The 67818-nt window shown below is 37.4% G+C and overlaps 3 protein-coding genes across 3 annotated transcripts in view; 2 read left to right on the forward strand and 1 right to left on the reverse strand.

Moving 5' to 3' along the window:
* LOC141344586 (structural maintenance of chromosomes protein 6-like) overlaps positions 1–19827 on the forward strand; it is a 115374-nt gene extending 95547 nt beyond the window's left edge. Inside the window, exons 23-27 of the mRNA XM_073849462.1 lie at positions 9773–9898; positions 13981–14086; positions 14252–14404; positions 18571–18668; positions 18804–19827. Coding sequence (XP_073705563.1) covers positions 9773–9898; positions 13981–14086; positions 14252–14404; positions 18571–18668; positions 18804–18900 — 580 coding nt within the window. The 3' untranslated portion in view covers positions 18901–19827. The remainder of the gene's footprint in view (positions 1–9772; positions 9899–13980; positions 14087–14251; positions 14405–18570; positions 18669–18803) is intronic.
* Positions 19828–22664: 2837 nt separating this feature from the next.
* On the forward strand, positions 22665–50658 carry LOC141344170 (structural maintenance of chromosomes protein 6-like). The gene is made up of 27 exons (XM_073848958.1): positions 22665–22701; positions 24490–24624; positions 24784–24901; positions 25864–25969; positions 26054–26190; positions 28792–28853; positions 28943–29023; positions 29106–29207; positions 29389–29508; positions 29959–30057; positions 31093–31239; positions 31371–31459; positions 31560–31724; positions 35423–35601; positions 36957–37158; positions 37507–37621; positions 37730–37890; positions 40022–40157; positions 40250–40330; positions 40407–40577; positions 43027–43164; positions 43247–43392; positions 44251–44376; positions 45889–45994; positions 46153–46305; positions 49979–50076; positions 50200–50658. Exons 2-27 carry the CDS (start codon positions 24493–24495, stop codon positions 50294–50296), a joined length of 3267 nt encoding a protein of 1088 aa, XP_073705059.1. The 5' UTR covers positions 22665–22701; positions 24490–24492; the 3' UTR covers positions 50297–50658.
* Positions 50659–53009: 2351 nt separating this feature from the next.
* otol1a (otolin 1a) lies at positions 53010–61458 on the reverse strand. The gene is made up of 4 exons (XM_073849927.1): positions 60762–61458; positions 60594–60683; positions 56946–57017; positions 53010–53994 (listed from the first exon to the last, which is right to left on the reverse strand). Exons 1-4 carry the CDS (start codon positions 61285–61287, stop codon positions 53108–53110), a joined length of 1575 nt encoding a protein of 524 aa, XP_073706028.1. The 5' UTR covers positions 61288–61458; the 3' UTR covers positions 53010–53107.
* Positions 61459–67818: the final 6360 nt, after the last annotated feature.

Raw genomic sequence — 67818 nt, forward strand, 5'->3', positions numbered from 1 at the left:
ACTCGTATTATCACTTACGCCACTGAAAATGATGCACAATAGCCGTCTTTTGTAATATTTGTAAATATGGCCTATTTGCATTGTGTAAAAGCATTAAATAAAAGGCACCAGACTACAGAAAATGGCATATACTAAAGTATTTATTTTCTGGGGGAGGACCCACCCACATTTATTTTGCTTCCGACGCCCATGCTTGATGATGAAGTATAGTCTATAGGATATAACAAAGTGCTTTTCCAGTCCCGATTCCACAAGGTTTTATTCCGCATCCACCCCACTCCCGCTATATTAACTATATTATTCGCCCTCTGCCCGCTTAGAATAAATTTCTAAGCACCAAAATCGCAAAAACAAATAAAAATAATAATAGTAATAATAATAATTAATTAATTAATTAATTTTTAACTCTATAAAAACTGTAGTTTATATTCATCCTCTCCATTTCTATTTCTCTCTACTCAAATTAATTGTCAGTGTATCTAAAATTGTGTATCTTAGAAAAAGAAAAAGACGAACTACCTCTTAAACATGCATATCTTAATTTGATGTTGCTTTAAAACGCTGAAATATATAATGTATTTTATTCTGAAGGTGAAAGTTGTCGAGTTATTTAACTGCCCGCGGCGCCGTCAGGATCACTTTTTTTCCCCCTTTAATAAAGTGGATACAGCTTACAATACTCGTTCAAGAGTACGGCATTGCTCAAAACTATGCTATTTTACATATTTCTGTTATTTGAGTACAATCACAATGAAAAAACAGATGTGTATGCTATTTGTAAAAAAAAAAAATGTAAACAAGATGCTGGTTTAAGGGCGCATCACAGAAATTGCCTACAATTCTGCATATAGGCTTGCTACTTATTAATTTTATTTTATTTCGTTTTGTTAAATTATTATTCATTAAGAAATTTATATTTTGCATATGGGCATTTTTATTTATTTTACATACAGCTTTTTTGGGGTTTTCTCTGTGCATAAGCTCTGCGGTGTGACGTTCTGATGTTTCTGCTGCATTTTGCTTGTGTACAATTAACCCCTCAAAACGAATTTAGCTGTTATTAATGTGTCACAGCCACGTTTCAATTTAAATTTAAATGTAATTTAACACAATCTGGTCGTTAATAATAACTAAACACGTCGGTTGTCGTTTGAAAAAAAAAAAAACAGAAATTAACATTTCTATTTTCAATGCAGTCTAATAAAAGTTCATCAGGAAAAAAATAAAAGAAAATAATAATAAAACTGCTCCTGCTTATGAATACATTTTTGCTTGATGATGAAGTATCTAAATAGTCTATAGGATATAACAAAGTGCTTTTCCAGTCCCGCTTCCACGAGGTTTTATTCCGCATCCACCCGCTCCGCGCTATATTAAATATATTATTCGCCCGCTGCCCGCTTAGAATAAATTTCTAAGCACCAAAATCGCAAAAATACTGTAGTTTATATTTATCCTTCCCATTTCTATCTGTCTCTACTCAAATTAATTGTCAGTGTATCTAAAATTGTGTATCTTAGAAAAAGAAAAAGACGAACTACCTCTTAAACATGCATATCTTAATTTGATGTTGCTTTAAAACGCTGAAATATATAATGTATTTTATTCTGAAGGTGAAAGTTGTCGAGTTTAACTGCCCGCGGCGCCGTCAGGATCACTTGATTTTTTTCCCCTTAATAAAGTGGATACAGCTTACAATACTCGTTCAAGAGTACGGCATTGCTCAAAACTATGCTATTTTACATATTTCTGTTATTTGTGTACAATCACAATAAAAAACAAAAAAACAAAAAACAGATGTGTAGGCTATTTGTAAAAAAAATAAAATAAAAATGGAAACAAGATGCTGGTTTAAGGGCGCATCACAGAAATTGCCTAAAATTCTGCATACAGGCTTGCTACTTATTAATTTGTTAGATTATTATTCATTCAGAAAAGAAAAACATATATTTCTTATGTGGGCCTATTTTATTTATTATTATAGGTTTATTGGGTTTTTCTCTGTGCATAAGCTCTGCGCGTGAGGTTCTGGTGTTTATGCTGCTTCTTGCTTGTTAATTAATCCCTGAAAACGAATTTAGCGGTTTACGTCAGTTGTCGGTTGGAAAAATAAAATAACCGAAATTAACATTTCTATTTCCGATGCAGTCTAATAAATGTTGGTCAGGAAAACAAAGAAAGAAAACAAAATAACAATACAACTGCACCTGCTTATGAATAGGCTTGGCTATCTTTTTGCTATTGGTTTGAACCATCATTTCAGGAAAGAGGAATCATTGAACTATTACTGGTATTTGTGACCAACGCCCCCTAGAGCTGGCCATGGTGTTTGGCTACAGAATGTTGTTCCTTGCGCCACCTGGTGGATATTATATTAAGTGCAACAACGTTGTAAAAAAATCTAAAAAAGCCGCTGCGGCAGGACGCGTGGCCACGCGTGCCGAATTGCAGGCTGCCGCGTGAAAATAGACGCATTTTTAATGGCCAGATCTGTATATATGAAAACAGTTTTAATATACAGGGATGCAAACGGCGCGCCTTTTGGCGGATGCCGCCTTTTTCACGGCTGTGTGGGGGACATGTGTGAATCGTGCAGATCCGATGAGTTTTTATGGGGGGGGGGGGGGGGGGGGGGGGTGTTTGGAGTGGTTTTGCACTAATTAGTTTGTCCACTAGGCGGCAACACTGGCCCGGGCCAGCCAAAGAAGTAAAGCAAGAGAGCCAAGAACAACAACAATCTACCGGAGACCGCGGCAACATCAATAGACGGCAGATTTAAAAAGCGCTTGTAGGGCTCCAGACTGCGACCAAATTGGTCGCATTTTGTCTGCCGGTGTGGCGAAATTTTGTGAGCTGTCGCACTGGCGCGACCACCGCGTTGTTTAACTCATAAGCGCTGCTATTACTGTTTCATATGAGAAACATAAAACGGCAAACGAAACGAACGAGAAACCGAAGCGCGCCACGTTTGAGCTGCGCAGCGCAGACCGTTTATCAGCTAGGACCACAACACAACACGCTTGTCCGAGCTCAGAACAGCCTTTACTCGAGAACCAAAGTTGATTTCGCGACACTGCACAGTGCTGCAAGATCCAGTGAAAAGTGTTTGAATTCGCCCAGAATGAATTAGGGTTGCTGCAAGATCTAGGGAGAATCATTCAAATTCTGCTCAGAAATCTGTTATAAACAGCGCTGATGTAGGCTATGTCAGACAACCAGAAGTAACACCAACTTAAGCAAAGTCGAATGTTATTACTGTATTCATTTCAGGGTTTGTACAACCTTTGAGAGACAAATTTAAGCACTTTTAAATAGGGGTGGGAAAAAAAATCGATATTGCAATATATTGTTGTGCTCTCTGTCGCAATAAATAATCGATACACTAACGGCCAATATCGATATTTTATTACAACACAAATGATTAATTTACCCGTCGTCAGTGTCACTGTCACTACCCAATATCTACCATTCTGTTTGCGGGGGGCGCTGTTCGAGTAAATAGGCGTAAAGTGGCGGAAGCAGCGGCCAGTGAAGAACACAAGTTATCTTACAACATCAGAGAAGAAGCGCAGAAAAAAAGAGAAGTGAGAAGAATGGCGGAAGATAACGAAAAACAAATCAAAGACGCACCCGCTAGTTGAGCATGCTGATCAGTTACGCCTGTTTCACACATACTCCGTCTGCAGTGCTTATGCGTTGAGTATTTTTTTCCGCTCCCATGTTATCGGATTAGAGCGTTCACACTGCACGCGGTTGCTGTGCAAGTGCATTGAATAATACGTTGTTTATTATACGTTGAGTTTAAACGTGAATATATCTAGAATTGTATTAGTGTACTGTGATAAAAGAGTATCACAATGCTGAAAAAGCACGTTTGTATTTGAAATCAAAATAACGGATAAATGGTGTGTTTGTGGTAAACAGCCGCGGATCAGGAACGGACTGCAAACGTGTCCTGTGTGAAAGCAAAACAAGTCCGTGCTGCTTCTGCATCGCATACGTAACGCACACGGACTGCATACACACTGCAGACGGAGTATGTGTGAAACAGGCGTTAGTGTTCCTCAAGAAGAATATGCATTGATGTGACCACTGTCCAGGTTAACATAAAGCACTTTACAGTAACTTACTACTGACGTTTCAGGTTTACACATGTTAGTTAATGTTCATGTTGTTTTTTAATGTTCAGGCACTTTTATCTGTCTAGCTGTACAGTGTTTACATTTAAGACCAGGAGGCAGTGAGTTATTATGCAAATGCATATTTCTTTGCACAGTGTTGGAAATGTTGGCATTAATAAATGCATAAGATTTCCTTATTATGGGTATTTTTTCTTTTTCAGTCACATATATCGTGATATATCGTTGATGAAATTTCTTCCAATATATTGAATATCGTAGATATCGTGAATCGCGATATTATCGATATCGTGGGCCACATATCGCCACAGAATTGAATCGTGAGTTACCTGTATCGTCCCACCCCTACTTTTAAATGACTTTCATGCTTTTTGCACAACCATTTTCAGCACTTTAAAGCTCTTATGATCCAATTTGAATGTTATTTTGATGGCCAAAATATACTTTGTGGTAAACAAACACTTATGTCAAATTAAAATACATAAAATCACCATTATAACCAGTATATGGCAATAATAATCTGTATAGTTTATGTATATACAATTTATAGTTTATGTGAAGATCATTTTAAAATTACCTAAATTAAAAGTTTTTATATATTTCAGAGCCTATTAAATGTTGAAAATATTGGCTTTCAATTATACTGATGTTGAAATGGACATATGTAAAACTGAGAGAAAATTCATTTAATAGAGACACCAGTAGCAGTACTGATATCAATACTTCATTAATAATAGGCTACTTGGTAAAAAGATGACATTAAACACATATTTAAAATATACTTCATGTTGTTTCTACCTTAATTTGGAGGTTCAGTGTGAAATTGACAATATAAATATATAAATATGCGATTAATCATGATTAATTACAGAAAAATGTCAGATTTTTTTATTTTTATTGATTGAAAGACAGCACTAATGTTAACCTTTTGTAGATGCTGGTGTTGGTAATATTAGTTAATTTTAGTGAATATGCATTTCAGTGTAATTGTATAGTTCTCCCTAGAAAGAGATCAGGACGGCCCCCACCCCCTTGGCCCCCTTTAAATTTTCAGTTCGATAATCCGGCCCTCAAATGAATCTAATTGAATAGCCCTGGTATAGGGTATCCAGACGTCCTGATTATAGATGTCAGGTCGCTTTATGCTACACTGAGGCTAAAATATGCAACTTTTCATTTGCAATGAGAGAATTTGATGAGAGCCAGGCACTTACAGTGCAGAAAGTGGATAAGGGCTGTAAAATTTTTGATGTTACAGAATCTGTGTATTTTCATATAAAGAAGTTTGTATGTGTATAGGGTGAGCCCTGGATGGCAGAGGTTGGTGGCAATGTAATTATATGATATTTGCTGCGGGGGCACGGGCTTCGATAATCTCACTCCTTTTTGACCATACCTCTGTTTGCATCCCTGAATATAGGCCATTCATTGAAGATGCGCCTTATAATCCGGTGCGCCTTATAGTGCGGAAAATACGGTATATGACTGGATTCCGCGATTCTGTCCGTGTTTTCCGCATCCGGGAGATCAAGATAACATTGTTTTTGCACCTTCGCTGTGCAGTTGATTGGTCGGACTCGCGACTCCCAACAAATCAGATGCGCGGTGGGTGGAGACTGCTCTAGGGCACAAAGTGGTGAAAGAGCGCATTTTAAAATTACATTATTTTTTAAAAATAACCGATTCCGATAATCGTAAAAATGCTTAATATCGGCGCCAATAATCGGTCGGGCCGATAATCGGTCGACCCCTAATATATTCTCAAACCTCATCAGGCATGAATGGGGGAAAAATCTGAGCTGTTTTTCATGCAAATGGAAGTTGCAGAAAGTTTTGAATACAAGGGTGCCAATAATTATGGCCAGGGTGTATTAGAGAAAACCATTTATTTCATAATATTATATTCCCCCCACTTAAAATTGTTTATTTTTAATGAAATGTTTGAATTTTGCTGATTTTTTTGACTAAAGATCAACAGGAGAAACAACGCAGATTTATTTTTACAGCCTTCTTTGCCCATATTTTCCAAGGTTGCCAATAATTTTGTCCATGACTGTATGTTTTAAATAAATATAATAAATGATATACACGATTTATCCCTTTTAATGGTATAAAGGCTGAAATTCCATTGTATAAGATATTTTGTTTATGTGTAAACCTGTATCTGAATTATAAATCATGCCATTTTATGGCTTAATATTCTAACGTACTGTCAGAGTTATGTCTGTTTTGTCTTTGGTTTTTCCCATTTGTCTTCCCCCCGTTGATCTGTCATTTGGTTTAGCCCTTCGTCATTGTGATTCCCTGCACCTGTCCTTGTAATTATTAGTCATCTGTGTCACCTGTGTTTGTAATTAGTTTGTCTTTAAGAGTCTGTCTTTGAGTTCAGTTCCCTGTCGGTCTTTAACGTAGTGTATGTGTGTGAAAGTGTTCCTGCCTGTTCCTGCCTTGTTCCTCATTGGAGAATTCTATTCAATATATTGTTAATTGTTAACCTCGTCTATCGTCTCGTCTCGTCCTGCACACACCCCTAACAGAAAGACCGACCAAAACCGTTCACGGCGTCTTCCCCTGCGTTTCTTTTCCGTTTTTTGTATCAGTGTTTGTTTTATTTTTTTCCTTATGGATAACCCTGCCGTCCTCATCATCCTCCTGAAGCAGGGGAACTGCTCTCTCGAGGACCACACCAGAGACTTTATGTTCCTCGCCCCGTTAACGCATTACCCGGACAGCTGCTTGTGCACGTTCTTCCGAAATGGACTTAATAACACCATCAAGGAGCAGCTGTCCGGGAAGGGTCCTCGAGAGAGCCTTGCCGAATACATCGAGTGGGTGCTGGCGTCCTGTGGATCTTCCTGGACTGTCGGCAGCGTCGAGGAGGACGTCAGCCCCACTCATGACCCAGAGAGCAGCCAACCATCACCCCGACACGCAGAGCATGAACCCGAGCGCACCGCGGATGAGGGACTAGAGCCGCAAGCGACAGAGCCAGAGTCCTCTCCGGCTGATCAGGTGCGTGAGCCGGATTCTACATCTGCGACGGTGGATTGCGACGTGGAGCAAGTGAGGGAAATGGAGAGCCCTGCCCACTGCAACACCGCTGGGGGTGAGATGGAAAACTCTGGGGACTTAATCGACTTCTTCTCTGAAGTTTTGGATAATAATTCATATGACTTAATAGACTTTTTCTCTGAGCCACTGACCTGCCTAAACTTCCCTCCCACCCGCCCTCTTCTGTCTGAAACTGCCTGGTACCCGCTGGTTCCGCCCAGCCGTCCTGAGTCCCCGCTGGTTCCGCCCAGCCGTCCTGAGTCCCCGCTGGTTCCGCCCAGCCGTCCGAAGTCTCCCAGGTCATCAGTCAGTCCCCTTGCTCACCCTCAGCCCACCATCTATGCTTGGGCTCGCCGCAGGGATGCCAGCTAACATTGGTGGCATGGCTGGAGGTTCCCTCAGCTCCGCCTCCAGCCTCCGAACCCAGATCTCCACCTCGGCCCTCCGACCCTGCGGTTCCACCACGGCTCTCTACGCCCTCAGCTCCACCGTCGCCCGTCGGCCCACCAGCTCCACCGGGCTCCATCGTCCTTCCGGCTCATGACAATCTTATACTTATCTTATACTCATGTCCTCAGTGCTAATGACAAGACAGGAGTGAACAATCAGGGAAGTGCAGTGCAAGGGGAACAGCGACCTCAGGTGGCTGAGGGAAAGCCCCACAGTCCAGATCATGACAGTACCCCCTCCCCACGGAACGGCTTCCAGACGTTCCACAAGTCTGGAGGGAGGAGGAACGGTGGAAGGCGAATCAGGGGGAGGGATGGCGGGCCAGGTCCGTGCAGCGGAGAACCGTGAGTGGACACCGCCGCCAGAGGAACGTCCGCGGTCACCGCCGCGTCCGGAACAGAGAGCGCGGTCACCGCCGCGTCTTGCACAGAGGCGCTGTCTCCGCGGCGTCCGGAACAGAGAGCGCAGTCACCGCCGCGTCCGGAACAGAGGGCGTGGTCACCGCCGCGTCCCGGAACAGAGAGCGCGGTCACCGCCGCGTCTTGCACAGAGAGCGCTGTCTCCGCCACATCCGGAACAGAGAGCGCGGTCAACGCCGTGCCAGGAACAGAGAGCGCGGTCACCGCCACATCCGGAACTGAGAGCGCGGTCAACGCCGTGCCAGGAACAGAGAGCGCGGTCACTGCCGCGTCCGGAACAGAGAGCGCGGTCACCGCCACATCCGGAACAGAGGGCGCGGCCACCGCCGCATCAGGAACAGAGGGCGCGGTCACCGCCGCGTCCGGAACAGAGGGCGGGGTCACCGCCGCGTCAGGAACAGAGAGCGCGATCACCGGCGTGTCTGGAACAGAGAGAGCGGTCACCGCCGCGCCAGGAACAGAGGGCGCGGTCACCGCCGCTTCAGGGACCGAGATAGTGGACGCCACCGCCTTCCCGCAAAACAGCGTCTCCACCCCCGCCGCAAAGCAGGTGCGCTTCCGTGCAGCCTCGGTGCTACGAGCATCCATCGCCGCCAGGCAGGCGTAGATGAATTCAAAACGAGCGGCCGACGCCGCCTCGAAGGACACCCCCCCCCCGTCTCGGGAACAGAGCGAGTGATCGCCGCCCCCAAGCGGGGGGACGCCGCCTCCTCAAAAAAAAATCCTCCCCGCTGGACCCATCTGTGCTGGCTGCATTCTGTCACGGGGGAAGAGAGGAGATCTGGGTCCAAGTGCAGGGAAGGTAAGTATATATTTAATAAACACAAATAAACAGAACAAAACACAAACAAAAGGCCAACACGGCACAACACAACTTGAATATAATACAAAATAAACAGAACTGAAAACACGGTCAAGAGCAGGATCCAGGAACACACAGACTAGAAGACACACGAAGACAATGCAGCCAGAATGATGAGTGGGAATTGAGAGTTCTTATAGTCCGGATAATAGTGAGCAGGTGTGAGTGTAATCAGTGCTAATGACAAGACAGGAGTGAACAATCAGGGAAGTGCAGTGCAAGGGGAACAGCGACCTCAGGTGGCTGAGGGAAAACCCCACAGCCCAGATCATGACAATTTGTTTATTGAAAACATTTTTGATTGACATTTACCCCCAGTTTCACAGACAAGGTTTAAGGCTATTCCTAGATTAAATGTAAATCTGAGCTGTTTCAACTGAAAGAAACTTGGACTGACTGATCTTAAAATATATCAGTGCCTTTGTTTTGTCTCCGGATGCACACCAGTTATAAAAATTACTTAAATGTCCTAATTGAACTGGTTTAGGCTAAGCCCCATCTACAAAACCGGGCATTAGACTCCTATCTGATTTTCTATATTAAAAAAAAAAAAGAAAGTATTTTTTTATTTGGGCTAGTTAAATTATTTTCGGGCTACCAAAATCTGAAGAGTACCTGCCCGAAGGGCTACCAGAGATTTTGAAATTTTGCGAGCCCTGATACTATGCTACCATGCTATTAAATTATACAGTTATACTAATTATGCCATGGTAATAACATATAAATATGGTAATCAGATAATGTACCATGGAACTGCCACAATACCATGTAGTAACATAGTTTATGATGCGGGTGAGGTTTATATTTTATGATGTTATAATTGTGACGTTGTTGGTCACTGAATCTTCTAGGCAGTTCCGTGAGGTGATGGAGAATTTCAATAAGGTAGACAAACAGGTCAGTGGTCTGGAGGCTTTCCTCCACGGGTTAACAAAAGTCATGAAAACCAGACACTACGTCTACAATGAATTTAGCGTGTTTACCTCTCGTCTTTATTGTCTCAAAATTAACAGCCTTTGTTTGCTTTTGATATTTTAATTTCTTTTAAAGATAAATCACTGTATGAGTTTTACTGATTTATTTTTCTGTGTAGACAAATTTAATTTTAGACAAGATAACACAGGTAAATAGGGTGTTAAAAAAAACTAAGAAATGTAACTAAACAGTCATGGCCAAAAGTTTTGAGAATGACACAAATATTAGTTTTCACAAAGTTTGCTGCTAAACTGCTTTTAGATCTTTGTTTCAGTTGTTTCTGTGATGTACTGAAATATAATTACAAGCACTTCATACGTTTCAAAGGCTTTTTTATCACTTACGTCCCTTTAAATAACCAAGCAGTCCTACCTTCACTTATCTCTGATTTTCAGTATCCCCCCTTTTTATTTTCTCTTCACCTCCAACTAGTGGGGAGCGCTATTGGGTTCGGGCCAAATGCCGAGCTCGGACCCCTCTCCCTGGGCAGGGGGAGTGCCCTGGGCTCGGGAATGACTACCGAGCTCGGAGCCCTCTCCCGGACAGCACGCCAAACACGCTTAACTTTTACGCCGTTTATTATATGTAAGAGCGAACTCGTGAATTACATGACATTTATGCAAAGAGTCATTATTTGCAGTGTTGGTCCTTCTTTTTCAGGACCTCTGCAATTCGACTGGGCATGCTCTCAATCAACTTCTGGACCAAATCCTGACTGATAGCAACCCATTCTTTCATAATCATTTCTTGGAGTTTGTCAGAATTAGTGGGTTTTTGTTTGTCCACCCGCCTCTTGAGGATTGACCACAAGTTCTCAATGGGATTAAGATCTGGGGAGTTTCCAGGCCATGGACCCAAAATTTCAACGTTTTGGTCCCCGAGCCACTTAGTTATCACTTTTGCCTTTTGGCACGGTGCTCCATCGTGCTGGAAATGCATTGTTCTTCACCAAACTGTTGTTGGATTGTTGGAAGAAGTTGCTGTTGGAGAGTGTTTTGGTACCATTCTTTATTCATGGCTGTGTTTTTGGGCAAAATTGTGAGTGAGCCCACTCCTGATGCTTTACTGTTGGCATGACACAGGACTGATGGTAGCGCTCACCTTTTCTTCTCCGGACAAGCCTTTTTCCAGATGCCCCAAACAATCGTAAAGAGGCTTCATAGGAGAATATGACTTTGCCCCAGTCCTCAGCAGTCCAATCGCCATACTTTTTGCAGAAGATCAATCTGTCCCTGATGGGTTTTTTTTTTTTTTTTTTTTGGAGAGAAGTGGCTTCTTTGCTGCCCTTCTTGACACCAGGCCATCTTCCAAAAGTCTTGGCCTCACTGTGCGTGCAGATGCGCTCACACCTGCCTGCTGCCATTCCTGAGCAAGCTCTGCACTGGTGGCACTCCGATCCCGCAGCTGAATCCTCTTTAGGAGACGATCCTGTCTCTTGCTGGACTTTCTTGGACGCCCTGAAGCCTTCTTAACAAGAATTGAACCTCTTTCCTTGAAGTTCTTGATGATCCTATAAATTGTTGATTTAGGTGCAATCTTAGTAGCCACAATATCCTTGCCTGTGAAGCCATTTTTATGCAACGCAATGATGGCTGCACGCGTTTCTTTGCAGGTCACCATGGTTAACAATGGAAGAACAATGATTTCAAGCATCACCCTCCTTTTAACATGTCAAGTCTGCCATTCTAACCCAATCAGCCTGACATAATAATCTCCAGCCTTGTGCTCGTCAAAATTCTCACCTGAGTTAACAAGACGATTACTGAAATGATCTCAGCAGGTCCTTTAATAACAGCAATGAAATGCAGTGGAAAGTTTTTTTCGGGATTAAGTTAATTTTCATGGCAAAGAAGGACTATGCAATTCATCTGATCACTCTTCATAACATTCTGGAGTATATGCAAATTGCTATTATAAAAACTTAAGCAGCAACTTTTCCAATTTCCAATATTTATGTAATTCTCAAAACTTTTGGCCACGACTGTACTTCCTCAGTTGATTGATTACATTAAGAATTGATTTTTTGTTTGTATTACTTTTTTTTTTTTTTTTTTTTTTTTTTGAATGTTTAAAAGTGCAAATGGGGCATTATTTAATTAAATGTACAACAATTTGCATATATTTCCAGAACAGCAATCTGAACATCGTATAAACCAAGTTCAAAATTCATGTTTCATGTTGCTGACATAATAGAGTTAAAACATTTTTACAGGGATTTTGGATCTCTTTTTATCACTCCATAAATCTGAAAATATTGTATCGTACATCAGCCAGAAAAAAAAGATGCACATAAAGTTCAGCAAAATAAAGACTTAAAGCCCAAAATATTAAAAACTTGACGAGTGCCGAAAAAAATACTTTTGCCTTTATTGCCTTCCTTTAACAGCAAGTTGCCCTGGGATATATCAAAGGGCTAGTCTATTTTGAGCGCAAATTTTAGGTTCTTGATGATGATGTAGATCAGGGGTCCCCAAACTAAGGCCCGGGGGCCGAATGCGGCCCGCCCCCACATTTGGACTGGCCCTTTGAAAAATGCCAGAGATATATTTTGAAAATGTAATTTTAAATATGTTTTACTTATATCATGTCGGTATTTGATAATAAAGGTTGGCTTTCAAACTAAAATTTCCCTTAGTTATTAACATAGCTTAATTATTTGTTAAATTCACCAACAGAATGGTACATTGCCATAATGTGTCATCGCGATCGAACAGGTGAGCCATCTAGAAAATTCAGAGCGATGACAAATTGACTCAATGGCATTTGAGGTGAAACTAGCACTGCTTGTGGGACAAGTGCAAAAGCAAGAACTCACTCATCTCCCAGTTACCCAAAGTTTTTCAGCTGAGAACCAGTGGCCCCATTCCTAGTTGAAAAGTCTGTGGAAGCACTGAAAATGCTGAAGGCGGAATTTGACGTGTGATTCAAAAAACACAGTGGACCAACACCAGCAGATGACACTACATCCCAAATCATCACAGACTGTGGAAAATTAACACTGGACTTCAAGCAACTTGGGCTATGAGCTTCTCCACCCTTCCTCCAGACTCTAGGACCTTGGTTTCCAAATAAAATACAAAACTTGCTCTCATCTGAAAAGAGGACTTTGGACCACTGCGCAACAGTGCATTTCTTCTTCTCCTTAGCCCAGGTATGATGCCTCTGATGTTGTCTGTGGTTCAGGAGTGGCTTAACAAGAGGAATACAACAACTGTAGCCAAATTCCTTGACATGTCTGTGTGTGGTGGCTCTTGATGCCTTGACCCCCAGCCTCAGTCCATTGCTTATGAAGTTCACCCAAATTCTTGAATCGATTTTGCTTGACAAGCCTGTCAAGGATGTGGTTCTCTCGGTTGGTTGTGCATCTTTTTCTTCCATACTTTTTTCTTCAACTCAACTTTTTCTTAACATGCTTAGATGCAGCACTCTGTGAACAGCCAGCTTCATTGGCAATCAATGTTTGTGGCTTACCCTCCTTGTGAAGGGTGTCAATGATTGTCTTCTGGACAACTATCAGATCAGCAGTCTTCCCCATGATTGTGTAGCATAGTGAACCAGACTAAGAGACCATTTTGACAGCTCAGGAAACCTTTGCAGTTTTGAGTTGATTAGCTGATTGGCATGTCACCTTAATCTAATTTGTTGAGATAGCAAATTGGTGGGTTTTTGTTAAATGTGAGCCAAATCATCACAAGAACATTAAAAGAACCAAAGACTTAAACTACTTCACTCTGTGTGCATTAAATGTATTTAATAGACAAGTTTTACAATTTGAGTTGAATTACTGAAATAAATGAACTTTTCCATGACATTCTAATTTACTGAGAAGCACCTGTATATCTTTTGAAAAGGAATGATCATTTGTCTGTCTGGTGCATACAAAAATAATAAACTATTCTAGCTTTAAAAGGTATAATAAATACAGGTAAAATCATAATAAAATAATAATAGTAGTCAGTCCAGTCCATGGAATTTTCTTTTATAAACTGACCCGGCCCCCCATTAAAGAAAAGAAAATTATGTGGCCCGCTCAGAAAAAAGTTTGGGGACCCCTGATGTAGATTGTGTTTCTGTGTGTTTCCAGTTATTTGTCTATACGCTGTAAGTACTACTTTGAGTCCATGCTGTCTCAGAGAGGATACACTGGGAAGATAACCTTTGACCACAAGAAAGAGACTCTCTCCATGTCGGTAAGACTTTGCATGATGATAAAAATCATTGATGTGGTTATTTTCTTAAAGAATTAACACTCAAGAAATGTCTTTGGGGTCAGGATTTTACTATATGTGCATTAACTGTAACCTCTTAAAGTTACAATAGTTTCCCATGATGATGGTCATCTAACTATTCCTCAGGTTCAGCCAGGAGAGAGTGGTAAGGCCGCTCTGAGTGACATGCGTTTACTATCTAGAGGAGAGCGCTGGTTTTCTAACGTGTGCTTCCTCCTGTCACTGTGGGCCTTAGCTGAAGCGCCGTTCCGTGCCTTGGATGCCTTTGATGTGGATATGGTAAGGAATATGGGCTGTCAAGTCGATCCAATTTTTTTATTTAATTAATTACACTATGTGTCGATTAATTAATCTAAATAATCGCAAAATCAATTTGACTGTGAAAACACCCAGAAAAGATCATTTAAATCTATTTTTGTGTAAATGAGAAAGTATCAAGTAGGCATTACAAATTGTAGCTTTCGAAAGAACACTTTTTTTTTTATTCAACATAAAATTTATTACACATAAATGTTTAGGCTGCAACGGCCTAACATAAACTATGGAACATAAAAGAAGGTAATTTGAGAAATCAAATCAGCTTTGTTATCAACAATCTTCAAAATGCCTTCTTGTTTGTTCCAGAAAAGAAAGGTTTGAAATGACACGAGGGTGAGTAAATAATGACAGAATTTTACATGGACATGGCTATTGTGTTTTCCAGTCGGGCTACCAAAATGTTTCACCGGACTTCCCAACGGACCATCTTAAAGTAGAGGGCTTCTGCGGGTCGTAAAAAACTCCTCAATTTAGTTGTATCAAATTTAAGGCCACAAGTTTTAAATATGTTAAATAGTATAAGAAAAGGCTTAATTATAATTTTAAGAGGTCTTACATTTGGGGACGGAAAGACGAGAATCGTGATAGGGCTGGATTAAACTTCAAAAGGCAATGTTGTCACTGAAAAATATGCACGCTGCATGTTTCAAAGTCAAAACGCGGCACGGATGTCTTTATATGAATGTATCTGAAGTAGGGATGGGAAGATTCCCCGATTCGCTCGGTGCATCGGTTTAAAAAGTTAACGATGCGATGCATCGGTTTAAAAAGTGCGCATCGGATTGGCATTTGTATCGCGATGCATCATTTCTAACATATCTGCATCGGTAAATCCCGATTTATTTCTTTATAATTATTAGTAGATATACAATACTTTTATTATTTAGAAAGTGGAAAATATTGTTAGATTGTTTTCTCCCCTCTGAACTGTTTCTCAAGCACGTCTCCCTTCACTGCTATGTGAACGACGTAGCCTATCACAACACTACAGAGACCTGGGCGTGTCCAGAAAGTCACATAGAGCAGGGATTCTCAACCGGTGGCCCGCGAGATGGCTTAAAGTTAATTAAAATTTTATCCTAAAATGGTCAAAGCACGGCCTCTTTCGTGTTCTGTGATTGATTGCTTTGGACTCGGCGCAGCAAGCCTCATCGCACTGTTAAATACAGACAGAATGGTGGCTCAAAACTTTCAACCGCGGCACGCAAACATTATCAGAGACCTGCAAGGGACTGATTTTTTAGACCCGCTCCTGCAGAAATGTATGTTATTTTGTCCCACTCCCACCAGCAAAAGCCCACATAAAAGTAACCTATACCCCCGCGGAAAAACGGGTCTCTACTTCATCTCTTGACTGCATGAAAGAAACCCTCGCACTAATGTAAAAGTAAAGACGATCAGAGTAATAGTAACAATGACACTCTTGCATATCGAGTCTAGGCACGCATAAGTCCGCTGTTGATTCATTAACTAGTCATGCTTTCGGAGCTCTGATCCATAGTATTTTTGTGTGAAATTTCAAAATATTTGCATAGTTGTCAAAATGAATGTCTTGTGAGTGTTTTATAATGGATGCTCACCCATAGAGGTGGATCTTGTAAGGGCCAGTTGTGTTTATGCACATATGAGCACCAGCATCAACAGATATAGTATGTATTTGCTGTATTTTTCATTTGTATGTTCATTTTATAATGGATACAAACAGTAGCTATTCGGTCAGTCCAGTTCAAATGGACAGGTTTAGTGAGTGGTATTTTGGCATCTCCCTGTTGTTCTGTTTGGCAGGTTCACTTACTTTAGAAAAAGTACTCTGTAGTTGTTTAGAATGTTTGAATTAAAGAATTCAGGAGCTTCAAATCTGTCTATATATATATATACACACACACACACACACATATATATATATATATATATATATATATATATATATATATATATGTACATAATCAAAAAGACTTGGTTTTACTTGGTTAATAAATAATCAAACTCATTCAATGGCACTGCATCCTCTTTAACATCATCACATAAACTTGATCTAATTAGTTAGTGCTGAATTATCGCATCGTATCGTGATATGGGTGTGAATCGTATCGTATTGCGTCGCAATATATCACAAATGTATCGTTGATATATCGGATCGGATACTTTGTATCGAGATGCGTATCGGATCGGCATTATACCTCAGATGCCCAATCCTAATCTGAAGGGATCCGACTGTCCTCAGAAACGTGTCGTTGGCATTTTCATTTCATCAGCTTTCTGACCCCTTGCAGGTAAATCTTGAGTTACAGCTCAGGCATTTGTCTGAAGGGGATAACATCACCAACAGCCATCACTGATGTCTCAGGGGCAATTCTTTTAAGCTTAAGGGAATTGGTATTTAGTGCTCGCCTTGTTTAGCATGCACTCCCCTCAGTATGGCAGCGTGGGTATACCATTCCCCAAAGAACCCCCTAGAGGACACAGTTCGATGTTCCCTAGAAAGGGAACGTCTCAGGTTACGTATGTAACCATGATTCCCTGAGATGAGGAATGAGACACTGCGTCCTCTAGGGTCTTCGCCATGTTTCGGATGTAAGCTTCAGACGAAGAAGCGAATGTTGTGTTCTGCCAGTGTCCTTTTATACTATAGTCACACCAGTAGTGACGGACTGACAGCGACTGGTCATGCCGGAAGTGACGTCATTGGCTGTCGCCAGCCAATGCTATTGTTTTTGTATGTAGGCTTCAGACACACTGACGGTGTTCCCCAAAGCGCCCCCTAGAGGACGCAGTGTCTCGTTCCCTAGGTCCATAACCTGACAGTAATATTTTTATTGTTTTTTAAAGAAGTGCATTAAAAACAGTAACATTTTAAAATATTTTTACTACTTAATGTAACTGATTTCTGTTTGAAATATATTTTAAAATGTAATTTATTCCTGTGATTTCAAAGCTGAATTTTTACCATCATTACTCCAGTCACACAATACTTCCGAAATTATGGTAATATTCTTAATTGCTGTTCAAAAAACATTTATTGTTAATATTATTATGTTGAAGACAGCTGAGTACTTTTTTTTTTTCTTCTTCTTTGGTAATTAGAAAAACAGCATTTATCTGAAATAGAAATCTTTTGTAAGTAACATTATAAGTGTCTTTATCATCATGTGATATCATCAGTTTAAAGCATCCTTTCTAAATAAAAGTATTCATTTCTATAATTTCTTTACCAAAAAATCATACTAACTCCAAGCTTTGGTATAGTGTATGGTATAGTGTGTATAATTTTACTAAACCTTTTTATTTCATGTAAATGCTGATCTTTGGATCTTTCTATTCATCAAAGAATCCTGAATGGACTCTACAGTTTTAAATATTGATAATAATAATAATTATAAATGTTTCTTGAACAGCAAATCAGCATATTAGAATGATTTCTGAATGACATGTGACACTGAAGACCGAAGTAATGATGCTGAAAATTCAGCATTGATCACAAGAATAGATTACATTAAAATATATTCAAATAAAAAAGTTACTGCAAATTGTAATAATATTTTACACTATTGCGTTTTTTTTTTTGTATTTATAATTAAGTAAATTCAGCCTTGGTGAAAATAAGACACTTCTTGAAAAAAAACTTAAAAAAAAAAAACTTACCAATCCCATTCTTTTGAATATATACTGTAATCCTGTTTTTAGCACAGAAGTAAATGAACAAAACAAAACAAAAAATCTCAGGGATATAGTTTAGTTTTTCAGGATTTTGTTGTCTTTACTGTTGTTTTTATATTTTGGGTGCTGTAACTGGTCACCATTTTTTCACAGTTTTTCACAGTTCACAGTTTACTTTTTATAGTTCATTTAAATGGTTGAATGTTGACATACATTTTTACAAATACAGAAATTAATGTAGCCTCTCAATTTAATATGTGGCCATTCAGCAGGCATTCATAATAATTATACTATATAAAAATGTGTATAGTAGTTTTGGAAACTGCTGCCACACTGCTTGATATATCATGTTGAGTAGCCAATAACATGTTGTGTTAATACAATTTGTGTACATTTGTTATGATTACTGATGAGAATCAGATGACTGGAGAAGAGCATGCAGTCACTGTATTGTGTGTTTGCTCTTTCAGGACATGGTGAACCGGAGGATCTCCATAGACATGATGCTAAAGATCGCTGCCAGTCAGCGCTACAGACAGTTTATTTTCCTCACGCCACAGAGCATGAGGTAAACTGCTTCTCTGGTGTCAAAATATGTAAAAGTAGTTAGATTATGAGACATGATTGTGTTATTGCCTTATTTTTACAATTTCTAACACTAATGTTTTAGTAAAAATGTAATCTCCTGCTTTTCTTTTCCCAGTTCCCTTCCAGTTAACAACCTTGTCCGGATCCTCCGTCTGAAAGACCCTGACCGTAGCCAATCTGCTCTTCCTTTCACTCAGAGAAACCCGGAATAATGCTGCTGTCCACTGAACATCATCTTACGTGTTTGTGGCAAATCAAGTCACTGCAGACAAAGTACTATTAATGACAGCTGCACTTTTAATTTAGTTACTTAAACCCAAACTTTGCAGGTTCAGTTTTGTTCTGCACTTACAATTTTTCTAACATAAAAGTTTTTGTTTTATAAATATGAACACTATTACAATATAATTTGCATTAATACTTGGTTGATTAAACCTGTTGAACAAGTCATTTAATGGTCAGTTATCACTTGTTGTTTTTATTTCTTTTTTCAGTCTTACATTGTTTATTTTTAGTACTGAACTAATTAAAAAAGACATAAAAAATGTTTCTAGTATAACAATAAAATATTTGGCACGATTTTGTTCATTCATGCATTTATCAAAAATGAATGGTGTTGTATTACTGGTGTAACAGTATGGAAAAAATCATAAGTCTGATTCGATTGAAAGAAATCACGTGAGATATGAGAGAGAACCATATTTCCATTTCTGTTTTTATGTTTGCAGCAAGTTATGCATCCACAGTTTTTTTTTTTTTAGTGATAGTTGTTCATGAGTCCCTTGTTTGTCCTGAACAGTTAAACTGCCCGCTGTTCTTCAGAAAAATCCTTTAGGTCCAATTGGATATGCGCCTAATAGCACACATTTATTTACGTTGAATGATTAATCTAATATTTTGATATATGTTTGTGATAGGACAAACAAGGGACTCATGAACAACTATCACTAAACAAAAAAAAAACACACAGCTGGGATCATTGAAGTATAAACACATTATTAAGAATCAACTGTAGTAAACTTTTGAATGGGGACATTTTTTTACATTTAACTATTATTTTCTCTTGTGGACTATATGTAAATGTCTTTTATGTTAAACATCTTATTCAGGTCGGTACTAAATAAAAAATATGCATTTTGTATGATCTTTCTTATTTTGGTAAAATAATTAACATTTTGCAAGGCGTATGTGAACTTTTGACCCAAACTGTAAATGAAATAATATTACATAAATCACTGCATGGTTAAGAAAGCAAGACAAAAATCAAGCATTATTAGTTTAATGAGTTTAATGAAACACCACAGACCACAAGTGACTTTATCATTTCTGAGGTTTCTATTAGACCTGACTAGAGTTGATCTGTGACTGTACTGCAGCCCTAAAATTGCGATGTTTAGGAAGTACTTTGGTTCCTCTTTCAGTAAAGTGACATTCTGTGCAAACCAGTCAGTTTTTGTGAAGTCGCTATGCTGACAGTCTGCATAGCCACTGCATAGGAACTGACTGGCTGTGTTTTTAATCTGGAGCAGAATTATAATAAAATTATCATAAATTCAGAATTATACTAAATTATATCAAATATACAGTCAAGCCTGAAATTATTCATACCCCTGGCAAATTCTGACTTAAAGTTACTTTTATTCAACAAGCAATAATTTTTTGGACTGGAAATGACAGGCTTCTCCCAGAAGATAATAAGACGATGTTCAAGAGGCATCATTGTGGAAAAAAAATATTACTCATCTTTTATTTACATTTGAACAAAAAGTGGCATGTCCAGAATTATTCATACCCTTCTCAATAATCAATAGAAAAGTCTTTATTGGCTATTACAGCAATCAAACGTTTCCTATAATTGCTGACCAGCTTTTTGCATGTCTCCATTGGTATTTTTGCCCATTCATCTTTAGCGATGAGCTCCAACTCTTTCAGGTTGGAGGGTCTCCTTGCCATCACCCTGATCTTTAGCTCCCTTCACAGATTCTCAATTGGATTTAAGTCAGGACTCTGGCTGGGCCACTGCGAAACGTTAATGTTTTGATCTGTTAACCATTTCTTCACCACTTTTGCTGTGTGTTTTGGGTCGTTGTTGTGCTGAAATGTCCACTGGTGCCCAAGTTTCTCTGCAGACTGCCTGATGTTGTTGTTGAGAATTTTGATGTATTGCTCCTTTTTCATGGTGCCGTTTACTGTGATTAGGTTCCCTGCTCCACCGGCTGAAAAACACCCCCAAAACATTAGGTTCCCACCACCATGTTCGACAGTGAGGATGGTGTTCTTAGGGTTTAATGCTTCTCCTTTTTTTACGCCAAATGAAGGCTACATCATTGTGGCCAAACAATTCAATTTTTGTTTCATCTGACCATAAAACACAAGACCAGAAGTCTTTTTCTTTGTCCATATGAGCTTTTGTGTGCCTTATCTGGAGAAGTGGTGTCCTCCTTGGTCTGCGTCCGTGGAACCCAGTGGTGTGCAGTGTCCGTTGGACTGTCTGCCTTGAGATGTTGCCACCAGCAAAGCCCAGATTCATCAGGATGGCCTTGGTGGTGATCCTTGGATTCTTTTTTACCTCTCTCACTATCCTCCTGGCCAGCACAGGTGTCACTTTTGGCTTCTGACCACGTCCTCTGAGATTTTTCACTGTACGGAACGTCTTGTATTTTTTAATAATACTTTGCACTGTAGCCACTGGAACTTCATAACACTTAGATATGGTCTTATAGCCCTTTCCTGACTTGTGAGCAGCCACAATGCATAGCCGCAGGTCCTCAGTGAGCTCCTTTGTCTTAGCTACGACTGTCCACAAACCAACAGCAGAAAGCTTCTGTTTTTCACCTGTTGAGTTGATTAAAACAGCTGTTCCCAGTAAATCAGGGTAATTAGGATGCTTTAGAACAGCTTGGACTATTTGGAATGGTATAGAACTTTGGATTTCCTCATAGACTGTGACAGTTTGCAAAGGGTGTGAATAATTTTGGACATGCCACGTTTTGTTCAAATGTGAATAAAAGATATTTTTTTTCCACAATGATGCCTCTTGTACATCGTCTTATTTTTTGGGAGAAGCCTGTGTCATTTCCGGTCATAAAAAAAAAACTTGCTGGTTAATTAAAAGTAACTTTAAGTCAAAATTTGCCAGGGGTTTGAATAATTTTGGGCTTGACTGTATGTATTAAATTATTTCGTTAAAATAGTCAGTTTAAAGTTGGCTAAGGTTCTCTTCAGTTTAACCTATGTTATAAGTAAAAGATACTGTACAAATCCCTGTCCAGAACCAAAATTAATGCTAATGTTTTAATTTAAACATCAATATATGCAAACCTCATGCTGATCAAAGGATTGGTTTAAAATAAAATGTGGTCAATAGCGTCACCTGGTGGAGTGAGATTAGTTTGACAGGCACTTAAATGAAAAGCTACAAAAAATGCATTTAATTTATACATATATTTTTCAGTTCATTTTGACAGTTTATATTATATTATATTATATTATATTATATTATATTATCAACTCATAAAATCTTCTGACATACCAAACGTTCTGCAAAGAGACGTGGGTGTTGTGTAAATTAATAATCAAATGCTAAATTGTGATGCTAGCTTACTACAGTACTTTTTATGCATTTAATTAAAATATTAGTTATATAATGTGATTATTGAGCTTTATTTATTCATATAAATTAATTTTATAATGGGTATTAAAACCAAATGGTCTATAAAATTACAGTGATTAATCGTTATTTAAAAAATGCGATTTAGTGGATCGTTTTAATATGCAGACAAACAAATTGAGGTTCAAAGAAAGTTGCAGAAAGAAAATTTTATTACAATTTTTTATAAAGAATATTTTTCCATTTAGCTTTTACTGAATTTGATTATTTGTTATTCTCATGGTCAACCAGCAATCGCTTGGCTGAGAGTTATCTGATTGGTGGAGACAAACCGGAAGTGGCATGACGCCATCTCTCTCTGTGAGCCGTCAAAGCGCGCGAGGAGCAGCAGGAGGGTTTACTGGTATGTTGTGTATGTTTCACACACTTGGCTTTTTGTACTTAAATTGACATAAAAGCACATTAGTCAGTAATATACAGCTTCCGCGTGTCAGTTTACATGTCTGCAGTGGTTTTGAGAAACAGATTGTATCAACTTTTAAATTTTGTCGCCTGTCCGCTAACATTTTAGGAGAAAGCGAACTCCACCGTGACATTAATTGTATTATTGATGTACCTGCGCAGTATCCCACAGTTAATTAGCTGTAATAAAGTTTCCGAAGTCGCCTCTATCAACGTCTCTATCAAGTGGTTTCGTTTCCATGTTTTGATTCCGTTTGATTTAACGTTTCATTTTGCGCGCAAAGTGTCTGCCAGTAGTCTATAATAAACATATTGTTTATGTTGAATTGTGTTCCTAAATATCTGATCTATCATGATACAGCATGCAGCGCATGGCACGACGTACGAACGAGCAGAATGCTTTTCTGTGGTGAAGAGGCGTGATCAGTTATATCACCTCTCCTTTAGTGGTGGTTTCAGTTTTGTCATGTCTGTGCAACAACAAGAACAACTCAATGTCAAATCAAAACCAGCACAATACCAAAACATGCCATGCCAATGTTATTTTCCGTTATTTTACCAAAATAAGAGGGATCATACATGCATTTCGTATGATCCCTGTTATTTTGGGTAAATAATGAACATTTTGCAGATTCTGCAAGGTGTTTGTAAACTCTTGACTTCAACTGTACTTGCATTATACAGTAAGCCAACAAATAATAAAATAAACAAGGAAATCTGGAAATGCATAACAGAGACATGGCATGTTTTGGTATTTTGCTGGTTTTAGTACTATATTTAGTACTGACCTGAAAATGAAATTTTACATAAAAGACGTTTACATAGATTAAAAAATTGGAACCGGTTCAAAAGTTAACATATGCTTGATTCTTAATACTGTGTTGTTACCTGAATGATCCACAGCTGTGATTTTGTTTTGAGTGATAGTTGGAAAAATGATGCATTAAGAGCCAGGGGTGTAAACTTTTGAACGGAATGAAGATGTGTACATTTTTCTTTTTTTGTCTAAATATTTTTTTTTTTTTATTCATTTAGCACTGCCCTTCAGAAGCTACAGAAGATACTTACTGTAGCTGTTCCCCAGAAGACAAAATGAGTTCAATTTACCCTGATCTCCAAATTCAAAGAGTTTTCACCCCTCGGCTCTTACTCAGCTTAATTGTTTCTTCTGAAGCATCAGTGGGCGTTTAAACCTTCTGTAATAGTTGCATATGAGTCCCTCAGTTGTCCTCAGTGTGAAAAGATGGATCTTAAAATCATGCAGTCGTTGTTGAAAAAAAAAATGCTAACATAACAAAATAACATGCATTTTGTATAATTCCTCTTATTTTTAAACTTTTTACTTAAACTGTAACTGCGGTATACATGTCATATTACACCTAGACTATTTTATCTGTAAATTTGCTGTGCTATAATCAGAGCTACTGTATGAATGCATATTATTCATACCTGCCATGGAATACATAAATAAAGAAGAAAATTGCTACTTTTTTCATCTCCACAATTGTGTTTTTTTTTTTTCTCAAAACTGCAAGATATGAACTAAGAATTGCAAGGTAAAAAGATAGAACTTAGTCTCAACCCTACATTTGTACTTTTCTGATAATCTGTTGCACTCAGATCTAATATGTAAGAGAAGATGTGTCGTGACTTTAAGTGGTCACTTTTATCTAATGAGATGTGGTTCTGTCAGTGTAATGACTGTGTGTTTATTGTTTGATATGTGTAGGAGATGTCGAAGAGGAAGAGCAGTAATTCAGGGCTCACTCCTGATAAGAGAAGCCGGTTATCTCAACCCGAGTCCTCTGAAGAGGATGAAACGGGCTACTTCAGTTCGGGAGATCTCATGAGCACATCACAGAGTGTAAGACTGCTAATGTGGCTGTAAAATACTCTACGTGTACTTAATTGTCCTAATAAGAACCTGTGCCAGTGGTTGAACTCTGCACTCAAAAGTATGCACATTCTGCATCAGCTTTTGCACGTGATGTACCCTTACACATCTATGTATGTGTGTTTTCAGGTCACAGGTGAGGTGGGCATCATAGAGAGTATCTCTCTAAAGAACTTCATGTGTCACTCGTTGCTTGGTCCCTTTGAATTTGGTCCAAATGTGAACTTTGTCGTAGGAAACAATGGAAGTAAGTTTTACTCTGTTTGTTTTTTAATGGCATGAAATAGGTTCATTCTGTGCTCTGTAAATTTAAAAAACCCAAGCCATTTGCAATATTTTGCTCAATTGTTAATTTTTAGTAACTGATTTTGTGATGTGATGAAAAATGACAGGTCTTTCTGTTGCATTAACATGTTTGAAAGCAAGACTGCTGAATTCAGTTAACTCTTTTGATGTTGAAAATAAATCATGCGTGTTATTCTGAAATTTAGCCTTGACTTTTCCTCACCTGTGGTTTTACCTGACAGTGGTTTGTATAAAAGAATGTCACTTGTCTCGTCCAACAACAAAACATTTAACCTGAGCCATGTTTGCAATTAATTTTTTATCCATCTTATTTTTCCAGTAAGAGTGGGTGTGGCCATTTATATAATGGCTCTGGCTTCCAATGTCATTTGCTTCCAGCTATTTTTAGTTGTACAGTTTGTTTCGCTGCTTGATATTGCAAGCTGGTGTTTCTTACCATATTATTTTAATATATTGTCTTAATTCTGAACATAGTGGTTTGTAGTGCAAACAGTTTCACATTTACCCCACGTTATTCTCGTTATTTTTTTACAGCGGCTAAAAAAACGGAAGTCTTGAACATTCACAGAAAACAGTTAAACTGTTTTAAACAGTTAAAACATTTGTTAAACTATACTAATACTTGTAATAGAGTTGGGTGCCAAAATAGATAAAGCAGTAAAATAGGTACTCCACAATCTGAACCACTAGGGGGCCACAGACCCCAGATTGGGCGCATATAAGCTATATGAGTAAGCTGTGGCTCACAGAAATATTTCTTGCATTAGCAATCATTACTCCAGTCTTCAGTGTCACATGATCCTTCAGAAATTATTCTAATGGTTCGAGTTGCTGCTCAGAAACATTTATTATTAGTATTATTATTATTATTATTATTTGTTTTCATGTGTATTTGTGTGTTAGGTGGAAAAAGTGCTGTCCTGACAGCTCTGATTGTAGCCCTGGGTGGTAAAGCGCTCACCACTAACAGAGGCTCCTCACTCAAAGGATTTGTTAAGGAAGGAGAGAGGTATAACACACCTATTCAGTTTTCTCTGCATGTGTTCACAGTCTGTTTATGTCTCTCACGTTGTTTTGTGTCTGGATTATTCAGTTCTGCAGATGTGTCCATCACTCTGAGAAACAGGGGTCATGATGCATATAAGCCAGAAGTGTTTGGCCAGTCCATCACCGTAGATCTTCGTATCTCCAGCGAGGGAATCCGGACTTATAAACTAAGAAGTAAAACAGGTATACTTACAAATACAGAATACATAAACTTTGCTTTTAAGCACTCGCTTACTTGGGTAGTTTAGAATAGGACTGTGAGTTAAAGACACACTACCAGTCAAAAGTTTTTGAACAGAAAGTTTTTTTTTAAGTCTCAAGTGTGCATTTATTTGATCCAAAATACAGCAAAAACAGTAACATTGTGAAATAGTTTTACTCTTTAAAATAGCTGTTTTCTATTTGCATATATTTTAAAATCTAATTTATTCCTGTGATCAAAGCAAATTTTTCAGCATCATCACTCCAGTCTTTAGTGTCAGTAACTTATTATTATTATTAATAATAATATTTAAACAGTTGAGTACATTTTTCAGGATTCTTTGATGAGTAGAAAGATTCAAAGATCAGCATTTATCTGAAATTAAAAGCTATTGTAACATTATACACTATACCATTCTAAACCAGGGTTCCCACAGGTCATGGAATTTTAAATTGGAATATCATGCAATTAAAAAAAAATCAGGGAATTTGATATTTTTTGTTCCAAGTCATGGAATATCAGGGATTTTTGTTTGTTGCTTTATCGTTTTGCCTATTGTTATGGTTAGGCTATTTTTCAGCCTTTTTATTCCCTTTCCTGCACATCAAATGGCAATCACTTAAGTCAAATTTAGTCACCATGCTGTACCTTATAACTAAGGCAAACATGCCAGGAAAATGTACATTTCAAGAGCGTTGACTACAAAATGACCACTTCAAAGACTGGATGTTAAAAGTAGATTAGAGAAAAGCAAAAACTAAATGTGAAGAATAAAAAAGTCTGAATGATGAACTTGATTACAAACAGCGTTCAACCCCTGAAAAGATAAAAACCATAAATTCATTTCTGTAGAAATAGTAGAGAATCAAAAACATCAAAGTGCATTTAATGGGTTAAAGCAAAAAAATATATATAATAGTAGTGTGTATGTGTGTTTTGTACTAAAAACATCTGTGAACTAGTAAATAAAGTTTGCAAATGGATGGATCTGTTCATTATAAGTCATGGAAATTCAGCTTTTTAGTCAGGGAAAAGTCAGGGAATTTGACATTTGGCTCAGAGTGGGAACCCTGCAAAAGCTTTGAGTCAGTATAATTATTTTTATTTTTGGGGGGAAAGAAATGATAGAAATTAATACTTTTACTAGCAAGGATTCCTTTAATCTGATCAAAAGTGATGATAAAGACATTTATAATGCTCTTTCAGATAAACGCTGTTCTTCTGAACTTTCTATTCATCAAAGAAACCAGAAAATTTCAACATAATAATAATAAATGTTTTTTGAGCAGTGAATCAGAATATTAGACGGATTTCTGAAGGATCGTGTGACTGGAGTATTGATGCTAAAAATTCAGCTTTGAAATCACAGGAATAAATTACATTTCGAAATAAATTCAAATAGAAAAGTTATTTTAAATAGTAAAAATATTTTAAAGTTGACTTTTTTTGCTGTACTTTAGATCAAATTAATGCAGGCTTGGTGAGCAGAACAGTTTAACCATTTAATCATTTACTCTTCAGAAGACTTTAATCCAAGTCTTCTGAAGAGACATGATGGCTTTATATGATGAACAGTTTTATTTTCAGTGCACATACGTAGAGCACATCAAATATGGTAAATGCAAGCACGGAGATGCTTGCTTGATGGGCAAAAACAGACCTAATTTACTGCATATTTATTCCATGTATGTGCATTGATCACTATCAATATATGAACCATATTTTATATTGCTCAATTCATATAGATTTCTTTTATGATCTCGTTACAACATTTGTGAAGTTTGAAAGGTTTGGTTGCATAGACTTTCAACGGAGGGACAGTAATCTCTCAGGTTACATTTGAAATATCTTTATTTGTGTTTTGAAGAAGATCAGAATGACATTAATATAAACAATTATGCCAGAATTTTCATTTTTTGATGATCTAACCCTTTAATGCTTTACAAATTTTAAAGCAATTCAATATTGACAAGGCATTTTTTTTTTTTTACATTTATTTGTGATTCATGTAAATAATTCAGTTGAAATTGTTCCTCTTAAGTTTAAACCCATTAAGTACTGAACTTTTCAACTCCAGAATTTCATAGCTCCTCAAAATGTTCCAAAGTAATTTCATGTCTGTGCTCTCGTGACAGAAGGCAAGTGAAGATTTGCTGAAGCGATTGTAATTAAAGCCAGGATCTAATTCTTTCCTGATGTGTAATCGCAAGCCAGTCGAGTCAGCCGTGAACATATGCACAACATATGTGGCATGTGTGGTGCTCCACCAGTTTTGCTTTAGATTGAATATCAAGTACCAAAGTTGTCAGTCATACCAAATTCAATGGTTTTGTGCCCAGTAATTCATTGCAGAAAACACACTGTGGTTGGTACAAACCATGTTTATCCTCTTCAGTGAACCTGTATTTGTTGTAGTCTGGGTTATATTTATTTTACCTTGCATAGTTTTGTTCGTGGGGTAAAAGGATGAGGGCAAGTCACGCAACCTGGCCGTGGTGACATCTGCCTGCTTTGGTTAGCTTCTACCACATGACAGATGTGTTAGCACAAAAAACTGACCATTTAATTTGCCTATCTCCCAGGCCATGTGGTTTCATCGAAAAAGGAGGAGCTGGTCTGCATTTTGGATCACTTTAACATTCAGGTATGGCTAAAGATCCTCTTAAAATGTTTGACAACAAAACTATTTAAATGATCTGTTTTGATTTATCCGCTTGGTTTCTCCATCCTCAGGTGGATAATCCGGTCTCTATCCTAACCCAGGAAATGAGTAAACACTTCCTCCACTCCAAAGGAGAGGGCGACAAATATAAAGTGAGTCTTTGTGTGCGTTTGTGCATTTGATTAATTATGACAAATACAAACTTAAAATTTGCTTTGCTCTTTTTGTTTGTAGTTTTTCATGAAGGCCACTCAGCTTGATCAGATGAAAGAAGATTACAGCTACATCATGAAGACCAAGACCATGACTCAGAACACAGTGGAGAAACACAGGGAGGTGAGTGCTGAAATAATCACATTTACATATTGGTTTATGTAACTCAACTGAAGTTGCGTATTAGGTGCAGCAGCTTTGAAAAACAATATATGATTTGATTGTTAAACTAGTTCCTTTTTAAGATGCCAGCATAGTTCTCTTTCACTCACTGATTTCTGACACACCCTTTGCACTTTCACAGACTCTACAAGAGCTAAAGAGAAAGTATCATGAGAAAGAAGAGCGCTTTAAAAATCTGGCTTCACTTGATGAAATGCAACAGAAGTTGGATGTGCTGAAGAATCAGATGGCCTGGGCTCTGGTTAGGAATCACTGCCAACACAACATGAGCTCTGACTGCATGGCTCAAAATGAATATAACAATTTCAAAATTTCCTAATCAGATTTGATCTTTTTTTATTATGTTTATTATGTTATTGTTATTGTAGTTATTTTGTTAAAGGGATAGTTAAAGGTTAAAGGGATAGTTCACCCAAAAATTTAAATTCTAAATGTTGTTCCAAATCTGTAAACCTTCATTCATCTTGGAAACACAAAGTGTGATATTTTTGATGAAATTTGAGACCTGAAAGGTCTTATGGGTTTGGAACAATATGAGGGTAATTGAGTAATTGACAGAATTTTTATTTTTGGGTGAACGTTCCCTTTAAGGTACCAGAATCATAAACCCTTTATGGTTCCAATCATCTTTTATATACGTTATTTAACCAAAGATTGACCTAATGCTGAAATGTATGTCCATATACATCAGGTGGCAGAGGTGGAACAAGAGATGAAGCCCATGAGAGAACGAATTGCAGCTGAAGAGAAGTCCACCGTCAAATATGACCAGAAGGTGGAAGAGTGGGAGGTGACTGAATATTATCTAGAGTTTCTGTTGTTCAGTATCCAATCAGGTCCGGATTTCAGCTTTTCCTGCCTGAGTAGGCATTTTGGACAGAATGAGATGGATGTTTAAATCTGTCAAATTCACATTTATTTATTAAATATATATATATATATATATATATATATATATATATATATGTGTGTGTGTGTGTGTGTGTGTCCCTGGGCCACAAAACCTCTTAACAGGAGCACAGGTATATTTGTAGCAATAGCCAAAAATACATTGTATGGGTCAAAATGATCAATTTTTCTTTCATGCCAAAATCATTAGGGTATTAGTTAAAAGATCATGTTCCATGAAGATATTTTGTAAATTTCCTACCGTAAATATATATAAACTTAATTTTCTCGGGTTTCTCAGTATTTTCTTTAAGAAAGGCAAAAAGGTTTTTTCTTAATATAGATTGACATGAGTGCTCAACAGTCAGGTAGTTGTATTGAAAACACCTAAAAAATAATGGAGGTAATGGTTTTTAATTGACAGATACAAAATACATCAAACTAAAGTTAAATAATATTCAAAGGTTTGATCACTAACCATCAAATTCTTCCTCAGAAGTGCTTGAGAGCTGTTTAAATCATATTTCAGATTGAAACAACCTGTTTTTGCCGGTTTTTACAATTAAATTAATATGTCAACAAAAGACCTTCAAAGATGTGAATTTGAGAAATGACATGACATTTTTGTTTTGTTTTTTTACACTTTTCGCCTCCACAAATTAACACTTCCCCTACACAAAGCACAGTCGGGTTCGGGAGACCAGGATTTCCTGCTGATTGTGTTTTAATAAAAATGAGAAACTCAAAATTCCAAATGAAATAAAACGGCTGCAGTTAAGCATCTTATGGACATTAATGGGGGCATGGAAGGAGTGTTTATTAGGATATTTTTTCCCATAATGGCAGAGTAAACCTTTTGTAACAGTAGGCAATTTGTAAGGACATTACAACTAAAATTGATTCACAGTATGTCTATTTGGGTTTTTCTTGTTTGTAGGGGAAGGTTCAGGAGGCCAACGGGACATTCAAAGAGTTGCAGGATCAGCTGGAGGGTGTGACGGTGCGGATGCAGCAGCTGCAGCCACAGTGTGCTGAAATGAAGAACCAAGCACAGGCGCGCAGCCGAGTCCACAAAACCTCAGAGGTGCACATTCACATGCATGCACAACACTATAAAGAGGGAAATAGAAACTTTATGTGCTCAAATCTCAGTGGTAATTGGATAAAGGAGAAATTCACTTTGCTTCTTTTTGTTTTTCATTTTTCTTGGCTTAGGCTGGTCTCCATCGTAAAAAGACTAACTTGAGAGACCTTGAAAAGGATAAAGATCAGCTTAACAAGCGGATCCGAGAACTCAAACACAGGTACTTCAAAAGTGTGGCGAAAGGAAACAGCCTTATACAACATTATCCTTGTATCATTTCCAGCTGTTTCATTATGACCCAACCCCTCCTCTCTGTCCAGCATAAGTCAGTCAAACTCAGCTGACACTCGTGCTCGTGTGGAGAGGATGAATCACATTCAGACTGAGCTGGAAGATCTAAGTTTCCAGGATTCCACTCTGGCTCAGCAGATCGATCAGTTTAAACAGGCCTGCTCCGCTGCTAAAGAAAAACTGACTAGAATGAGGTTAGTACAGTTGTTGGTGAAAGTCTTTTCTATACACGGGTTCCCAAAAAAATGCTTACAATGTTAAAAATGTTTATGCCTGAAAAACTCATACCATTCATGGATTTTAGGCAGGGATATTATTGTGTTACTAAGGAAGTGGTGTGTAACTTTTTTTGTTACGTCAGCTAGGAATAAAATCCCCATAGGGATTTTTAAAATAGGTACTATTAAAGAGTTATAAGCCTTGAACCAAACCAGTTATGAGGATAAAATTACAATATTACAAACATCAAATTAAAACAAAACTGTGTTTGTAATTGGGCAAAAAGACAAAGCTCCTGGACCCACTGTGTACATAATGGCTTCAATAAGGGAAAGAACTACAGTGAACTCTCATGAAGCATTGTCAATGCGAAAATTAAATAAAAAATGAAGGAATATAAATCTATTGATTTAAGGAAGCTGATATATTTTACATTTATTTCAAAATATGATTGTCATGCATACAAATATTAAAGGAGTAGTTCACTTTCAGAACAAAAATTTACAGATTGTGTACTCACCCCCTTTTCATCCAAGATGTTCATGTCTTTCTTTCTTCAGTCGTAAGGAAATAATGTTTTTTGAGGAAAACATTTCAAGATTTCTCTCCATATAATGGACTTCTATGGTGCCCCTGAGTTTGAACTTCCAAAATGCAGTTTAAATGCTGCTTCGAAGGGCTCTAAATGATCCCAGCTGAGGAAGAAGTGTCTTATCTAGCGAAACGATCGGTTATTTTCTAAAAACACTTACAATTTATATACTTTTTAATCTCTGCACAGAGTACACACAGAGCTAGACAAGATGAGCATTTGAGGTTAAAAACTATATAAATTGTATTTTGTATTTTTTTTTTTTTTTTTTTTTTTTAAATAACCGATCGTTTTGCTAGGTAAGACCCTTCTTTCCTCGGCTGTGATCGTTTAGAGCCATTTGAAACTGTATTTTGGAAGTTCAAACTCGGGGGCACCATAGAAGTCCATTATATGGAGAGAAATCCTGAAATGTTTATCCTCAAAAAAACATGATTTTCTTACGACTGAAGAAAGAAAGACATGAACATCTTGGATGACAAGGGGGTGAGTACATTTCTGTAAATTTTTGTTTTGAATGTGAACTACTCCTTTAAAGGGATAAATCACCCAAAAGGGAAAATTCTGTCATTAATTAGTCACCCTCAAGTTGTTCCAAACCCGTAAGACAGGGTTTCCGCGGGGTCTTAAAAAGTCTAAAATTTAAAAATCAAAATTTTAGGCCTTAAAAAGTCTTAAATTCGCTGTTCTAGGTCTTAAATAATTTTACACAGGTCTTATTTTTCCGATGTCCATGTAACGCTACCTCTAATGCTCATTTAAATTCTCTTTTTGTTGTTTCCGTGGTGTTGTAGTTCTTTATTTCACTGGTCCAAATATAATTTGCTGCATTTAAACTACAAATGGGACCAGCATGCAATAGCCAATCAGCTTTCTGTTATTGGCGCGAGTCTCTCTCGGATTGTACCGCAGAAGTAAAATGGATTTAACTTTTTAGCTATGGGGAAGTGCACGTTTAGCGATACTTGGCTTGAAAAAACTGAATATAGGGCTTGGCTAAGGCCAGTTGCTAATAACTAGATTTTTTTTCTCCCTCTGTGGAAGTTACTGCGTCTTCAGAATCGCAGTAGCAGAATACAGGTCAAACGACCTTTTTCTGTATATAATGTTATCAATAATAATAAGAAATATAGGTGGAGCTAGCTGACCGCCAGCCTTCGAAATACTTTTAAAATGTTTTTTTTTTTTTTTACTTGCCCAACCGAACAAACCGCCTGATTAAAACTGAAGTGACAAAAACAACTAGCGAAGCATCGAAAGGCAAGAAAGATTCCTATTTTAATACATTCAACGTAAACAGAAATTGATAATGGATATGTGTGTATTTCTGGTCTATTTGTGACATACTTTAAATGTAAAAATGTACATGCATTTAAATGTAACAGCACTCTAAAGAAACACAATGAGGTAAAAAATTAAAATGTATAGTTTATTTATAACATGATATAGTTCAGTAATATACCAAGTGAGCTTTTTGCTGAAAATTCTCACAATTACAAATGTTACATTAATTTTAGCTCAATAAAAAAGTAGTTAGTCAAGTAGTTACTTACTATTAGACAATATGCAACATTAGCAGAAGCATTCAGCGTTTTGATCGAATCAGTTGAAATAACTCGCTCATGAAGTGACTTACCGCCACCTGCTGGTAATTTAGTGTGTTTAAAAGTATGCCTCCACACCCAACATTTCTAATGTATATATTTATAAATCAATAAATGTATTTAAAACATTAATATCACTTTTCATTTTGCAGTGTAAATTGTGTAATTTCACTGCTAACAGCCATTTAGAATTTATTGATAAATTCATAAAATAAATTTCAAAGGTAATGCATACATTTCAAAAGTAAAAAAAAAGGCCTTTATAAAGGTAAATCAAATATGCAGATTTAAGATGTAAAAGCTAATAGAGCACTGATGAAAATATTGCTTCAGAATTTTTTTTTTTTACGTCAGATATTTCTAGTGGTACTTTTATGAGGATATTTTGTGTGGAATAGTATCTGCTGATATGAAAAGTTCACAGTATATCGTAGTAATAAATTTAATTTATGACAGCCATGAAATTGTGTTTACTTTTTACATTAAACACATTAAATATTACATGTATGCATGTAATATAATATCTATTTCCATTACAGATTTCGGTCTTAAATTTCATATAAGGTGGTATTAAAAAGGTCTTAAAAAGTCTTAAATTTCACTTGTTCATATCTGCAGAAACCCTGCGTAAGACCTTCATTTAATTTCAGAACACAAATTAATATATTTTTTATGAAATCCAAGAGCTTTCTGACCCTGCATACACAGCAATGCAACTGGCACGTTCAAGGCCCAGAAAGGTGGTAAGGACATCATAAAAATAGTCCATGTGACATCAGTGGTTCAACCTAAACTTTATGAATCTACAAGAATACTTCTTGTGCACAAAGAAAATGTAAATAACTTTATTCAACAATTTCTTCTCTTGTGTGTCAGTCTACAATGCACATTCATGAGAGTATCATGACATATGAGTGTGCATTCCTCATCTTGTAACAAGGTGCAGTGCATCCGGGTCCTACGTCAGCAGCACCGCATGCATGTTTCGTGGTACTCTTGTAAACGCATGGCGGAGACTGACAGGAAAAAGTAGAAATTGTTTAATAAAAAAAAATTTTAATTTTTCTTTTCTTTGCACACAAAATATTCTCTTTGCTTTATAAAATTAAGGATGAATCACTGATGTCACATGGACTGTTTTAACAATGTCCTTACTACCTTTCTGGACCTTTAATGTGGTAATACCGTTGCTGTCTACGCAGGGTCAGAAAATTTGTGTTCAGAGGATGAACGAAGGTCAGTCCCAGTAGATTTTCTTGCGTCCATTGATATTTTGATCACTTAATTCATTTAAAAAAAATTGTATTATAATCAATTAGGGAAAAGGTAAATTAGAAGCATTTCATTAGTGGTCCCAAATTTTTGGGTTTCACTGGATCTTGAATGTACAGCAAATGCTGCTTTTAATTCTTATTTTATCTGTTGTCCTGTTGCTCTTTGTCTATCTGGCGATTTTCTGTTTCTCTTCATTCTGTAGCCATGAAAGGCAGGACCTGCAGCGTGCGATGGAATCTAAGCAACGTAATCTGGCTGCAATGGAAAGCAGTCGAGATAACAGACTTTGTCGTTTTGGTGAGCACATGCCGGCACTTCTAAGGGCTATAGATGAGGCTGACAGGCGGGGTCAGTTCAAAAGGAAACCTGTTGGACCACTCGGTAAGTATCCTGAACCTTTCGAATTCAGATGGGCTACTTCTCTTTCATTTGTTTCAGGATACAGTTTAGAGCACGGATGCCCAAACTCGGTCTTGGAGGGCCGGTGTCCTGCAGAGTTTAGCTCCAACCCCAAATAGATACATCTGAACCAGCTAATCAAGCTCTTACTAGGCATACTAGAAACAGATGTATTGAGAAAAGTTGGAGCTAAGCTCTGCAGGACACCGGCCCTCTGTGACTGAGGCTGGGCACCTCTGGTTTACTTCCAGAACAAAAATTTACAGTTAATTTACTCACCCCCTTGTCATCCAAGATGTTCATGTCTTTCTTTCTTCAGTCGTAAAGATATTATGATTTTTTAGGGAAAAAATTTCAGGAATGTTCTCCATATAGTGGACTTCTATGGTGCCCGCAAATTTGAACTTCCAAAATGCAGTTTAAATGCAGCTTCAAAGGGCTCTAAAAAATCTCATCTGAGGAATAAGGGTCTTATCTAGCGAAACGATCGGTTATTTAAAAAAAAAAAAGTACAATTTATATACTCTTTAAGCTCAAATGCTCGTCTTGTCTAGCTCTGTGTTTTCCTTGTTTATTGCGGTTTGAGACAGTTAGGGTATGTCTAAAAACTCCCATCTCATTCTCTCCTCCAACTTTATAATCATCTTTTTTATGTAACGTGCGTTTGATCCTATTTACACGTTCACTTTGTAAACACTGGGTCGGTACTTTTGCAGCGATGTTTTTTTTTTTTTCGCTTTTTTGCTTTTTCGTTTCGCTAGAGAAGACCCTTCTTCCTCGACTGGGATCGTTTAGAGCCCATTGAAGCTGCATTTAAACTGCATTTTGGACGTTCAAACTCGCAGGCACCATAGAAGTCCACTATATGGAGAGAAATTCTGAAATGTTTTCCTTAAAAAACATAATTTCTTTGCGACTGAAGAAAGATGACAAGGGGGTGAGTAAATTCTGTACATTTTAGTTCTGGAAATGAACTTATTAACTGTGCATACTCAGTATGCTAAGCTTCCACATCTTTTTTTTTTTTTTTTTTTACCAATTAGTTGATCCACAAGGTAGCAACACTGGCCCAGGCCACAACAACAGTTGACATCTGTGTTAACAAGTGTGTTTATTAGAGGTTAAAAGATACTTGCAACTCATCACTTCAGAGAAAAATAGGATGGTGACTGGCCAAGGATGAAACTTTCTTGTGTGCATTTGTTCATGTTTGCAGTGAAATAATCTATATTTTGAGAGGATATTTGTTTGACTCTGCACACCGTAAGAGTTTTTGTGTCAAAACTGAAGTAAACTTTGGGCTTTAGGAGGTTGTTTATAGGTTATTTTGTTTCTAGGATTCTGTATCCGACTGCGCGATCCGGAGCTGGGTCTTGCAGTGGAGTGTTGTCTGAAGGCTCTGATGTTAGCTTTTTGTTGCGATAACCACGCTGACGAGAGAGAGCTACAGAGAATCATGAGTCGGCAGTTCCAGCAGGGCAGAAGACCTCAAATCATCGTCAGCACATTTACTAACACGGTCTATGACGTCAGGAACGGGTAACTAGAGATCACCTCAACTGACCTGATATCTCTTTTAGGAATGATTACCACTGTTTTCTGTAATTCAATTCTCTGGTGTCATTGTATTAAAAGCTATTGCTAAAATATTCCACAATTACCACAGTCGATCTAATGTTTTGTAAAAAGTCAGGAAAAAACAAATCTGACAACCCAATTTTCTTACTAATGTCACTTAGAAAGTGTCAGCTCTGATTTAGCTTCTTGATTTCCAGCCAGTACTTCACTTTTTTGGTTTATAGCCAGTATAAGTTTGTCACTCAAAGCACTAAAGAAAATCTATATGACTGAAAGGTTGAATTAAATATTTGTTTTATTTGTTTTAAGGGCTGTCAATCACCCTGAATATCCAACTGTGCTCCAGGCACTCGATATTGAGAATCCAGTTGTGGCCAACTGCCTGATCGACATGAGGGGAATTGAAACCATTCTGCTCATCAAGGTAAGACCATGAGGAGGCCCACAAGCATTTTCTTTGTTTGATCATAGCATGTTTCCATATCCTTTGAAGTTATAAGCTCTGTTCATCTCTGCTTTGATTTTCCAACAGAACGCTAAAGATGCGAGAAGAGTCATGCAGTGTGGAGATCGACCGCGCAACTGCAGGGAGGCCTTCACACGTGAGGGGGACCAGGTCTACTCTAACCGCTACTACTCCTCAGAACAGAACAGAGCACAATACCTCAGCGGAGATGTTGAAGAGGAAATCAGGTTTGGAAATATTAGTTTGGATTAATTTCAGTGCATGGCAAAAAAATAAATCAACCACTTACCACATTTTAGGTCTTCACTTTTTTTTTTTTTTTTAATCCTTGATTTGGGACCAAAATCTACATGCAACATATTCTGATCAAAAGCATGGGGCCTGGTGGCAACACTGCCACAAATAAGATGGAAAACGACAAGAAGAATGATATAATTGGAATAGCTTTCAGAATGATTATTTCCAGCTGATGCACGATAAAAATATTGGCAGTTAATCAAAATCCAGACGACTTTTTAAGAGCTTGAGCATTTAAAGCAGCACATGACAAAACTGCAATAGACAATTATTAACAGATGGTCTGATGGTGTGTCTGGGTGTGATGCATTGTATCAGTAACATTAGTATCTGTCTATCTGCAGTGCGTACATAGTTATTAGGCATTTGATTGATATTCTGGTGATATTTTTTTTCAAGCACATTTTACCAATTCCAAACTACATCGATCTTAATAACTAATATTAATTTTGTATTTAATCATTTAAAAGTGATAAAGTATTGTCCATGAAGGCTAGAAGTGAAAAACTTAGATTCAGGTGTGCATAATTATTAGGCGCGTTTTTTTTACAGAGAAAAATGAGATTTAACTCAGACTGAAAAGTCCAAATTATTAAATCCTCATGAGAAGGATGCAATACTAGAATTTGCAGAGTTAATGCATGACTATTGGACAGAAAAATGCTGATTAGGTCAGCACGGTCATAAAAAAACAGATGGAGAAGAAAAGACACCTGTTAACTGCAAATTAATAAAAAAATGAAGATGAAGATTATTAGGTGTGAAACCATGAGGAACCATTTAGTCTCCAGCAGCACCATTTTCCAGAACTGCAACCTACATGGAGTCTCCAGAAGTGCAATGTGTCAGGTTCTCAGAGACTTTGCTTGAGTAAAAAAAATCCTAAAAAATGAGCCTCACTTAATAAGTTTGACATGCTGAAGTGTTGTGAAGTACACGAAGACTGTTTTATAGGCTTTATAGACAGTTAAGTTGAGAGTGACTCTTGAAGGACCGGAATCACATCCTTCGAGAATTTATTTTCCAGAATCTGGCAGTAATTTTGGGAGTTTATTTTTAGTCGATCTCTGAAATGTCTGTTTTGCAGAAATGGGCTAAAAATGGACTCCCAGAACTTACTGCCAGTTTCTGGAAGATAAATTCTTGAAAGAGTGGTACAAGAGGATGTGATGCTGGTCCACTCTCAACTTATCTGTCTATAAAGCAGTCTTCATGTATTTCACAACACTTCAGCATGTAATTCATATGAAGTGAGACTCATTTTTTAGGATTTTTTTACCCAAGCAAAGGCTCTGAGAACCTGACACATTGCACTTCTCTGGAGACTCCAGGTAGGTTGCAGTTCTGGAAAATGGTGGCGCTGGAGACCAAATGGTTCCTGATAGTTTCACACCTAATTCTTCACCTTAATTATTAAATCTTTTGCCGTTAACATGTGTCTTTTCTTCTCCAGCTGTCCAATGCTCATGCCTTAACTCAGATTCTAGTATTGCACCCTTCTCATGGGCATTTAATATTTTTTGACTTTTCAGTCTGAGTTAAATTTCTTTTTTGGCTTATTTTCTCAGTAAAAGAAAATGTGCCTAATAATTATGCGCACCTGAATATAAGGAGTTTTTCACTTCCAGCCTTCATGGACAATTACATGTCACTTAAAATGATTAAGTACAAAATTATAGTAGTAGGAGTAGTTATTAAGATTGATGTGGTTTGGAATTAGTAAAATGTGCTTGGGAAAAAAAGGTTAACATGTATCAACCGCCAAGATCAACCTAGCAACAGTTTAGAACACGTTGGCAGCAAGACCTTGATTTCTCTTTTCACACAAGTCAACATTCAACATGATTATTTAATGGTGCATTGCCAAGCCTCCCATCTGCACTGAGACATTGTAATTTACTTTTTTTTTGTATCCCCATATTTTGTTGTTATTTCACTTGGATGTTTTTCATTAATTTTGATGTTTGCTTGGATTTGGAATTGATATTTATTTGGACAGTTTTCTATTAAGCTGATCAACAACCCAGAAAGATCAAAACCATCTTTTTCTTTGTTTTGCAGACATTTGCAATCTGCTTTACATGCCCAGAGAACACAATTGGATCGCTTTCAGCAGGAAATGCAGCAGGTCACTGAGGACGAGAGGCAGAACCAAACTCTTCTTCGCAGAGCATATGATGACCACAAGGCGGCCCAGGTCATTAAATACCAGTCGTGCAAAAAATCACATCATAGTGTTTTAACTGAATTTGTTCTAATATGTGTTTTTTTGTTTATTTTGACTAACAGGAACGTTGTCGGAGACTCAAAGCCGAGCTGACAGAATTGCAGAATGTTGAGGAACCTCAGTCAGAAGACTTGAAGCCTTTGGTAACATACGGATTTGCTCATTATAAAGATAGATGTGTCTGTGGGTTTCTGCGTCTCATTATGTCTCTGTGTTCAGGAAGAGGAACTAGAGGAGCTCAGCAGCCGAATAAGTGTGTGTCGAGAGGAATTTGAAGCGGTGCGGAATCAGGTGCTGACACACAAAAAGGAATATGAGGAGGCCGAGCAGCTCTACCGGCAGCAGAGGGAAGCTTTTAACAGCATCGCAGAGGAAGCTGAACCCATTAAGGTCAGAGAAGTTTTATTTAAGAGTGTGTGTAACATCATCAGCGGACAGCTTTTACCCACCACATTCCTAATTCCTCTTAGCTAATGTTTACAAATGGCAGACTGTCACGCTTTGAAAATAGGATAATGAGTTTCAAGTTTACTTAAAGGGATAGTTCACCTAAAAAATGAAAATTTGATGTTTATCTGCTTACCCCTGGGGCATCCAAGATGTACAGTCAAGCTTTTATTTACATTTAAACAAAAAGTGGCATGTCCAAAATTATTCATACCCTTTGCGAACTGAAACAGTCTGTGGGAAAATCCAAAGTTCTATTCCATTCCAAATAGTCCAGGCTGTTCTAAAGCAACCTAATTATCCTGATTCATTGGGAACAGCTGTTTTAGGACGAAGGAGCTCACTGAGGACCTGCGGCTGCTCACAAGTCAGGAAAGGGCTATAAGACCATATCTAAATGTTTTGAAGTTCCAGTGGCTACAGTGCAAAGTATTATTAAAAAATACAAGACGTTCCGCACTATGAAAAATCTTAGAGGATGTGGTCGGAAGCCAAAAGTGACACCTGTGCTGGCCAGGAGGATAGTGAGAGAGGTAAAAAAGATTCCAGGGATCACCACCAAGGCCATCCTGATGAATCTGGGCTGGTGGCAACATCTCAAGGCAGACAGTCCAACGGACACTGCACACCGCTGGGTTCCACGGACGCAGACCAAGGAGGACACCACTTCTCTAGATAAGGCACACAAAAGCCCACTTGGCCTTTGCAAATGCTCATCTGGACAAAGAAGAAGACTTCTGGTCTTCTGTTTTATGGTCAGATAAAAACAAAAATTTAATTGTTTGGCCACAATGATGTAGCCTTCATTTGGCGTAAAAAAGAAGCCGCCTTCAACCCTAAGAACACCATCCTCACTGTCAAACATGGTGGTGGGAACCTAATGTTTTGGGGGTGTTTTTCAGCCGGTGGACCAGGGAACCTAATCACAGTAAACGGCACCATGAAAAAGGAGCAATACATCAAAATTCTCAACAACAACATCAGGCAGTCTGCAGAGAAACTTGGCCTTGGGCACCAGTGGACATTTCAACATGACAGCGACCCAAAACAAAAAGCAAAAATGGTGAAGAAATGGTTAGCAGACAAAAAAAATTACGTTTTGCAGTGGCCCAGCCAGAGTCCTGACTTAAATCCAATTGAAAATCTATGGAGGGAGCTGAAGATCAGGGTGATGGCAAGGAGACCCTCCAACCTGAAAGAGTTGGAGCTCATCGCTAAAGATGAACGGGCAAAAATACCAGTGGAGACATTCAAAAATAGCCAATAAAGACTTTTCTATTGATTTATTGAGAAGGGTATGAATAATTTTAGACATGCCACTGTTCAAATGTAAATAAAAGATGAGTAATATTTTTTTCCACAATGATGCCTCTTGTACATCATCTTTGAAGAAGAAATTTTCAGGGGGTATGAATAATTTCGATTTTTAACTCAACCTGTTGCAGTCTGTCAGTCATATAATGGCAGTCAATGGGACCCATGGCTTTGAGAGTCAAAAAACGTACACAGACAAAACCAAATTAAACCCTGTGGCTCGTGACGATACATTAAGGTATTAACACACGAAACAATCGGTCTGTGCAAGAAACTGAACAGTATTTGTATAATTTTGAATCTCTGAACCACCGCAATGTCCAACTGTCCTGAGTGTGTTCACAACAGCTGGCGTGTGATGAAGAGCAAGCAATAATAACCTCAGTCGCTCAGGCTCAAAAGTTGGGAGGTGGGGAAAAGTCAACAATCCCGGATGAGTTTGCACAAGCAAGCATAATCTTTTAGTTTTTAATCAGTTGCAACAATCAGGATAAGCACAAGTAATTACCATTTTGAGTAGCCATCATACCCGCAGTCTCTCTGCATTGTGTAAACAATGAGTGATGTATACAGGCGACAGATCTCTTCCGTGCATGTGTCTTATATGCCAGAGCACGTTGACGTGCCGGCTGATGTGAACACTCTCAGGACAGTTGGACATAGTGGTGGATCAGAGATAAAAAATTATTTAACTACTGTTCAGTTTCTTGCACAGATCGATTGTTTCGTGTGTTAAGACCTTAATGTATCGTCACGAGCTGCAGGGTTTAATTTGGTTTTGTCATTGTATGGTTTTGTAATTTGTATGTATTTTACTCTCAAAAATTTGGTGCCCATTGACTGCCATTATATGACTGACAGACTGCAACGGTTTGAGTTAAAAATCTTTGTTAGTGTTCTACTGAATAAACAAAGTCACCTACATCTTGGATACTCTGGGGGTAAGCAGATAAACATTTTCATTTTTGAGTGAACTACCATTTTAATACTGATTGAAACATGTCCACAACAGGTTAAATTCTTAGTCACCAATGTGTTTGCCTAGTAAACAGGTTTGGTTTTATGTGATTGAGTGTAGGAGCAATTGAGCAACAGCGATCAGGAGTTGGCAAGGAGTAAACATCACAAACAACACTATGAAGAAAAGCGGAAAACCCATGTGGACATGATTGAGACACTAAAGAAGAACCTGAATGTGAAGGAACAAGAGTTACAGGTGAGCAAATGTTGGCATCTTACACTGATCCACTAGATATGAAAAGATTTGCTTTTGTTTGACTGAATCTGATTTTTGACAGGCTTCTATAGCAAAAGCCTCAGAAATTTGCCCCGAGCGCTTGGATGTGAGGAGAACAGCGAAGAGTTTGGACAGCGAGATCAGCCGCCTCAAACACAAGATCAACACACAGCAGGACCAACATGGACACAGAGACACTATCGTCCAGTATGTAGACACAGTCCCCAGGCAATGCCTGTCAAAATAATGCGACCAGGTGATAATTCACCCTAAAAATCCAAAGAAAGAAATTTGAAATTACATTTAATGTGAAGAAAAAATAAACCTATTTTTAGGACTGTTAAAGAAATAGTACATCCAAAAATAAAAATCTGATGAAATTTACTCACCCTCAGGACATCTTAGATGTTGATGAGTTTGTTTCTTACATCTTGTTTCTTTCTCATCAGAACAGAAAAAAATAGCATTATATCACTTGCTCACGGCAGTGAATGGGTGCCGTCAGAATGAGAGTCCAAACATCTGATAAAAACATCACAATAATCAATTGATCCACATTTAATCCAAGTAATCCAGTACAGAAATGAATGTCTTGTGAAGTGTGTTTGTAAAAAACAAATTCATAATTAAGATTTTTTGATTTTAACATCAAACAAGCCCTCTACCATAACATTGCCAGAGAAATCTGTACTGATTAATCACAGTTTACAAACTAAAACATTCTGAAATGGTTCTAAACAACTATGTGGGTGGATTTTGATGTGAAAGGACAACACGAGATGGGCTTTTTCACTGGAGGAAGCATTATTATAGATTATGGACTTTTGTTTTAGATGTAAGCAGTGGTTTAAGCGGTCATAATGATAGATTTCTTTTGCTTCACACAATGTTAATTGATGGACTGGAGTGGTGTGGATTATTGTGATGTTTTTATCAGCTGTTTGGACTCTCATTCTGACAGCACCCATTCACTGCATAGCATCCAAAGGTGAACAAGTGATGTAATGCTAAATTTCTCAAAACCTGTACATATGAAGAACAACTGTTGGTCATTGAATCTTCTAGGCAGTACCATGAGGCGAAGGAAAACTTCAATAAGATAGCCCGACAGGTCAAGGGTCTGGAGTCTTTCATCCGCCAGTTAACGGAAATCATGAACACCAGACACTACGTCTACGCTGAAATGAGAATGTAAGTTCACTCTCGTCTTCATTACACGCTCTCATCTGATTCTTGCTGACTGATTTGAAATGTTTTTAAATAGATTGAATATGTCTGATTGATTTCATATTCAATTGTTTGATCCAAAGTACAGCAAAAACTCTAAAATTTTGAAATATTTTTACTATTTAAAATAACTGTTTTCTATTTTACATTTTTATTCCTATGATTTCAAAGCTTCCAGAACAAAAATTTACAGATAATGTACTCACCCCATTGTCATCCAAGATTTTCATGCCTTTCTTTCTTCAGTCAAAAAGAAATAGTTACTTGAGGAAAACCTTTTTTAGGAATTATCTCCATATAGTGGACTTCAATGGGGCCCCCGAGTTTGAACGTCAAAAATGCAGTTTAAATGCAGCTTCAAAGGGCTCTAAATTATCCCAGCTGAGGAAGAAGGGTGTTATCTAGCGAAACGATTGGCCATTTTCTGAAAACTGACTTTTTAACCTTAAATGCTCGTCTTGTCTAGCTCTGCAATGTGCATGCGTGGTTTATGTAATCCAAATCAATACAGTTAAAGTATGTCGAAAAACTCCCATCTAATTTTCTCCTCCAACTTTAAAATCGTCCTACATGGCTGCAGAAGTACTGACCCAGTGTTTACAAAGTAAACATGCAAAGAAGGTCAAACACCCTTAAAAAAAAGGTAAAACAGCTATGTAGGATTTTAAAAATGCTGTACTGTAATTTTAATTTTGTAGCAACAGTTTGGACAGGACCCTTTTCTATTCTAACATGACAATGCATCTATGTATAAAGCAAGGTTCAAAAAGAAATTACTGATTCAGTCAGTGTTGAAGAAATTGACTCGTCTGCAGAAAGCCAAGTCCTAATCCCTGCTGAACACCTCTGGCCAAAAACTCTTCACCAAACACCAATGACTTTTACATATGGGCACAGTCATTTTAGACACTTATAAAACAACAACAGAGATAGAAAAGCAATTTTTAAATGCATGGATTATGTTTCCATTATTGTTGCAACAGTTTTGGAAGTGCCTTTTTCTATTCTAAAGAAGGTGGTGTCCCAATACTTTTGTCCATATAGCAAATGTACACGTCATTGGTGTTTGGTGATGAGTTTTTGGCTCAAGGTCTGCATTTAAAGTCACACCAGAGGTGTTCAGCTGGGATTAGGACTTGGCTTTACCAGATCAGTCGAGTTCTTCCACACTGACTGAATTATTAGTTTCTTTTAGAACCTTGCTTTATACACGGATGCACTGTCATGTTAGAATAGAAAAGGGTCATGTCCAAACTGTTGCTATAAAATTGGAAGCACACAATACCCTAGAATATAATTATATGCTTAAACATTACGATTTGTACTCATGGAAATGACTAAAGTAGTCAAACCTGTTCATTAGAAGGAGGTGTCCCAATACATTTGGCAATATAGTGTACCAAAGGGCTTGTTTGTTTCAAGTGCAGATTTTAGTTTCATGATGATGATGTAGATTGTGTTTCTGTGTGTTTCCAGGTATCTTTCTGTACGCTGTAAGTACTACTTTGACTCCATGCTGTCTCAGAGAGGATACATAGGGAAAATGACCTTTGACCACAAGAATGAGACTCTCTCCATATCAGTAAGACTTTGCATGATGAAAACAATTATTGATGTGCTTATTTTCTTGACGAATTAACATTATGTTTTATGTTTTTTACTATACAGTATATGCATTATTTGTGACCTCTTAAAGGTTCAATGCTTTCCCATGATGATGGTCATCTGTCTGTTCCTCAGGTTCAGCCAGGAGAGGGTGGTAAGGCCGTTCTGAGTGACATGCGTTCACTATCTGGAGGAGAGCGTTCGTTTTCTACCGTATGCTTTGTCCTGTCACTGTGGGCCATAGCTGAAGCACCATTCCGTGCCTTGGATGAGTTTGATGTGTATATGGTAAGGAATGTCTCTTGGGCAGCAAAACAGAGTACTAAAATGATTTCTGAGGGATCAGAATTTAGGAACAAATTAATTCAGCCTTGGTGGGAATAAGAGACTTCTTGAAAAAAAAACACACAAATGTAAAAAATCTTACCAATCCCTTTATTTTATAATCCTGTTTTCATCACAAAATCAAGTAAATGATCAAAGAAGAAAAATTCTCTCAGGGATTTAGGCTAGTTTTTTTTTCAGGATTTTGTTGTCTTTACTGTATATTTTGGATTCTGTAACAGTTCAGCATTTTTTACAGTTTAGCTTTTTGTACTTTATTTCAGGGTTCATAGAAGGTGTTTAAAGTGTTTTAAGTACTTGAATTTGACTTTTTAAAAATTTCAGGGCTGGGAAACCCTTGAAAATTTTATTATTTCTAAAGAGGTACTTGAACAGTGCTTGAATATATATGCTTGAAATAAGTGTTTAATTTTATCAATAAGCACACATTTAAAAAAAAAAAAAAAAACAATTAAAAAAAAAACCCAACATACCCTTTTCACTTATTTCAATTAAAGCAACACTAAAGTTTTTTTTTACCTTAAAATAATGTTTCCGAACTCGTGTTAGTGGTTCATCAACTCATAACAGGGTGAAACAGCACTTTCGTATTCGCTTTGCGACCCTCTATCGGCCAGAACAGCACTATGTAAGTTTGGGTCGTCGGGTCGTGGTTTTGTAGTTCAAATGAGACTACAAATGTGACTTGCTTTATGGAAAAAAAAAAATAGCAAACTATGTCATTATTATGTTTTATTTCGTTTTCATACAAAGTCATGCAACAATACTCTACCTTGTCACTGGACATCGTTAATTCCAAAGCCTCTCCTGGATAGCCTCCAAACAAATAACCTGCATGTGACGCGACGGTAGGGTTCAATTATTTACGACAGCGGTAATGGACAATTCCGCTTCCAACCTGTAGAGGGAGCGAAGTTCTTTAGTGTTGCTTTAATGTCATTGGCGAGCTAAACCAGTAGTAGTACTAACTAGGGATGCACCGAATCCAGGATTCGGATTCGGATTCGGCCGAATCCTGGGCTTTTTGACGGGGTTCGGTTTCGGCCGAACCTTAGATTTATTTTCCACCGAAACCGAACCCTAGACTTGCACTACGACGTCACACGGCCGTTGATTACGTGAAGGTGTTTACATAGGAATGTAGTAGGCTGTAAGAATCTGAAAATGGAACTCGTAAGCAAAAAAAGTTTTGTTTGGCAGTACTTTCAACCAAAAGAAGGCGATTCAAGTCGAGCTTTATGTTCAATTTGCAATGCCAATTTGTCTCGTGGTGGCAAGCACCCTAAGCAGTACACAACATCGCCGATGTTAAAACATTTGCGTCTAAAACATCCAAAAGGATACGAGTTGTGCATGAAGGAATCTACAGACAGCAGCCAAAATGCAGCAACTTCAGGTACGGCAGCTGGACAGTCACAGCTAAAAACGTGTGGTAACCAGACGACCATTACTAGCTTTGCTAGCCCTACACTGAACAAACAAACAAAAAATACACTGCTGTGGACGTTGTTTACTTCATTAATGTGTTTTACTGTGTTAATGGAATAAGGATGCGAGTAGGATTCGGTTTCGGATTCGGCCGAATCTTAAACAGTGGATTCGGTATTCGGCCGAACCCCAAAAATCTGGATTCGGTGCATCCCTAGTACTAACAGTGTCAGCAAAAAGAGGAACAAACTGAATCAATTGAGTCATTTCATTGGAACTGATCTGATTGATTTAAACTCAATCATTCGTGTTAGGTGATTCACTAGTGAAAACCAGATCAAATTAAAAGAGCCATTCATTTTCTAATTTCGACATTGATTGTAATGATTTTAAAAAGCACGTAGTGATGGGAGAAACTGAGCTTTTCAAAACTCTGAATCAGTTGCATCGCAAAATGATTCACTCTTTCGAAGAGTTCAAATCGCGTATCGTGAATCATTTAATTCAAATCGGAACTTCAAAGTGTATCACAAATTATTTGATTTAGATCAAAACGGGTTTGTGAATCACTTTGCAAACTGAACGATTCAAATAAAATGATTTGCGAGCCATGATTTTTAAGTCGTGATCTAAATTAAATGATTTGAGATATGGGAAGTTCTAATCTAAGTCAAATGATTCGCGATACGCGCTCCGAGTCCTGATATGAAATGATGGTTCTTCAGAGGGTGGATCGTGAATCATTTGATTTAGATTCCCTCTTTCGAAAAGTTCCAATCGAATCGCGTATTGTGTATATATAATAATTTAATTCAGATCGGTACTTCAATGTGTATCACGAATCATTTGATTTAGATCGGAACATAGACTGTAAAAAATATGGACGTAGTGTCCGTGACGTCACCCGTAGGTTTCTGCAGAGTGATTTTGAAGCCTATAGTGGGCGAGATTCCCCGTCGCCATCTTGGAATTGCATCATCGCACATCACTCCCGGATAATCGAAAATGGGCAAAGAGGCGGGACGTGGGTGGAGCTGGGTGCTGAAACCACGCCCACTTAGCGCACCAGTGGTGACAGCAGCGGCAATCCCCCGTCACTCAAGTGGCCGCGCCCATAATTATGCAGAACTTTACGGCTTAATATAACTTAAACGGATGAGTTATAAAAAAAATTCACCCCCCTCACAGTTGACATGAAGGACGAAATTAGCTATATAGTCTAAAACCACTTTTTGAACCAGGCTGTAAACATGTTTTTTTTTCTGCTGTAAAGTTGGCCATTTTAACATGGGGAGTCAATGGGACTGACTCTCTTCTGCAGCCAGTCTCTAGCGGCCAGTTCATGAATTGCAGTTTAAGTCACTTCCGTGTTGGTTTCAATAGAGAGAGCAGGAGGTTGCCGCTTGGATCGGAACGGGTTTGTGAATCACTTTGCAAACTGAATGATTCAAATAAAATGATTCGCAATATGTGATTTGAAGTCCCGATCTAAATCAAATGATTTGTGATAATGCTCCAAGTCCTGATATGAAATGATGGTTCTTCAGAGTGTGGAGCGCAAATCATTTGATTCAGATCAGGATTTCGGAGCGATTTTGTGAATCTTTTTTTTTTTTGTTGTTGTTGTTTTTTAAACAATAGAAAATATCAAACCATTAAGGCAGTACAGTTATAAAAACAAAACAAAGAAATAAAGTATACTTTAAAAGTACTTCAGTACTTCATACTTAAGTAGTAATACTTTGCATGTTGTTCACTTTATTTTTGCCCTTTTTTATTAGTATGTTATTTTTTTTCGAACTTGAAATTGTTCAATAAGTGAGATCTCTGATTAAAGTTCTTGAAAATAAAAAAGTAGTGCTTGAAAAGTCCTTGAAAATCCTGTAATTTCATTTTACAGTATCTGTATAAACCCTGTTGTTTAAATGGTTGAACAATGTTGACAAATTAATTTCTACAAATACAAAAATTAAAGTAGTCTCTCAATTTAATATGTGGCCATTCAGCAGGCATTCATAATAATTATACTAAATAGAAAATGTGTATAGTAGTTTTGTAAACTACTGTCACACTGCTTGAAATATGTCAAGTAGCCAATAACATGTTGTGCAAATACAATAAGACATTTGTTATGTCATATGACTGGAGAAGAGCATGCAGTCACTGTATTGTGTGTTTTCTCTTTCAGGACATGGTGAACCGGAGGATCTCCATGGACATGATGCTGAAGATCGCTGCCAGTCAGCGCTACAGACAGTTTATTTTCCTCACGCCACAGAGCATGAGGTAAACAGCTCCTTTGGTGTCAAAATAGGCAGAAGTTGTTAGATTAGAAGACATGATTGTGTTTTCGCCTTTATCGCCTTAATGTTTTAATAAAAATGTAACCTTCTGCTTTCCTTTTCCCAGTTCCCTTCCAGTTAACAACCTCATCCGGATCCTCCGTCTGAAAGACCCTGACCGTAGCCAATCTGCTATTCCTTTCGGTCAGAGGAACCCAGAATAATGCTGCTGTCCACTGAATATCATCTTACGTGTTTGAGGCAAATCACAGCAGGCAAAGTACTTACGGCTGTACTTTACAGCTAATTACTGTGCACAGTTAATTTAGTTATTTAAACCCAAACTTTACAGGTTGTTCTGCACTTTAAATTTTTCTAAAATAATAGTTTTTAGATTTTATATATATCTACGTTATTACAATGTCATTTGCGTTTTTTGTTGGTTGATTTAAACCTGTGGAACAAATCATTTCAAGCTCAGTAATGGCTTGTTAATGATAATTGTTTTTATTTCATTTATCAGTCTTATTGTTTATTTTTTTAGTACTGGACTAAATAAAAAAGAAATTAAAATGTTTCTAGTATAACAAAAAACAATCGTCACTATTTTGTTCATTCAACAAGAATGCATTGTGTTGTGTTCGTGAGCCATGTTTCCATTTCTGTTTTTGTGTTTACAGCAAGTTCTGCATCTTTAAACATTGACTTTGAATACATCCGGCTTTAGAATGGGCATAATGCAAATAATACTATAAATTGTGGTTTCACAGTGAAGCTAATGACATACAGTCACAATGGCACTGATTCAGTTCTGTGATGATCTTTAAACCTGTACTTCAGTAGCGATAAGCAGTAGCTACATGATGACATCCATTTGTCTCTGTCAGTGAGTCTATTATTGACTCAAAATTTCTCTTTGCTGATTCAACTTGTCAGTGCTAGTTATATCCTGTGATGTTTTTTTTTTTTTTTTTTTTTTTTTTTGAGGCAGTTCCCATAGACAAATACATTTGTGGTTTTTAAGGTTGATAGTGTGCAAACTAGGAACTGAACATTATGTTCCTGTTCATTGCTTATTCATTGTTCCCTATTAGGTGTTAGATGGAATATATTCACACTTATTACAAAATTAGACCCTTTTGACTTAGATGTTAACTTAAGTCATATATCTTATGTCAGAAATGCATTTAAAAAATTATTAGTATTTATTTTTAAAAAATGGGCCTAAAAAAAAGACTCATCATGAACTACAAGCAGATTCTCTGTATAATGAGAACGTCCCTAATACCATCTGAATCGTAAATATGATTTAATTTTATAAGTAACAGCTGCCATTTTTTTCAGATTTTTATTTATTTATATAGATTTTTAAGGATATACATGGATGTTTATAAATATGAAAAATCCCTGAAAAACAATTCCAGAGGTTAAGTGTTAAAAAGTATAATTTATAATATAAACTTTTGCATTTATTTACAGTTGAAGTCAAAAGTGCTAAAATGAGAGGGATCATACAAAATGCAAGTTATTGTTTATTTATAACTTATAGTTCACAAGAGAAAATGTTCAAAACTTTACATACACTTGATTCTTAATACTGTGTTGTTACCTGAATGATCCACAGCTGTGTGTGTGTGTGTGTGTGTGTGTGTGTGTGTGTGTGTGTGTGTGTGTGTGTGTGTGTGTGTGTGTGTGTGTGTGTGTGTGTTTTTAAGTGATAGTTGTTTTTGAGTCTCTTGTTTGTCCTGAACAGTTAAACTGCCCACTATTCTTCAGAAAAATCCTTCAGGTCCCACAAATTCTTAGGTTTTTTAGCATTTTTGTGTATTTGAACCCTTTCCAAAAATGACTGTTTTTTTTAGATCCATCTTTTCACACTGAGGACAACTGAGGGACTCATATGCAACTATTACAGAAGGTTCAAATGCTCACTGATGCTCCTGAAGGAATCACAATGCCTAAAGACTCGGGGGATGAAAACTTTTTGAATTTGAAGATCAGAGTAAATGTAATTTATTTTGTCTTCTGGGAAACTCAGTTTCTTCTGTAGCTTCTGAAGGGCAGTACTAAATGAAAAAATATAATATTTAGGCAAAAAAAGAAAAATATACACATTCATTCTGTTCAAACGTTTACACCCCTGCCTCTTAAAGCATTGTGTTTCCTTCTGAAGCATCAGTGAGCATTTTAACCTTATATAATAGTTGCATATGAGTCCCTCAGTTGTCCTCAGTGTGAAAAGATGGATCTAAAAATCATACAGTCATTGTTGGAAAGGGTCCAAATACACCAAAATGCTGAAAAACCAAAGAATTTGTGGGACACAAAGGATTTTTCTAAAGAACAGCTGGCAGTTTAACTGTTCAGGACAAACAAGGGACTCATGAATCACTAAACAACAACAACAAAAACACAGCTGTGGATCATTCAGGTAACAACACAGTATTAAGAGTCAAGTGTATGTAAACTTTTGAAACGGGTCATTTTTATAAATTCAACTATTATTTTCTCTTGTGGACTAGATGTTAATGTCTTTTATGTGAAATATCATATTCAGGTCAGTACTAAATAAAAAATAACATGCATTTTGTATGATCTCTCTTATTTTGGTAAAATAATTAACAATTTGCAGATTCTGCAATGTGTATGTAATTTTTTGACCTGAACTGTAAATTAAATTAATATTACATAAATCACAGGGTGGTTAAGAAAACAAGACAAAAATCAAGCATTATTATTTTATTGAATAAACTACTGGCTATTTTGTATAAATATGTAAAAAGCTACAAAATAGCTGCCACAAATCAACAGCTTATAAAAACAAAAATTAAAGCACAATCCAACATTGATTGTTCTGGAAATGAAACAGGTAGCATAATAATTAGTGGCTGTACAGTGTTAATAAAAATTGTTAGTAAACATCTAAATTCATGTCTCAAGTACTTTGGGTAATATAGACAGCTTTCATTTCACCCCTACAAAATAAAGTACTGGTCTAAAATGGTTCATCCAGAGGACAGTGTGATTCCTGGCCATCAGATGTCCTTGGTGGCATCAGCATAGAGCAGGAATCCAGAAAACGTGCTGTCGTCCTCACTGCTGGAATAAACACCGTTCCAGTCCCGCAGAGTCTCCAGCCATACCTGGTCTCCAGATGATAGACGGAGCACTGCCATGTTAGAGGCCTGGTCAATGTCCTGGCCGTAAAGGGAGTCGCGAGTTCGCAGTTTCCGAACGCCGTTCACCACGAGGGCTGCGCGTAGAGGGCGATTACGCACTGTTATGTAGTAGGAAAAGACGTAAACTCCTCCATGAGTGCAGTTGAATTTACTGGCGTGGGGGTCCCAGTGACCCTCCTCGTTGTAAATGACTTTATCAAACTTGATCGGCAGGCCAGGAGGCGGGAACGATCGGCTTGGAAAGAGACCAACGCTGAAGGCTGAGCGCTTCTGAACGGCAGGTTCACCTTTAAAGCCCTTGAATCCCCGAATACCTCTTGCTCCCTTCAGGCCTCGTGTGCCTTTCATCCCTGGCATCCCCCTCTGCCCTGGTGGTCCATTGGTTCCTGGAGGACCTGGCTCTCCCTGCTTACCTGGAGGTCCTGGGTCTCCCTTCGGCCCCTTAGCCCCAAGAAGCCCATCTGTGCCGTTCAGACCTGGCACACCCATGTCTCCTTTTGGTCCTTGAGGCCCTGGTTCCCCCATAGTGCCTTTCTGTCCTTTCTCTCCAAATGGACAGTCTCCTTTGTCCCCCTTCTCTCCCTTGATGCCATCTGGTCCGGGGGGGCCAGCTGGTCCTTGCATGCCAGGCTCGCCCACCTCTCCCTTTGTTCCGTTCCAGCCGGGCTCTCCCCTGTCCCCTGGGTCTCCTTTCAGCCCGGTTAAACCTGGATCTCCTTTGTCTCCTTTGAGGCCCATTTCACCTGCACACATTAACATCAAGTGGAATTCGAAATATAAGGCCCGTTCTCAGGAAATCTGTTACTGTATAACACTTTAAAAAGGCTACTGGAGAACACTTCAGTATGTCAACCTTACTTACTAATTTTTACCGCAAATAAGTGCAATAACAACCATAGATTCTGAGGGGGACCACTATTTGGTATTTTAACTCCTTGATTCTTGAACCAGTCCTGCTTAAGTAGTTACAGCCTTGCAAAATGCCAGTAATTATTTATCATTACTAACTCTAAAGAACTACATTATTTCAACCCCATCACAGTTAATCGTTATTTCATATTTTAAGATAAATTCTCATAAGATACATTTTTTTAACAGGGGAAATGTTGCATCATAACAGGGTTGAAAAGTTATTCTCAATGTTCTCAAAAGCATTTTCCAAAAATAAATAAATTAATAATCTACATAATGAAAACTTGGTATAATAAATACAAGTAGTTATTTATCTCTAAAACTAAAGTTCTACATTATTTCAACCCCATCAGTCTATAATTCACTATGAGTAAATTCTGATAGTATCGCTTAGTTTCAGAAATTACACATCGTAAGTTAAAAAAGGTCATCACTCTTATTAGAGGTTAGCCATAACAGAGTTAAACTGTTGAACTTGATAAGGTCAGTGTAGATGTAACTTAATACTTAAACATAGAAGAATGTTATACTGTATGCATTAAATCCAAGAAAGATTTGGATGTCACTCCTTTGAATATGATTTCTAAAAGATCAAACCATTATTAAGAAAGGGGGGAAATGTAAAGCATTTTGGAGAACCAATCTACATAGTTAAAACATGATATAATAAATGCCAGTAGTTATTTCTTACTTCTAACCCTTTCACAGTTAATGTATAATTTGTATACTTAGAAAACAGAGTAAATTCCAATATTACTGCTTAGTTTTGGCAAATTACACCGTTGTTTTCTAGAGAAAAAAAAGCCACCGTAACAGAGTTAAACTATTTAGCTTGATGAGTTGATGAGCAAAATACTAAAAGATTGTAAAAGAAAGTTATATTTTTTAGTCTTTCTGAAGACACGGTTCATTGATGTCACTCCTTTGAATATGAGATCTAAAAGGTCAAGCCATTATTCAGAAAAGGGGGCAATGTCACATCATAACAGGGTTGAACACAAAGTTAGGGACTGAAACAAATTATATATGCATACTGTGTCATGTAATAACAGGGTTAAAAAGAAAGTGAGGGACAATTACAAATTATATATGCCTATCACATCATAACAGGGCTGAACAATAAGTAAGGGACAAAGCAAATTCTAGAATCTGAAAAATGTGTAAAGCATTTTAGAAACAAAGTCTGCATACTTAAACACAATATAATAAATACCAGTAGTTATTTATTACTTCTAATCCTAAAACTCTAGATTATTTAAACCCTGTGACAGTTCATTTGTAATTCTTGTCCTTGGATATTGGAGTAAATTCTAATAGTAACACGTCGTTTTGGTAAATTACACATAATTAAAAAAAAAAGACTTTGCCATAACAAAATACTTAAAGGTTTTAGAAGAAAGTTATATTTTTTAGAACCGTGTGGTCAGAAAGACTTTGATTTTACTCATTTGAATATGACATCTGTAAAATCAAACCATTATTCAGAAAAGGGGGGGGGGGTGTCACATCATAACAGGGTTGAACAGAAAGTAACGGACAGAAACAAATTCTGTAATGCATACTGTATCACATCATAACAGGGTTGAACAATGCATAAGGGTCAAAGCAAATTCTAGAATCTCAAAAATGTGTAAAAAAAAACATGATATAATAAATAAAAGTAGTTATTTATTGCTTGTAAACCTAAAATCTATATTATTTCAACCCTGTCACAGTTCATTTGTATTTCTTATACTTGGATAACAGAGTCAATTTTAATAGTACTGTTTAGTTTTGGTGTACCTTGTAAGAAATTACACATAATTTAAAAAAGACTTCACCATAACAGAGTTGAAATATTGAGTTTTATAAGGTCCAAAATGTAATTAAGTGCTTGTGAAGACTGAAAAATAACCGATATCTGTTAAAACCGTATTGTCCAGAAGACTTTGACAATGTCACTCTTTTGAATATAATGCCAAACAGCTGAAACCATTATTTTAAAAGGGGGTGAAATGTCACATCTTAACAGAGTTGAATAAAGTATGGGACAGATACAAATTCTAGATTCTCAAAAATGTGTAAAACATTTTAGGAAAAATAGACTTAATGAAAACATGGTATAATATACACCAGTAGTTACGTATTACTTCTAATTCTAAAGCTCTGCATTCAACCCCGTCACAGTTCATTTGTAATTCTTTGCGTACTTGGAAAACTGAGTCAATTCTGATACTGCTTCATTTCAGAAATGATAAATTATCATTCAAAAAAATGATCACCACTTATTTTTAGTGCTTCGCTATAACAGAGTTGAAATATAAAGCCTGAAAAGGTCAATGTAAACATAATGAAATACTTATTAATACTGTAAAACAAAAACTGTTAGAACCATGTGGTAAAAAAGAGTTTGATGTCACTCCCTTGAATGTTGTCAGGGGTTCGAGTGCGTAGCACTGAAACCCTATTGTAATTAAACTAATATTTTGAAAAGGGAGGAATGTGACACATTACAGGGTTGAACAAAGAGTGGGACAAAGGCAATCCTGCATTTTCTCTGGGGGACAGGCCGAGGATTTTTAATGTAAAAATAAAAATAGTGCTCTTAACATTTGTACATACTAAATAGAGTTCTGTCAGATAATGTGTCAGCAGTTCAGTTCAGATTATTAAGGGTTTCTTTTTCCCACTGTGTAGTAGTAAATAATAGCACTGTTTTCTGAGTACAGTCCATAAATCAACAAAGCAAGTGTAACAGAGTGCATCAAAGATTGGGTAGGGCCTTTGTCACAGATGAATGTACCTTTCTCTCCTTGTTTCCCAGTAACACCAGGAATCCCAGGTAGCCCACTCACTCCAGGATCACCTTTCTCTCCTGAAGGAGGAAAGGACATCTGTTAACAAACTTCCAAGCATTATCTGTGAATTAACCTCAACAATGGGACATTGTGTCTACTGTGACAATGTTTAAGATGGAACATGCTGTTTTGTAAATCTGTTGCTTGGCTCGAGGTGCTCAAAGATCTCTCCAGATACCTTCACTTGGGATTGCCAGCAATAGATTTCACTTAGCATTGAAGAGAAAGGATTTGCACATGTCTATTCTTTGCTGAAACAGTTCATCAGAATAGATCTCTACAAAAACCTTGAACACTGGTGCATTTATTTTTTATTTGAGTGTTGAAGAGCTTGCTGGGGCTAGAAAGAGAGAAGAATCAGAGATATAGAGCTCTGCAGAAAACCTTTTGTGTAATCCCAGGGAACTAGCATTACCAGTTTCAAGACAAATAGTAGGTTGTGCCAACTTGTGTGAGCATGCAGCACTAACGGAAAGGGAAAAGTTCAGTCTATTTGATTTAGGCGTGGTAATTGTTTTTCCTTTGGTAGGGACACAGAAGGAGAAGCCTTGAGAATACACACATAAACTCTATGCAATTCTCCTTAACTTAGGTCAAGGTCTTTTCTAATATTTGTCCTTCTTGCAAAACAAGGATAATTGTATACACATTCAACAGATTGAGTGTCAGAGTCAGTGCCCCTAATCCTTTGTTTATAACTTTGGATAGACTAACCACCATTTTTAGAAGTTGTGAAAGAAAAAATGATGGTCCTTTTGTAAACAGTATTTGCCTAAATTCTTTCACTACTTTATATGGAGGTTTTGGTTTAGAACTGACAATTGTAACATAATATCATTAACTACTAAGTTCTTTCTCTTTCTGCAGGATTCATTGATTCATTGACCAACTACTTGCATAACAATCTCTCAACCAATTTGTTCAGAAAGTTTCTGCATCCAAATATGGATGCTACCCTACTATATAATTGCCAAAAAACACTATGTGAAATTAGTATGTCAGAATTTGTTGTATTCATAAAAGAGTAGCCAAAAATACTTTGATGGCCCAGTACTTTCTCAGTACTGTGATTCTAGAGTGCACATTCAGTGGAGGCCACAGGAGAGGAGTTGTAAATAACAGTGAAGCAACACAACTAATACCGTAGGTCACATGAAAAAGACAACAGGGCATGTCCAGATTTAAGTCATTGAATGGTTCACTCAACCAGTTTGTTCAAAAACACAAATTGTGAAAATATCACATTATAACAGAGTTGAACAGAAAGTAAGGGACAGATACAAATTCTTGATTCTCAAAAAATGCATAAAGCATTTTAGAAAAATCGACAATGAAAACATGCTACAGTTCATTCGCAATTCTTAGATAACACAGTCAATACTGATAGTACTGCTCAGTTTCAGAAATTATAAATTATAATTTGGGAGAGAAAAAAAGATCATCACTGTTATTAGTGTTCCCCAATAACAGAGTTGAAATATTAAGCCTAAAAAGGTCAATGTAAACATAATGAAATGTTTAAAAAGACTGCTAAAAGACTTTATCTGTTAAAATCATTTAGTCAAAAACACTGCTATCAATGCTAAATATTAAATAACTGACTATGGCATCAGTTGCATTGCTTCACTGTTATTCACAGTATTGTTCCTCATCAAATGTGTTTAGTGATTTTGGAGGCACTAATTCATTCAGAAACAAACAAGTGAATATGTTTTAAGTGAGTCATTGAATGGTTCACTCAACCAGTTTGTTCAAAAACACATATGTGACCCTGGACCACAAAACCAGTCTTAAGTCGCTGGGGTATATTTGTAGCAATAGCCAAAAATACATTGTTTGGGTCAAAATTATTGATTTTTCTTTTATGCCAAAAGTCATTAGGAAATTAAGTAAAGATCATGTTCCATGAAGATTTTTTGTAAAATTCATACTATAAATATATCAAAATGTAATTTTTGATTAGTAATATGCATTGTTAAGAACTTAATTTGGACAACTTTAAAGGTGATTTTCTCAGTATTTTGATTTTTTTGCACCCTTAGATTCCAGATTTTCAAATAGATGTATCTCGGCCAAATATTGTCCTATCCTAACAAACCATACATCAATAGAAAGCTTATTTATTGAGCTTTCATGTGATGTATACATCTCAGTTTTGTCAAATTTAACCTTATGACTGGTTTTGTGGTCGAGGGTCACATATAGCAAAACTACCATATTGAAACAGAGTTAAAATATTAAGCCTGATAAGGTCAGAGTAAACATAATGAAATACTTAAAAAGACTGTTAAAAAAAACTTTATCTGACTACGTCATCAGTTGCGTTGCTTCACTGCCATTCAAAGGTTTGTGAAATGTGAAATCAAATGTGCTTAGTGTGCGATTTCGGATGCAGTCACTAATTCATTCAGACACAAACAAATATATTTTAAGTGAGTCATTGAATGGTTCACTCAACTAGTTTGTTTAAAAACAAATAGTGAAAATATCACAGTTGACAGTTTTGCACAGATACAAAGTGTAGATTCTAAGCATTTAAAAAAAATTTAAATATGCTATAACATACCAGTTATTTTTTCAACCCAGTCACAGTTCATTTGTAATTAGATAACTGAGTCAGTTGTGATAATACTGTTTAATTTCTAAAATTCTACATTATCATTTAAAAAAAAGATCATCACTGTTATTAGAGTTTCTAATAATATGTACCAGTAATTTTTAACTTTTAACCTTAAAGCGCTACATTATTTCAACCCTGTCACAGTACATTTGTAATTCTTAGATAACTAAGTCAGTTCTGATAGTGCTGATGATTCTACGTTATCATTTTAAAAAACAGATCATCACTGTTATTAGAGTATCCGATAACGGAGTTTAAATATTAAGCCTGATATGGTCAATATAAACATAATGAAATACTGAAAAAGACTGTAAAAGAAACTTTTATCTGTTAAAATCTTGTAGTCAAAAAGACTTTGATATCCCTGCCTTGAATATTGAATAAGTGAATATATTTTAAGTGAGTCATTGACTCAACCATTCAATGACTCACTTGTTTGACTTTGTTCAAAACACTAATTCATTAAAGGGATAGTTCACCCAAAAATGAAAAGTCTGTAATTAATTACTCACCCTCAAGACCTTTGTTCATCTTCAGAACACAAATTAAGGTATTTTTGGTGTTGAAGAGCTCTCTGACCCTCCATAGACAGCAAGGGTCCTACCACGGTCAAGGTCCACATAGGTACCAAGAACGTCAACAAAAATCTGTGGTTCACAGGTAGTTTGTCTATGGAAGCTCAGAGAGCTCTCGGATTTCATTAAAAAGATCTTAATTTGTCTTCCGAAGACAAACTAAGGTCTTACAGGTTTGGAACAACATGAGGGTGAGTAATTAATGACAGAATTTTCATTTTTGCGTGAGCTCATCCTTTAAGGGACCACCACTGTGTGTTTCTTCGTTTTCATTTTTTACATTAATGTAACTAGCAATATTGCATCTAAAATTTTAATTACTCAATATCAACTTCTTTCTTATTAAACTGTTGCAATATTTTCTTGTGAACACAAGTACATGACATTACCATACAGACCTTTTCCTCCATGAGGTCCTGGAGCACCAGTGAGTCCATCCTGACCTGGAGGTCCAAGAGGTCCCATCTCACCCTTTTCCCCTGGAATACCTTGCAATAAAGAGAAAATATTAATTTAACATTTATTCACATAGATATCAACTAGGCAACCACCACTCGTTTTCTTACCCGGCAATCCCTTTTCTCCCACCGGTCCTGGAGGACCTCTCTCTGGTGGACAACACTCACAAAAGTTGAAAAAACACTCATTGTAGTCCAACGTATAGTTCCCAGGGCCCACCCCAGGAGGAGCCATGGCCTCCGTGTGGTAATCAGCAGAATAAGCATCACTGGAGTAGGTGGTGCTATCGGTGGGGGGAGTAGAGTAAGCGTCCATCATGGAGTCTGTGACTTCCTCTGTGATGCCACTGGCGGTGGGGCTCACAGTGGTGGTGCTCGGATGAGACCCCAAGCGGCCGGGTGGCTGTGGAGGACCCCCTTCATCTCGAGGCGGAGGCTTCTTAGTGGGTTTCAGTCGTGGCCACTGTGTGGTCTTGGGTAGTGATGCTTGATTCCCTGCTGTTACCACCAGCAAGGCCATCAGCAGAATGACCGGGTGGACAATATTGGGCATTGTACAAGTAGCTGCACACAGTGGACACCAAATGGTAGCTGATAAACTAGATTTGTAAATTTTCAAAGGAAAAAAATGCATCAAATACTTACCTAGTCGTTAAATTGCGTGCCGCCACTCTGTTCTCCTCTCTAAGAGAAAACTGCGTCCAGATCACTACCTTTTAACTACCCGTGCCTCCCCGTCGCCCCTCAGTCCAGCCAATGAGAGTGTTTTCTCCTGCATGGGCAGGTGACATACACTTGGCACAGGCCTGAGGATTTGATACCTGAGGAGAAGCCTAATGAGATGGCTTTAGAAAGTAACGTATCAGTCCTTCTTATTCTCATGCATCTGTATCCGCTGTGTTATATCACTTAGAAGGGCAATTAAAGTGCATCTGTCTGTGTGTCCAGTTCATTCATTTTACATATGACTATGAATGAACAGGAAATGGTGGAAACATTGTACCTTTAGGTGTACAACAGCGGGTCAGTGGGTCAGTGGCCTTTAAGGGATATCTTTGTACTTTATTTACCTCTAAAAGCTTTTTAGTAGTATCCTAAGCATACTTATTACAATTCTAAGATATTAATATGCAACTTTTAAGGGCGGAAAAGATGCAAAGGGATACTGGCTTAGAGAAAATGATATTTTTCAATAGGGATGGATGTCGATTAATTGAACCTGAAATGGTTTGGAGTATTTTCATATAGCCTTCTTTTCAAGAACTTTTTGTATCCACAAAAATTCAACGGTTGTTGAAAAATAGCTCAGAAAAGTTAGTTCTGAGAACCTGACAGTTGATATATTGTATTTAATACAAAAAAAAAGTAGTTCTGTCAAATCGATTAATTTTTGTTTACATACTATGTGACCTTGGTCAACAAAACCAATCATAAGGGTCTTTTTTTTTTTTTAAATTGTAATTATACATCATCCGAAAGCCGAATAAATAAGCTTTCCATTGATGTAGAAATAGGACAATACTTGGCTATTTGAAAATCTGAAATCTGAGGGTGCAAATAAATCAAAATATTAAGAAAATCTTAGCAATGCATATTATTAATCAAAAATACAGTTTTAATATATTTTAAGTAAGATATTTACAGAATATCTTCATGAAACCTGATCTTTACTAATATTCTAATAATATTTGGCATAAAAGAAAAAAGATAATTTTGACCCATACAATGTATTTTTGGCTGTTACTACAAATATAGGCTTAGTTTTGTGGTCCAGGGTCACGTATATGTATAAAGTGTGTATATTTATTATGTATAAATAAATACACACACATAGATCTATATATTTAAGAAATGTTTATATAATATAAATTATATGAATACAAATTTGTGCATGTAAATACTTTCAAATATATATATACTGTATTTATATATACATAATAAATATACACAGTACACATACATATATTATGTAAACAAAAACCTTTATTTTGGATTCGATTGATTGCGATTAATCGTTTGTCAGCACTAAAATCAATACATTTTAGATGCAACTTACGTGTCTTAAATGTTTTTGGGCCACTATGTGAGAGTATCATAATGGAAAGTAGATTAAACAATACTGTTCAAAAGTTTGGGATCAGTATAATTTTAATGTCTTTGAAAGAAATTTCTTATGCTCTCCCAAGGCTTCATTTTTTGATTATTATGAAATATTATTACAATTTAAAATAACCGTTCCCTATTTGAATATATTATCAAATGTAATTTATTCCTGTGATGCAAAGCTGAATTTTCAGCATCATTACTCTTCAGTGTCACATGATCCTTCAGAAATCACTCTAATAGAACAGCATTTCCTTGATTTTTTTTTTTTATATATATAATAAAAATAAAATATATGTTAGTATGTATGTATATAACTATTGGTATCAGTCTGTGTACACTGAAGCTCTCTTACAAAGTTTCAGAAGCAAAATTGCATGCTGCACGATGTTAAACAAAGGTTGATAAGTCATGATTTTCCCAAGGATCAAAGAGAATCAGAGACTTTTGGGGGATTTTTGAACGGTCTCAGTGGAGAAAACACTAACACTTGTGGGGTGAACGGTCGTGTATCCTAGACGCCTTCAAACCCTTCCATCAGACACACCGTCTACTTCCTAACAGTATAAATGCACAAAATTTGAACGAAGAAACCCAGGGCCTTCTACAGAAATGTGGCCTGAATTCTGTGTAACTGGTCCATTTGGCCGGAGCTCAAAGGGAAGTCAAATAATCAAAGCAAATGAGACGTTGGCCCATGAAACAAAGTCATGGCAGTCTTTCTGCAGCGCTCCTTCAGGAAATCCAGCACTGGTGACTTTTATATCTCAGGGGGTTATTGACCAGAGTAACCCCAGAGTTGAGATGTTCATCTCGTACCTCGCGGTGTGATATGATGTCTCCCAGCGGTGCAATGACATCATTTAAGGAAAAGGCGTTTAAATTACACCTCCAGTGTTTGTTAGATCAGTACTGTGTGATTAAACTGTGGCTGTCTTCAGACTGAGGTTATGACATCTTAAACTGGTCATACGTCTTCAACACCTTCCAAAATAAGTTATATATATATATACTGAGCACAACTGAAGGACTCATATGCAACTATTACGGAAGGTTCAAATGCTCATTGATGCTTCAGAATTGATCAAAAGTTTACATACACTTGATTCTTAATACTGTTGTTACCTGAATGATCCACAGCTGCTTTTTTGTTTTTGTTTAGATAGTTGTTCATTAGTCCCTAACAGTTAAACTGCCCGCCGTTCTTCAGAAAAATCCTTCAGGTCCCACAAATTCTTTGGTTTTCCAGCATTTTTGTGTACTTAAACCTTTTCCAAAAATGACTGTATGATTTTGAGATCCATCTTTTCACACTGAGGACAACTGATGGACTCATATGCAACTATTACAGGAGGTTCAAACGCTCACTGATGCTTCAGAAGCAAAAACAATGCATTAAGAGCCAGGGGTGTAAACTTTTGAACAGAATAAAAATGTGCACATTTTTATTATTTTGCCTAAATATCTTTTTATTTATTTATTTAGTACTGCCCTTCAGAAGCTACAGAAGATACTTACATGTTCCCCAGAAGACAAAATAAGTTAAACTTACCCTGGTGATCTTCAAATTTAAAAAGTTTTCACCCCTAGCTCTTAATGCATTGTTTCCTTCTGAAGCATCAGTAAGTGTTTGAACCTTCTGTAATAGTCCCTCAGTTGTCCTCAGTGTGAAAAATACACAAAAATGCTGAAAAACCAAAGAATTTATGGGACCTGAAGGATTTTTCTGAAGAACAGCTGGCAGTTTAACTGTTCAGGACAAACAAGCGACTCACTAAACAAAACAAAAAAACAACTGTGGATCATTCAGGTAACAACACAGTATTAAGAATCAAGTGCATGTAAACTTTTGAACGGAACAAGGTCATTTTTTATCACTTCAACTATTATTTTTTTTCTTGTGGACTATGTAAATTCTTTTATGTGCAATATCTTATTCAAATGATCCCTCTTATTTGGTAAAAAAAAATTAACGTTTTGCAGATTCTGCTAGGTGTATGTAAACTTTTGACCTCAACTGTATACCTATCACGCATGATTAAAGAGGAGTGAAACTGAATACTAGGTATACAGGTTTGTTAAAATCTCCAACTATGAGCAATAACAGTGATGCATTTCCTAGCAAGCAGCACTAAACCAAACAGCAGTATGTTTCAGCAGGCATTACCCTCTCCGTTTACAGTGTCCATTAGACTCGTCTAGCACTGTGTCTGTTGACACAAGGGCACCATTGGGAGTAGGAGATGAGAGGTGTGGGGGGATGCTGTGGGGTGTTACTTGAGCCTGTGATAGCCACCCTCTCGCAGCCGCAGCACAGGCCATATGCATTAGCTTCAAGAGGCTCGAATGCCCTGCGCTAAATGACATGCCCTTGTTACCAGGTAGGCAAAATGGAAACCATTAGTCAAACCAAAAGATCCATTTCTCTACACCTCACTAAGCTTCCAGTACTGGAGCACCACAAAAAATAAATCCCATTGGACTTCTGTGATGAAAATGAAATCAATAAAATGTGCATCCATTATTCAGCTTCTGGATGGCTAACAGTATGGTAAGCACTTTTCTGCATCGCGGTTTTGCATCCGTTTATCCATTACTGGTAGTGTGTTTACTTGTGGCATCCCTAAATGGATCCTTCTCTTGACAAGCCTATGCAACGTCATGTCTGGGCATGAAGTAAAATAACTGGTTTAAAATTGTTAAGGGTTTCGCATTTTACAAAAGACGTTTACGTTTAAATGCATATTAGCAGTTATAAATGGGTGGTTGACATGTAAAGCCTACCATCTGAAATAATCTTCAAAACAAATGTATTTTTAATGGAACACTTTATTGAACCTATGGTGTACAACTGGTAAAGTTTTCAGCAAAGTTGATAGTGTTGGTAATTTTCAGGCCTTAAAAAATATGATACAGTAGGTTTTATAGATTTAATTCCTTTTTGCCTTTGCGCGTTCATTTTATATGATCCTACAATGTGGCAAATTACTACAGAATTTAAGTAGTTTAAAACTTATTTTAGGTGAACTATAGAATGCTATGGATAGCTGCATGCCTGACATTTTATGTGAACTACCTAAATATTCTTCTTATTTTTTAAATTTAAATTCATTTGTCCTGATTTTGGATTGGTTGATTTGGAATGCCATTTCGCCGGATATTTTATGTATAAAAATGATTGAGAAGATTCTCTAGACTCTCTAGGTCAATAATTATCAAAACAATGTTGAAATTTATCCTTAACAGGGTAGTTGTCCGAATTTACCCAAAATCCTATAAAGTCTAAAGGAAAACTCAAAACTTCACAAAACCTGGTAAGTTTTAAGGGGATCGGACCACAGCTGGCTCTATAATAGTCATAGATGTTAACATACTGTAATGCTTTTATATGGTAAATTACCTGTATTGAAGTCCACTATAAGGCAAAATCCTGGAATGTTTTCCTCAAAAACTTTAGTTTCTTTTTGACTGACATGGATGACACTGGGGTGAGTAAATAATCAGGAAATTTTCATTCTGGAAGTGAAATAATCCTTTAAATATACTATAAAAATATATTTTTTAAATGTAATTAATCAGAAAATGTCTAAATGAAAGGACACCCATATTAAAGTTCACTTTCAGAATTTCACCCCAATGTTGTCAAAAATGTTTGTTTTTCTTTCTTCAGTATAAAGAAATGAATGCATCTACCCATTGTGTAATCATGTTGGAAAGGTCATCACGGTTAGCTCTTTATCTGTGTGCTTCGGTTCAAAAAGGTAGGGTGGGGCGAAAAACTCCATCTAATGTTCTTCTCCAACTTCAAAATTGCCCAACATTGTTGTTTTACACTTTCTTGTAAAGGTCGGTAGACGTTTCTTTTCTTAGACACGTTTGCTTTGTACATATAATCAGGAAATTTTCATTCTGAAAGTATAATAATCCTTTAAATATATTATAAAAATATATTTTTTAAATATAAATGTCTAAATGAAAGGCATATTAGGTCAACTATTTGCCTGCTAAACCCATTTGAAAATCTACTATTTACTGACAGACTAATTGGTTTTATTCGACAGGATTGATATTATAACACGAACTTTACCTAATAAAACCGAGGTACAAAGTACAAATGAAACCCCACAGTTCTGCAGCCAGTGTGTCAAAAGCGTGGCGCTCTGTTTTTCTTGTGAGGACAGCTACGCATGACGTCACGCCCTTTCAGATTCATCGATTTGTACGTCACGTTGCGGCATCGCTTGAACAAAAATATCTGTTTGCTGAAATGTAGTCTGACGTAGGCTTCTCAAGCTAACGGACCGATATGCTGTCATTTTGATAGTGTTTCTGGTGTCTATTTTCCCCGTTCCACCCGGCGCTGCAGTCAGTCACGCAACGCGCGGAGGAAGCCAAGCCAGTCAGCAGCAGCAGCAGCAGCATGTGCATCGACGAATTGGCGGTATAAAGTGCGTTAAACAAGTAAATAACAGTGCGTTTTGACCAGAGACTTGTCGAAAACGCTAGATAGCGGCACAGATGGCTTTCTAGGAGGGAATGGATTCGCTGTCGCTGGGGGTAATGGGATCTGTGCGGTTATATGCAGCCCGTCGGTAGGGCACCAGAGCCAGACTGCAGCTGAAAGCACCGGGATCTCGCTTCATCTGCAGCTTATAATATAACCACCGGCCATTCGAGCGTTTGCGTCGTTGTGTTCGGGCTTTCAGGGGCTGTTCAAACACGTCGGGCTGCAGATGGGCTTTAATATCGGTCTAATGAAGTAATTTGAAGCCCATACTTCAGTCCCAGGGTGCAGTCTTGAGCGTGTGATGATAGGAGACACAATGACGCTTTTGTCTCTTTTGGGTCGCATCATGCGTTATTTCTTGCTCAGGCCAGAGACCTTGTTTCTGTTATGTATAAGCTTGGCCCTTTGGAGTTACTTCTTCCACACGGACGAGGTAAAAACCATCGTCAAGTCGAGCCGGGATGCCGTGAAGATGGTGAAGGGAAAAGTGGCCGAGATGATGATGAACGACAGACTCGGCGGTCTGGACGTGCTGGACGCCGAGTTCTCCAAGAC

Source organism: Garra rufa, chromosome 10 (assembly GCF_049309525.1).
Source record: "Garra rufa chromosome 10, GarRuf1.0, whole genome shotgun sequence".
In the NCBI taxonomy this organism is placed as follows: domain Eukaryota; kingdom Metazoa; phylum Chordata; class Actinopteri; order Cypriniformes; family Cyprinidae; genus Garra; species Garra rufa.

Coding starts and splice junctions, on each gene's coding strand:
- LOC141344170 (XM_073848958.1), top strand. CDS start 24,493: ATGTCGAAGAGGAAGAGCAGTAATTCAGGGCTCACTCCTGATAAGAGA. Junction 29,509..29,958: donor ATCAGATGGCCTGGGCTCTG/GTTAGGAATCAC, acceptor CATATACATCAG/GTGGCAGAGGTGGAACAAGA. Junction 35,602..36,956: donor GAAACCTGTTGGACCACTCG/GTAAGTATCCTG, acceptor TTTTGTTTCTAG/GATTCTGTATCCGACTGCGC.
- otol1a (XM_073849927.1), bottom strand. CDS start 61,287: ATGCATTTTTTTCCTTTGAAAATTTACAAATCTAGTTTATCAGCTACC. Junction 57,018..60,593: donor AGGACCTCATGGAGGAAAAG/GTCTGTATGGTA, acceptor TTCCTCCTTCAG/GAGAGAAAGGTGATCCTGGA. Junction 53,995..56,945: donor TGGGAAACAAGGAGAGAAAG/GTACATTCATCT, acceptor TAATGTGTGCAG/GTGAAATGGGCCTCAAAGGA.